This window comes from Pteronotus mesoamericanus, unplaced genomic scaffold, assembly GCF_021234165.1.
Source record: "Pteronotus mesoamericanus isolate MK-2021 breed Mesoamerican mustached bat unplaced genomic scaffold, CSHL_Meso_final contig_116, whole genome shotgun sequence".
Lineage (NCBI taxonomy): Eukaryota > Metazoa > Chordata > Mammalia > Chiroptera > Mormoopidae > Pteronotus > Pteronotus mesoamericanus.
In genome coordinates, this window is record NW_026555027.1 from 39,381,457 (window position 1) to 39,453,545 (window position 72,089).

Genomic DNA, 72,089 nt, shown 5'->3' on the forward strand with positions numbered 1-72,089 from the left:
GGAAAGAAAAAAACAGAGCTGCTTGACTGATTGTTTCACCAAGCCTGTATTCACTGGAGGACAAGTTGTTCCCAAAGTGAAAGGGGGAAGCTGTTTGGTCTACAAACCTCCAGGTGTCCACTACAGCCAAAAAGGAGAGGGAGCCCACGAAGCTGGATCTGGGCCATATAGGAGTGGTAAATAAAGTGGGGTGCTAGGATCTCAGTAGTGTTGGTTCCTACAAAAAATTAAATGGTGTGAAGCCAATACTAAAAGTACTGATAGGAGAAGCTGAGGATGAGCACCAAGTCACAAATACCAAAGTCAAGGAAGCACAGAAGCAGCCGGTATGGCAGAGGGGTAAACACTTCGGCACCAAATTCAGAGAAACATGAGAGATTATAACTTCACATTTCTAATTATGTGTTCACATATGTAAATCGGGGATGATAACAATACTTAGTTTTATACGGTAAGTGTGAGGAATGCATGAGATAATGTCAGCGAGATGCGTATTACAGCTCTCAATAGTTAGCAAGTGGTTGACGTGGATTGTATTTCTTGAGACCGTCCTAAGATTGTCAAGTGGTCATTATTTCACTGTGCTTTATTCCTTTCAGATGCTCATAGTCCACCTTTCTTAATCATGGAAGTTTTTCTGCCTAAGAGAAGCTGTTTTTCAGAAGCCTCTTGTAGACATGGTTATGGTTGAGGTACAGAAGAAACAAAATGGTTCACATTGCCCCCTCTATGCTAACCCTGACCACAGCCAGGCTTAGCATACTTCTGTCCTATCTGTTACTCGGGACTTCGGGGTATCATACAGAATAAAAATGTGGAATAAAAAGCTGAGGTAGGAAGAAGGGAAGGAGAGAAAGAAGAAAATAGGTATCAGGAGTGACATGCATGATGAAAGCTCTTTGAGAGTTTTCAGATTTTTAGAAGTCAGGAGGAAAATAAACGTACTCAAGAGCACCTCCTTACCCACAGTCCTTATGTTAACCAGCATGCCATGGCTAGGCCCCTTTAATGAACAATGGTCACTGAAGACACCAGACTTGTAGAGTTATATGCAAAAGCCAAAACATATGGAGCCTCCAGCTGTCCAGTTCCAGTCAAAGAACTCCAGAGAAATGCTTAGTTCCTCAGCCTCAATTAGTTTCAGGTTGTTAGAATTCCACTTCTGTTGACTAAAGAATTACTAACAACCTTCTCTTCTCCAAAGGCCATTTAAGCTTTTAGGAGGTTGTACTTCCATCAAGTCAATACTAATTGGAGCTGGTACTGACATCTGTAGATATTAGAGTGACAGGCATCACTTTGACTCATAGTCTTCCCTCTGATATCATCCAGAAACGTCTCTCTTGTGGCTAACAGTTCTTACATTCTCTTTCTAAGACTGCTTATAAAATGTAGTTAGTTAATTGCATTATAGGGTACTGTAAAATATCTGGGAAGAAAGTTTATATTAAAGTTGTCCAAAACCCCAAAAATATAAAGCATTGTTATTAGCAGAGGAGATATAATTATAGTGGCATTGAATTCAGAAGATATTATGTTTTTCATAGCCTAAGGAAAGAGTATAATCTTAGGCTTTATGAAATTTTAATTAAATGAATGCATAGGCTCAAATAATATGTAGCAGATTTGTAGACTTCCAATTGATCCCCAGTGGCTTTTCTGTTATTGAGGTACCGAAAAGAGAAATACTTGACAGATGGGCCATCTATGCAACATAGTACAGGAAGGTGAATCTAAAAATCAGTTGTATAATATCACTGAACATGTATATATTTATATAATCAAGAGAGCCCTAAATATAAAACAGTTTTAGACCCAAGATCCCTAAGTGTCCAGGATTTAATTTATAACAAATTCATAATAATCTTGGTATTTGGGTACACTAGTGATAACCTATTTCATAGGCTGTCTTCTGTTACCAGATTACAAAAATCAAAATTTGGCAGTCATTATGTCTGGGGATATATATAGGGATCCATTGCATTACCAATGAGAAAACTGAATTTTCCCCAAGTTTGTGTAGTCTTTCTGAAACCTTACAAAAGACTGACTTCAAAAGTTAACTGGACATCATAAAGATAACTAGTCTACCTAGCAACAGAGACTCAGCTCCATTATTAGTAAAGATACTGCTATAAGTCATTAATCTTCATGTTTCAACATGAAAGGCACTGCTATGTGTTTTGGAAGCCCTATTTGCTTGCAAATAGGGCTTTATAAGCAAAGTGTCTGGATAATTGACTAAAATTTCTACTTGTTTGTCCTAATGTTTTGGCACCAGGAAGATAGCCTCACATGATATACTCTGCAGCTGCATCAACTGCCTCATTCCATAAAGTTATCAGTGAGTAACACATGACGTCCCGTGGAAGGTACCAGGCTGACTAAGAATACTTTAGACTTTAGGGAGATAAAGTCTTGTACCATGTAGTAAAACACTATGTTCACTAGAAACTGAAAGAAGGGGGTACCATAAGCAAACACTGACATGGAAAAAAGAAAAGGTGTAGTTTGTAGATCAAGTGATGCCTCCTGCAGTTGTGTGATGCCACAGCCTTGAGAATAACAAGCCTGGGGCCTAGAGGTAGAAGACCTGAATCTGATTACCAGGAGAGACCAGTATGGTTCTGTGGGTGACCTGGGGAAGTCACTCACTGTCTCTGAATCTCCATGGTGTCCTCAACTGCAGAATGGAAGTATAATCTCCCTTCATGGGTTTGCTGCATAACTGAGATAATGTATGTCAACCCATTAGTTGAATCTGAAGTGCAGGTCAATGAGATTCTAAAATGGAATGTATTGGCCATTTAAAACATCATTTAGTAGTTAATACTGGTCTGATTTTTAAAGTTTTGAAAGGGATTGAAAATCTACTAGAAACTCTGATGCATACTAAATACACATGTAAAAACCTAAAAAAACCTAAATACTGTTTGCAGTGAAATGTAAAGAAAAAATTTTCAAATACACTTATTACAAAAAATGTAATAAGCAATGTAATTATTTTCAATAATTTAAATTTTATGGTCTAGTTTTTATAAGTTCCAAATAAAAGCAATTCAATGACATGTAACATCTAGTATGATTTCATTTTGGATACCTAATGGGGCAGTCATATTTTTTTTAACACATTGACCCAACATGTGTGCCTGTAGGTACCCATTCTGTCCTGGGTATAATTATCTTTGATGCAGTGTTTGCTCTTAGAAAAAATTTTAATTACTTTGTAAATTCTTTTCAGTTCCAGTGTCACTTTAGATTGGAAGATAAGTTGTTGATTAAATAAAGGTATAATTTTATTCACTTTTAAAATTTATTTTTTCCTTTTCATTGAATATATTGGTTAACAAAAGTATATAGGTTTCAGGTGTACAATTCTACAACACATCACCTGTACACTGTATTGTATGTTCACCACCTCAAGTCAAGACTCCATCCATCACCATTTATCCTCCCCCCATATGTAATTTTAAATGAGAAGTTCTCCTCTGAGCTGAAAATTCATCAACTTATTTCATATTGAGCTTACACACCACTGCAACCAAAATGGGCATTCAATTTCTAGATACTTGAAAGAAAAAAACATATGAGAGTAGAAGTTTAAAAGCAGTTTATACAAGGTACCTATAATAGTCAAATTCATACAGAAAGAATGTAGAAGAGTGGTTACCAGAGGTTTCGTAGGGAGACAAGAGGGGAGTTGTTGTTTAAGGGGTACAGGATTTCAGTTTGGAATGATAAAATGTAGATACATGGTGGTGATGGTTGAACAACAATAAGAATGTACTTAATGCTACTGAAAGGTATGCTTAAAAATGGTTAAAATGGTAAATTTTATGTTATGTATATTTTACCACAATAAAGAAATTTAGCATTAAAAAAATTGTAAGTGGTTTTTAATAGCCCTTCCCCGTAACTGCTCCTAGATAACCCTGGTTTTCTTTGTTGGTCTGCATATTTCAGTTCACTAAAAATATGAGGAGGTATTAAAAATAAAAGAGAAATGGAGACAACTGTATTTGAACAACAAAATAATAAAATTTAAAAAATAAATAAACAAATAAATTTTTAAAAAGAGAAAGTTAAAATTATAGTGGCACCTGCTAACCCTATTTCAAATTAAAGAATGTTCTTTAGGGATTGCACTGATGATTGAAACTTTCTCTGATGCTTTACCCATGCATATTTTGCTTCAAAGAATGGACAATTTTATAGCAGAAGAAAGCAACTAATAATTATTGAGAATCAACTAAGTGCTAGGCACTGCACTAGATGCTTCTGTCTCACTCTCTTCTCACAGTAAGTTTGTAAGACATCTTATTCTCATTTTATAAAAGAGGAAAAAAGACCTCAAAATTATAATTTACAAGCTCAGATATGTATTTCTAAAAATGTCTAAAATTAGTCCTGGCTGGTGTGTCTCAGTGGATTGAATGCCTGCCTGTGAATAAAAGGGTCGCTGGTTCAATTCCCAGTTTAGAGCACATATCTGGGTTGCAGGCCAGGTCCCCAGCAGGGGGCATGAAAGAAGCAACCACACATCGATGTTTTCTTCTTTTTCTACCTCCCTTCCTTTCTCTAAAAATAAATAAATAAAATCTTTTCAAAAAATAAAATAAATTTAAATCAACTTAAAGAAAATGTCCAAAATTGGTGATTTGAATCAGTCTCCTATAAATAGGAAATCAAGTTCCTCTTCAGATTTGTTTTGATTTGCATAAACAGCTGGTAGCTTTGGCAATATATAACCATTCCTAGGTTGTACACATTAGGTGCTTAAGCAGAGTGTTTCATCAGGAGTTTAGAACCACACTCCAGTCATGGCTCTAACTTTCACTCCCAGTCCCTTTAAATGGATCAATAAACCCTATCTAGGCCCTGCCTCTCTCAGCTGTGAAGAGAGGTAATAACATCTTCGCTACGTAACTGAGTTATGCAATAAGGGCCAAAAGTGATCATGGATGAAAAAGCACCTGACATTGATTAAGGACTTGTAAAACAAGCAAATGTAGCATTTACAACCACAATTTCAAGCTTGCAAAATCCCGCCCCCTCCCACCCAACACCAATGATCTGGCTACCCTATCTCCATGCAATAGGGTAAGGCCTTTTGGTATGAAGAGCTCTTACAGTTCTTCATTTTCTCAAGATAATCTCTTCAGCCTTCTTTGTATGGCTAATAAATGCAGTTCTGACATTATCTGATATGAAGACAGTGTGCTAAGTTTTACAAGGCCGAGAAGCTTGTCTCCCAAACTGCACTGATGTCTTCCTGTCTTGTTCCTCCAAAAAGAACCTCTCGACTCAGAGAGAAAGCTGACAGAGCCTACGCAACAGCTCGAGGCACAACCATATTGTGTGTCAACATGACAAGTCTAGACATAAAACTGCCTTTATTGTTTGGAACAGCCTTGGAGAAAATGCACTGAGTGCCTTCTGGACAAGCTGTTAATGAACGAAGTGGTCGCCACGCAGATAAACTGGGCTGCAGGGAGAACAATTAAAATGACGTTACTACAAAGTCAATGTTATTTTAAAATTTAATCAAGCTTCCCAGTGGCTAATGGGAATTTCTTTTCTATTAAAAAAAAAACAAAATGTCAGATGCCAGTGCTATGAATGAGGTTGTATACACACAACATGAAGAAAAACACTGTTTTGATGATGAATCAGGTTAATTCATAAGTAGAGATGGTAAAGCAGCATAATTCAGAACCTAAGATTGGGTTTTCTCACTCTGATTTACTCCATTAAATTGATATTTTCATGAAGCCAACCCAGTAACTACACGTCTATGCTTTTACTCTATAGATTCAGGCTGAAGAGGGTCACATGTCACAATCAAGCGTGAAAGAAATGCAAACACCCAGGAAAACTTTAAGAATCCAATTGATCAACTTTTAACTTTCAAACCAAAAGAAAAAAGCTCTAATAAGTAGCACCTTCTGATCATAGTAATTAGCTTGGTACTAAATAAAATAAGGAGTTACCTTTACTGTGTAACACCGCTGGCAGGAGACATGACTTTGATTTTTCACTCTTTGTTTTGCAAATCAGTAGGGGCACAGAGTCCAAGATCTTAACAGAATGGAAGATGACAATCTAACAGCCCAAGGGCCAAGTGAGCCCCCCACCCTCTTTGTATACAGCTCATATGCTAAGAATGTTTATTATACTCTTTAAAGATTTTTAAAAATCAAAAGAAGATATTATTTTGTGACAGGTGAAAATTATATCAAATTCAAATTTCAGTGTTCATAACTAAAGGTTTTTTGGAATATAGCCACACAGAAGCCATATGGCTCTCAAAGCTTGAAATATTTCCTATCTGACCCTTTACAGAAAACGTTTACTAAATCAATGTCCTACTATTAATCTCCTTAGTTTCAAATCCTGCTTTATTAGCTGGGTGTTCTTGGGCAAGGCAAACATCGTATACCTCAATTTCTCATTTTTAAAATGAGAATTACACCACCAACTACATATGTTGTTTTTGAGAACTAAGTTAAATGTATATAATGTGCTTAAAACAGTCTCTGATACATAGTAAGAACTCTATAAGTGTTAATTGTCATTATTATTATACTTTGTCTCCTAAAAGTTCAATGGTTACATCTTATACTGATTTGGAAAACTGTAAAGAAAAGTATTAAGAAAAAAATAATTGAAAAATATGATATTAATTATAAATATATTGTTTTTGTAAGTTCAGCAAATAAAATTGCATAGGAAAAGATAGTATGTGCATGTTTATTACTCATCCTTTCACCCTGCTCTTAGTCAAAAACCTGAGTGTAATTTTGAAGCCCATTAATCAAGTAGAAAAGATAGTTAGGTAAAAGCAGTTGGATTGGTACATTTGTCATTTTGCTTAAAGATAGGATTAAGTCCCCTGGAAATATTTTCCTAATAAAATACATAATTAAATATTGATTGCTTGGCTAAAACACCAGCTGCAATTTAAGCAGTTATGATCAATTATGTCAGCTTATTGTTTTACCTGAAATATAAAATATAGGACAAGTGCCTAAAATGCTAAGAATATTTTAACTTCAAAATTTTGTTTTAGAGACTCTTAAGAAAACTTTGTCTTTACTTTATCTTGAAACAAATTTAATCTGGATTGAATATATATATATATGGAAAACAACAAAGAAAAAATGATAGAAAAAGTTATTTGAAATTATTAATAGGTAAAAATTTTAAATGGACACAGAAGATAAACATAAATTTTAAGAAAGAATGCAAATGATAAATAAATCCAGGAAGAACACAAATGGTAAACAAATTAAAAAATTATTGTTTTTCATATTAACATAAGATATGTTTCATTATGGACTGGCAAAGATTTTTCCTAAATGATAATAATGCTGGTAGGGGTAGATTTAATCATAGCAAAGACTGATGTAATGTTTACTGGGGGCCATGTTTTTTCTGAATGCTTTATATGCAATTAACTGAAGTAATCCTCAAAACAATCCCCCAAATTCAATATTATTATTAAAGGCATTCTAATAATACTTTACTTAGCAAAAGAGAAGAAAAAGAAATTAAAACTAGGACCCAAAGTCATACACCTATTGAAGGTACAGTAGTATTTGAGCCCAAACTGTCTGGGTTTGCAAGTCTTTCTTCCAACTACGTTGTTATTGGTGCAATGATATGGACACATTCATATTCTGCTGATTCCAGAGAAAACAAAACACATTGTGATTTCAGGACCGGTAAAAAGTGATAAAGATGTTCTCCAATGATTTCTTCTTCGTCTTAACCTCTAAGAGAACACATGTCCTGATTCAACAGTTTGTCCTAGATCAATGGTAAATATGTTTTCAACGATATTTTTGAGACAAAAATAACTAAAGTCTTGCCAATGCGCACAATAGCAGTTGCGGTCGAGTCAGAACTACTGCACAAACACTCTGTGGTTTTTCCCAGGTTTACGGTCAGAAGAGCAATCAAAAACTAAAGTTACAGATGGGGTTTTTGTGTTGATATGCAAGGGAGAAAAGGAAAAGAACTTGAGGATCTGCCAGGTCCTAAGAGCTTTATGTGTTGACTCACACTGGCTTCATAACTCTGTGAATTATTATCTCCACTCAACAGAATACATCTCTAGATCAGATTAACTGAGTTATTTAAAGTTAGTATATGGTGTGATCCATATACTAAACACGGATAACAAGGTAATATGCAGCAACCTAATCCTGCAAAAAATGAAATCTTGACATCTAGAAACTTCTCTAGAAATGCAGCTGGAGAAATGAAACTGGGCACAAGAAACACAGAGTCCTATGAATATGGCAGAGTTTGACCCTATTTTATTCTTGCTCATTCTTTGTAGATTAAAATATTATTTTAACTTGAAATTTAAAAATACCTGCATCTTTCTTACTTCTCCCCAGTCCCCAAAAGATAAGAGCAAAATGAAGTTATCTTTAGTCTGCAGCTGCAACTGGAACCATCAGAAGATAGCACTGGTGAATAATGTAGCCACGCAAAAAGCTTTGAAACCACAGTGATGCCCTTCCTTTGCTGGGGATGGGGCAGCAGAACTAAGTAAACAGAGTGAGAAACAGTAGTTTTTAATTCCTAGTGGCAGTCTTTGCATCTCTCCACATCAGAAGATTCTTTGAAATATAAATCCCATTATCTCAGGTCACCCTCCCCCCCCACTCACGAAGAAATCATTAATCCAGCAAAAAACGTGTAAGGGTTTACTGAGAACTGGGTAAGCTGTGTTTTAACAGCAAATTTAAAATGTTAAGAGTGAATATTACCTGTCCAGGGAAGTCGGGGAAGGTTTCTTAAAGGAAGTGACATTTTATCTGATCTGGGACATAATTTAAGGGGTGTGGAGGCATATTCCAAGCAGAGAAATAGCACAAGCAAAGTCTGGAAGGTAGGCAAGTGCGTGGTAAACATGATTTAAAAATGCCAGTGGAGCTGGAGAGAGAGGGACTTTGTAGGGATGAGTAGAAGTTGGGGTTAGAGAAATATATGATGACAGATTGTAAAAACTCCTGTTGGAAGTTTAAGGAGTTTGAACTTCAACTTGAAAGCTGCAGAGAACCACCTGCAGTTTCTATACAGGAGAGTGATGTGATCAGAACAGTTTGAGTTTGATCTGGTTGGTTTTATAAATTTTGTTGAGCATAACAAAGATATGGAATAAGTAAATTTTACTTATTCTGTATCTATATTATTGAGTTGGTTGAATTTCACAAAGTGAACACAGCCACGTAACTAACCAGCACCCAGGTCAAGAAACACATACATGCTGAGTCAGAGTGTGCTGATGTTCAACTTTAGTAGATAACGCTAAGCATTTCTCCAAGACCTGTTCCAGTTCACATTCCCATCAGCACAGCCTATGAAATTGTAGTTGTTAGCTGCTGCTCATCCTCACCACCCTTGCATTTATTTATTTATTATTTTATTATTTTTTGCCTTTCTCGGGGAATGTGACAGCATCCTGTCGTGCATTTCGAACAGTGTAATAGTAGAGATAGACCAAAGGTCAGGTGGCCAGTTAGAGAACTATGGAAATAACCAAGGACTGAAGCAACATGGGCATGGATCAGCAGCAGTGCCAACAGGAAAGCAAGGTTCTTGCAGTGTCCCTGTTTGTCACCTACTATGCACAACCAGTGAAAAGAGCATATGAATAATGCCAGAAGCCTATGTGAATCGTTTCTCATCATCTCATACACTCTTGCACTTTCTCCTTTCAATAAGATAATTTCCATTTATATGGGATCCTTAATCCCAAAGCCCTTTTGCAACGGAAGCCAAAGAACAGGAGCCCAGTCCTTCTCAACTCGCAGAAGAGAGAAAACAAAAGGCCCAGATGCGTCTCCCCCTCCCCGCCTTGTCAAGGGGAGGGGTTCGAGGCTTGCCCGACCAGCGCTCCGCCCTCCCGCCCGCACCTGAGGCCGGCTTGTGCCCCTAGTGCCGCCCTCAGCAGCCACCCGGGAGGGCAGAGGCGGGCTGGTCGCCGGAAGCTGGCAGGGAGACCTGGCGGGAGAGCCTGTGCTCCCTGTTTCGTGAGCCCCTTCGCCAGGGCAGCTGGCCAGGACCAGGGACTGAAGATCTGTGGGAGTCCGGCCAAGACACCTGCAAGTAAGAGAGGCGATTTTATTGTCTTCTAAATAACTTGACTAATGATGATCACTTGCTAAGGGAACAAAATGTTTTTGTCTGAATTTTAACCTTCAAATCCAGGTGTTTTAAGAGTTTTCAACAAGTTGTCAAGCCATACAATTCAGAGGACCATACCTGACAGGCGGCGTCTGTGAGGCGCCTGGGGAGCGGCGAGCCCTTGGATTGAGAAGGGCTTCCTTCCAGTCCAGAGAGAGGCGGCGGCCCCTCCCAGCCGTGCTACAGCCCCTCCCGCCTCCGTCTGGGGAAAAAGCCCTGCTGGGCCCCCCTTTCTGGCAGTCTGCATTCCCCAGGCTGATCTGTAATGCCAACTATCTGCAGGCTGGGCTTCCTGGGAAGGTCTGGAAGCCACGAGGGCTGGAATTGGAATTGTGAAGAAAGCTTATAAAGGAAGTCTTTCCCTACCTCATTATCTTATTGAACTGGAGGGTATTATGAATGGAGGCAAGTAAAAGTGAGTTTTCCTCTTTGCCTTTTTTTCCCCAGTGTCCACTTTGAAATGTCTCTCTCAGCCCATCAGCATGTCCTTAGCTTCCCTTGTGACCCCTAAGTAATTTGGACTCTGAAGTCAGCACCTTAAATTCCCTAAGCAAAGCACCCCCTTTCTCAAACCTGCTGCTTCTCCTTCTGCATCTCATTTCTTGTCACTGCTAATAGCAGCATTTATATTCGATCACTGATTCAAAGAGGGCTCGTCTGACTTTGCCTCTCCCCCCTAGTCTCACCAACCACACTCCATTAATGTCGAATCACGTCTCTCTCTCCCAGTGGCCTACACTTTACTTTCCGGCTTCCTCCATCCTGGCTCAGGCCCTCCTACCTGAAACCTTCCTGGACTTCTCACCTCACGTTGCCATTCTGATGTGTTCCACATAACACTGAAAGGTCAACCTTTCTCAACATATACACAGCATTTATTTCCAAATTCTTACATTTTAAACGCCCAAATTTCAATGCCCAATGACTCCGGAATGAAGTGCAAACTTGAAGTCTTCTCAAGTAGACGCTCCCAGCTCCTCCTTCCAACATTCTTCCAGTCCTCCTCCTCATCAAAACTTACAGTCTGGTCGAATAGACTTTACACTGTATTTTTTGGAGCACCAGTGTTTCATGGAAATGCTGTAGAATCTATCTCAGGGACTAAAGTACGGGGGCGATGTTCAGCAAGTCAGCCCCTGCCCCTAATTTTATTATATTTTATGTTTATCATTTATATTACATTTAACATATACATTTATTATGTTTAAATTGTATAGACAAGAGTTTCACTGTTCACAAAAAGGAATAATGAATTTTAAACCCACTACTCTCTTGTAACGGAAAGTGTTTCTAAGCTCTGGACATTTGATCCCGTGTCCCTGTCCTCACTACTGTGCTCCCAGCTGGCTGAGCTGTCCTTTCATTCTCCCACCCGTTTCCACATTTCCAGATCCAGAGCCTCTCTCCCAAACCCATCTTAACTGCACCTCTTAAATGCACTAATTCCAGGGAGCTCTTTTTTGTCTCCACCCTAGAACCAATTCTCCCTTCCCCGCTGAGGGCCAGGGCCGCAGGGAAGTTTTCTGCACAGTGGCAGGGCCGGCCGACTGGCAGGCTTTCCTTGTGATGCACTTGTGGATCGGAACTGGGCAGCCTGAGAGCCCCCAAAAGACAAAGAGAAAAAAAAAAAGAAGGAAGGACTACTTGAGGCACTGTCATTTAGGGATCTCTACTTCTTCACAGGGAAATTCTTATGCTTCAATCAAGAGGCAAATGGCCCTGTGAGAAGGCTCACTTATGGCCATGTAGGAGGCAGGTTTCCAATCAATCACCTTGATTTCTATCCCTCATCCTACTTCAGTTCCTCATGCCCACCATCACTTTTTTGGGGGAACCATCCTTAGAAAAATGATTCTTAACCTCTACTATAGACGTTCCCTGTGTATGCTCTTAACTCTGACTTCCTCCATTTATTTATCCAGCAATCTTTTCCACCCACCTTTCACCTTCCACAAATCTACCAAACACCTTCCCTCTCAGTGTTTTGGACCAGAACTCCTCACATTTCACTGAACTCAAGTTTTTTGGTGGAATGTGTTAAGAGATCTAGACATTGTTTAGATTAGGGAAGATACCTATCTGAGGTGCAAACTGGCCAAGAGTTAAGGAAATGCAACAAGATAAAAAAGGATTAGGCAGCAAACTAAATGAAAGGCTGAGAGGAAATGAATCAAATATCAAAGTGCTGAAAAAAAAAAAACACCCTGAAAGATGAAGCAAGCAAAAAGCCTCAAATTCAAGCGTTCTTGTAGCTAAGATCACATAAAATAGGAAAGACAAAGACCTAAGCCTGATGCTGAAATAGAGACAACCCAGACACAGCCTTTTGAATGGTTCTTCTGGAATAAGCAGTTATAGCAACAAATGTTTCATGGAAAGAGCTTTTACCTATAGAGTGACCCCAAATATGGTAGCAACAGGAAATCTATAATTCTCAAGCTACGTATATGAAAAAAATTATTTCCCATAGAGGCAGCATATGATGTCATTACTTAATTCGGAATTGTGTTCAGATTTTGAGACCCTTATATAACCATGCAAACAATGAGAAAGACAAATATGTTTTCAACATGCAGCTAAAGTTTTTTCCATACACTCAAACTAATGTGATACCTTGTATTGATGGATCAATTGGAGTCACAGGGGGAAATATGGTTACTTCATTCAGGAAGCACTTAACTGATCAATTAAAGCACCCATTAAGAAACAGTAAATTCAGTAAAAACTGGTTAAAATTGTGTGCATGTGTGTGTAAGTGCATGTACTCAACCAAAAATATGAAATATCTATAAAAGGAGATTTTGGTTGTCATGTCCACCGAGAATGCACCCAAAGTTGCTTGCTCTGTGACTTCTGATGGCCCTTCGTATTAAAAACAACTGAGCAGAGCAAAGATTTGTTTTCCTATCTGATCTTAGGAAAGATAATGAAAACAATACTGTCTGGAAAAGCAAAGTATTTGGTGTACATATGTGAGTATGCTTGTCCACTGGAGGTAGAAAGACACAGAAGCTCAGAAATAAATCACCACCTCTAGAACCAATGCACCTGTAGCCTTAGGGTGTAACTTCATTTCTGTGGAAATGAGGTAGTTCAACCATGCACAGAAATTAAAGAGTACAGAAGGAAAAGTGCTAAACAAAATATGAATTGTAATGAAATCTCTAACGTCCATTGTTCCATTATTGTGGCTTTATGTGATCATGAGGCAAAACAGCCTGGGTAATGAGAGGTCACAATGGCTAAAAATCAGAGCACTAATGGCTCTAACCTACTGGTGAGAGGCGGTGATCTCAATAAAATGCAACACTAATGGAAATAGTCCCACCGAGAAAAGCCATCTGTAATACAGGAAAATAGAGAGAAATAGAGAAACCTTCTCAATCCACCTAAATATCTATTGTTTCAGCAAATAATGTCTTTTTAAATCAGTAGGGAAATGTCCCTTGCCAGAGTTTGCTTCTAATGCTTCTCCTACCCAGACTCCAATCTTCTAACTTTCCCTTGAGTGAGCGAAACAGCGCACTATGTCTGTACCATTCTTAGGAACATTCCTGGATATGACAAATGTAATCAACATGACCATAATATAAGAGGTCTATAGTTAACGTGCAATGAGGCTGCCAAGGAAGAAAAAATGGCTCATCTGTTGGGGCCCAGTATTATCTGAGGCTTAGAAAACATTCAGCCAGCCCCTAAACCTCCCACCACAGCCAAAACAGTCAGAAGGCAGAAGCTCCCTGCCTCTACATAGTTGCCACTGGGATAGCCTTTCCCTCAAAGCTGCCTTTGGGTTGTTTTATTTTAATATGTTTTTGTTTTGGACTGCTTTTTACCTGATTTTGATTTTTTAAAAAAAGCAGTCTAGAGAACAAGTTTGCTATTTGTCCTGAACCGTGAAAATGATAGGAGAACACTACTTTTACGATTTCATTCGTTTAATTAGAGTTTTTACATGATATAATTTATGAATGTTAAGCTCCTTGAAGGCCAGCATTGTTTAAACTTTTAAAAAAATTATCCCTTATAACTCTAAGTATAATAAGTACTCTCTGCACAGGAGAATGATGGGGAATTTGACATAAAACCTCATCATGTATGAAAATTGCTAGAAGTTCAGGGGAATTGTGCGGGGAACAATGCCTGGGTCCTGGGTGTGCACAGCAAGGAAGGCACACTGTGCGGGATGAGGTTGGAGCAGCTTGCAGGGGTTTCGTGGGGACACCGTATGGCTGGAATGGCTTGCAATGAGAAAAGAAAAGGCTAATAGCTCAAGTAATTGCTGCATATCCTCCTGTGGTCCTCTGGCTATCCAGATCAATTTATATGGCCTCCTGCCTCCCCAGAACTGGGTATCAGGCTCTGGTTTAGAACTGGGGATCTTAATGTAGCTTAGAATTCTGTGACAATGTTTTGACATCAGGTGTGTTCAGGAGTTGGGGCTACGTTTGGAAGGGAGCCCTGAAACTTCCTAGCAAGAGGATTTCATACTACATCAGCCACCTGGCTAGGCCCCACTCTCTAAATACCCTTCACCTCTGAAATTCTGAGGCCTCCTCCTGGAGTCTGTAGTGTCTCTAGCCTCCGGGGGGGGGGGTCCCTGCCATGACCATCAGCTTGGATTAGAGAAATAGAGAAACCTTCTCATGAAGGGTTGGCTGAAAGTGCCTTTCGCTTAGGTGTGACTGGAGGAGGGAGAATATTGAGAGTCAGTCTGCTCGGCTATGGGATGATGTCTCTCAGTTCCTGTTTTTTGAAGCCCAGAGAATAATCTATTCCAGATGGACTATTGTCCTTCTGCCATTCAGAACACAGCCTTTTAGGATCTGAGGAAAAGGTGTGGAAGAACTGTTATCACAGGTTAACCAGTGAATATTATTAAGAGAGGCATTAATTGCCATTGTCTTGCTTTTCAATAGTTCATAAAAATAATAGGGGAGCTACAGGGGTAATTCACAAAACTAATGTGCCCGCTTTGAGTAGAACTCCCTTTATAAGCCTATTCAACTCCTGATTCTGCTCTTCTCCCTTACGAAAAATGACCATTTCTCACTTTTAGTCTTCCTTTAGGTACCCCTTCATCTCATCTTTCCTCTTTCTTCATCTCTATTCTTCAAAATTACTTCTCTCTACCTCTTCCTCCAATTTACTAATAACCATTTGAATATTAAAAGAATGTATAAAATTTCTTTGTATAAAACTATCATGTGAAAAAAAAATCATTCAAACTAGACTAGGACATTCTATTTGCCACTTCAGAGATAAATTGAAGGTTTTCCATTTGTCATGAGGAATGAATGACTGAATAAGAAAACAGCTTAGTGTTTGCCTTCCCTTACAGTTCCACAGATGGCAGAATCCTAGGGGACAGAAGGATCCATTCTCTCTTTTTTCCCTAAGTACAGTTTCTTCTTCTCTCTTCTCTATGCACACCTCTCTGTATATTTCACCATCAATTAAAATGTTCTAATTTCCAACTCCCTTTCAATTTATCATATTATGGAGGTACTATGTATTTCAGATATATATAGAGAGAGAGAGAGAGAAAGGTTTTACTATTCAATTCACCACCTTTCTCCTGTGCAGAAAGCATTATACTAAGATTTACAGAAGATAATTTTATTTTAAGCTTAGACTCCTGTGAAAGTCCTCTGTGCCCTCTGCAAGATATCACTTCCTTTCCCTCCCTCATACTGTCCTTGGTGTTCTCTCCATTATTCAAGGTTTGCTCAAATTACACAGCCTCCGAGAAATGTCCCTAATTCTTCAAGTCAAAATTAATATTGCTTTTCTGTTTATCTTCATAGCACTATGGACTTGTATTTTTAATTCCACGTTTTACCCAGTCAATCATCCATTCACTCCCTATTATGTACTGAGTTGTATTCCTCCAAATTTGTATGTTGAGGCTCTAATACCTAATGTGACTATATTTGGAGATGAGGCCTTGAAGGAGACAGTTAAAGTTAAATAAGGTTATAAAGGTGGGGCCTTTATTCAAGAGGACTTGTGTCCTTTTAAGAAGAGGAAGAGACACCAAGGGTATCTGCACATAGAGAACATGGTCATCTACAAGTCAACAGAGAGACCTCAAGAGAAAGCAAACCTGCTGGCACCTGGATCTTGGACTTTTTTTTGGAACTCTGAGAAAATTAATTTCTATTGTTTATGCCACCCGGTCTGTGGCATTTTGTAATGGCAGCCCTAGCTGACTAACATATTTAACCCAACACATCGCAGGCCTACTATATTAGGCCTCTTCATCATGACCCCTGCATAACGCAGCCTGCTCTACATCAGTTACATTGATAGATGAGGCCTCTCTCCTCAGCCTGACAGGAAGCTCCCTGTGGACAGGTCCAACTCAGAGCTGAGCACGGGTCTTTGACAGACTACAGGTTTATTCCTCTGTTGAACTGAACTCAAACTTGGCTCAAGCTACACATCAACCATGGGAACGAGTAAGGCATTTGTAGTTCAACAGAGGACATTTCCTTTCCTCAGGGCATATTTCAGCTCCTCCTCTGAGCAGTCATGCTGTACACTTTTATCTCACATTTTCTGCCTGAGCCCTCCTGACACCTGAGCTAAGAATCTTCTGAGCTCAGGGAATACAGTTTACAATGAGGTTTCTGGCCATGGCCACGGCCACTGGGTTCCCCTCACCACCCCGCCCTGCATCAGCCCAAGAAGGACAATTGCGTTTCATACCTTCCGTTTTCCCTTTGATGCGCACCCTGCTTTTTCCTCTGTTACTAACAATTCACTTTGTTTTCACTTTTGAAAAAGAAGAAACGAGATGCATAAAACTCTCCTTTCTCCCGACCTGCTTTGGCTTTTTACGGTTGACTGCAAAAAACTGTCAACGTTCAGGAAAATTGATTTCTGCCATTTAAATAATCTAATCGTCACAAACCTTTTAACACCCAAACAAAACCCATTTAAGGCACAGCAAGATAATTAATATTGAAAATAGTCTCCGTAGGGGATTTGCATACCTGCCTGCCCACATTTCCCATTCAAAGAAAGCACCTCGTTTGTAGTTTTAAGTTTATGAAAAGGTTTACCTCACCAAACATGAATTCATTTTAATAGGTGTTTCCATCCACATATTTTATAAACTAATGAACTTAACTGACCAAACACTAATTAAAATTGCATTAGGAAAAGATTCATATTCAACAGCCTCACTAATATTCTTGCTGATGTTTTTGAAGCCCACTGAGTCAGAAAATCAATGCCATGGAGTCTATTTTTTTCTCTGCCATTGCCTCACGCACTGTACCGACTCACTGGTGCTGATGGGAACTGCACTGGGAAGAGAGAGCTGAGCCAGGAGGAGAAGGAGAAAAGTCATTATCTAAAGGCCAAATGCCACTATTAGCATTGCAAGCAAATTTAAGATGCACACGAGCAGAGAAATATCCTTGTCCCTATTATTCACCTTGACTTTTGTGAATCGAGAGCATTCAGTGGAACTGGAGTGAGACTGATAAAAACCCCTGCCTGGTGAGAACCTTTGGTCTCCTGCAGTCCTGCAAACACTGCTGATTCCCAACTCTCTCTAGTGCCAAAACCCTTCCTCCTCCTGAGAGCCAGTTCCCATCACATCTGCCCCTAAGGCAGAATCTCTGAAGTTCACAGTCAGGCTTCTGGAAATCTGTGATCTCCCTGAACTGGGAATGGATAAGCATGTTTCTGAAGAGAGTGTGTGCACAGCTTTCAACAGATCTTTAAAGATGACCATGACCCCCAGAAACTTCAGTAACAAGAATTGTCTTTTCACTCCACGAGAGGCCCTTCTGCCCTGCTCAGTGCTCCAGTCACATTGGCATATTGCCTTTCTGCAGGTGGACAATGCCTTCTGCAGCTCAAGTCTCTGTGCACACCGTCCTGTACCTCAATGCTCCCCGCTTCCATTGCCTGATTCTCTCTTACTCACCCTTCTAATGTTTGATTAAATGCCACTCTCACTGTTTTCTTCTCCAGACTATTCCCCCTAATAATTTGCTTTCAAGGCACTTATCACAGTTCATAATTTAATACCAGTGCAATTATGTTACTCACATTTGTCTCACGTTAGACTATAAGCTCCGTAAGAATAGGAATCATGTCTGTCTTCTTTATCATTTTATCAGGATCTGAAACATTGTAAACAACTTATAACATTTGCTGTGTGGATGGAAGCTGGCTTATACAGTTCTGTTAATTTTCTGAAATTCTAAATTCTGAAGTACATAGAGACATCATTCATTTGGGCACTGGATCTTGTTACCTGGCTGTTTCACCTAAGTAAGCCTTGGGTATTCAGCTGACCTAAGAGCTCTTTAGATAGAGATTTGTCTCTCCTTTCATAGTCTCTCGCTTGGCCCATTGTTAAGCACATATTAGGAAACAATCAGATGCTGTCTAACACCCCGCAGCAAGTCAGACAACTTCAGCTCTGCCTGTTCTGTTTTAGTCTACAATATTGATAAGCTATTAAGAATGTGACCTCCCTCCCAGATTGATCATCAGCTCTCTGAGAGCCTGGATCTTTCCTTCCCTAAAACTCACTGGGTGGTGCTGGATGCTCAGAGAGTCAGTCAGTTTCATGGCTGATCCATGCAGCAAACACAGGGTTAGGCAGTCAATAGCCGTGTTTTCCATGAGACCTTTAAAAAATGTGTAAATGAGGAAAAATCAAGAATTTTTCTGATCTCCTTTGTGTTCCATGAGTTGTAATTTCCCCACTGCAGAGGGCTGAAGAATATCACACTAACCCCCATTGGGCAATCTGATTTGACATTTGTCAGGGCTCTTAACATCACTCCCTACAGCTGTATTTTGACTGAATCACTTAATATCACTGCATCCTGATGTCCCAACAATATTTTCTTCTCAGTTAGACACCTGCAATATGAACTACAGAGATAGTCCACATCTTTTTCATTTACTACCCAGCTGCTGTTCAACTTCAGAATGAGCCTATCCACTTAATCAGGTATTAGCCTGACTGATGGGTAAACTTGGGACATGTTAGGAAGAAAAGATCAATGTCCTTGCCAGTATGACTCGGTTGGAGCATCGTCCTGTAACCAAAAGGCTATGGGTTTGATTCCAGGTCCAAGTGCTAATGATCCCTGAGCTGGGCACATACAGGAAGCAACCAATCGATGTTTCTCTCTCACATCAATGTTTCTCTCTCTCCTTTCCTGTCTTTCTAAAAGCAATGAAAAAAAAAATGTCCTCGGGTGAGAACAAAAAAAGAATTTTTTAATAAAAAAAAAAGAGAGAGAGAGGATGATCAAGACAGATTACTGAGTCGAGGTGCCCAGAAGCTCAGGCAATGGGCATATTTCATAACTCAATCAACAAAAACCTGAAGGCGGCATTTGTCCTATATCATTATTTATAATCAAGAAGGCAGGAGCAAAATTCATGGAGTTTGTGAACCAGAAGAGATCCTGTTTAATATCCTGGGGGGGAAAAAAAGCAGTTTTATAGCCACTATAAAACTGGTATTGTTCTTGTGCCTTAGGATGCACCACACTTTCAGAGTTTGTTAGAACTCAGCAATGGTGTACCTCTATTTAGGAGCAATGGTGTACCTCCTTTTAATGTACGTGCATGTTTATGTTAACATCAAAAATCCCCATGTAGAATGGTGCACAAAACTTTCCTAGTGTAAACCTCCTGCACAAAATACCACAAACTAGAAATTGATTTTCTCACAGAGTTGGAGAAACTATAGCTAGAAGTACAAGATCACAGAGACAGCAAGTTTGGCTTCTGAGATCTCTTTCCTTGAGCGACAGATGGTCACCTCCTCACTGTGTCCTCTCAGGACCACCCCTTGGTCTGTGTGTTGTCTGTATCCCAACCTCTCTTTATAAGGACCCCAGTCATACTAAATTAGAGCCCACCCATAGGACTTCATTTTACTTTAATTAGCTCTCTAAAGGCCTTATCTTCAAATAGTCACATTTGGAGTCATTGGAGATTAGAACTTCAACATACTAATGTGGAGGAGACACATTTCAGCCCATAACAATACTCCTCCTTGGACTGATATCATCTCTCCAAACTAGTCTCTCCACACACCTAGCACCTTTTCTCATCTAAATCATACCTTGGCCAGAAATCCTTCTTGAACACAGTTCTGCCCTCAGCATCCTCCTGCTTAAAAACTAACTCTAAATTGCTTATAGATTATAGGATGAAGTCCATCTTCTAGTTGGACACACAATACTCTTTTTGGTTCCAGTCTTCTGTGTGTCTCTTCTGTTTTCTAACTAATAAACTCCTCCTCCTCCTTTGTACAGGTCTCTCACTTTACAGCCTGTGGGCTTCGACTGCAAGCTCCCTTCTGCCTGGAATACACTGTTCACCTCCACCCTGGACACATCCATGCCAACCATTCCCCACACATCACCACCCGCTAGTACACTGTCATCAGTCCCATCTTTCTAAATCTAAGTCTTATTCATTTTTAAAAGGATTCTTAAATCTTTCCTCCTCTAGTAAATATGTTCTGGTACCTCCCATGAAAAGCAATCTCTTCTTTAAATTCCTATTTTAATCAATCTTAAAGTGACAATATAATGTAGAAACAAATATGTTCTCGTCCCTGGAGACAGGATCTATATTAGTTTCCTGAGGCTACCATAACAAATTACCACAAATTTGGTAGCATAAGGAACACAAATTTATTCTGTCACAGTTATGGAGGCCAGAAGGTTGAAACCAAGGTGTTAGCAAAGCTATACTCCCTCTTGAGGTTCTACGGTAGAATTAATTTCCTTCCTCATCCAACATCTGATGGCGAGTGGCACTCCTTGACTTACAGCCACATCACTCCAGTCTCAGCGTCCATGGTCACATTGGTCGCTCTTCAGCCTGTGTCAAATCTCCCTCTGCCTTTCTCTCATCATTGGCTGTAGGGTCCACTTAAATAACCCAGGATTATCTCCTCAATTCAAGATTCTTAATTACACTTGCAAAGACTCTTTTTCCCAAATAAAGTAACATCACCACTCAGGAGTTAGAACATGGGCATTTCTTTTGGGTTGCCACCATTCAGTTTACTACAGAATTTGTCTGATCGATCTTTATACAGTTAACCTATCCAATACAGTGTCTTCCGATCCAACACAGTGTCTTCCATAGTAAGTGTGCAACAAATATTCATGCTACAGATGAACGCCTAGTAATCTGTTTATTTAATCCTAACCATTGACAAAGTGAAAGAACAAATAGTCTGAAAGAACACAATCAATAGATTGCTTTAGTGTTGCCAAGATAAAGATTTTAAGTATTGCTGAAGCAAAAAGGAGAGGAAAACAATTGTCAGGTTTCTGGTATAAATTTCTAGGCCAGTAATTACTTATTAATAATTTTTACATCCTCCTAAATTCTTTATTTAGACACTTTCCACAGTTTAATCAAAGAGAATTTTTTCTATGTTTTTATTAAGATTTTTCTCTCTGTTTCAAGTGTATCCTAAATATTTCAGTGCCAGGCACGCTGAAATGTCTGATGGCATTATGCTTGCACCAAATGAAGTAAAATGAACTCACATTATGCTTTAATTCCATATGTTTCCTAACATTTCTTACAAGGCACTGATCTGTATATACCTGATGGTAAAGTGTAGATCATTACTTAAAATCTGGTGTCATTCTGCATGAAGTCATCATTTATTTTGTAGGCAGATACTGTAAACAGCATATATTGAAGCTTATAGTAGATGTTTAAAAATAAATAAACCTACTTATCTTAGCAGAGCCACATTTTTGCAATATAGAAAAGACCTGTTTAAAATAATACCTTAAGAGGGGAGCAGCACTTTATGCTTTTCAAACTGCATTTCCGAGCTGCATTATTACATTAAACCACATAACAACACTAAAAGGAAGGTAAAACCTGCTTCATGCAAATATCTAATCACTGGTAGGGTCCTTTTCAGAATGTACTCTTGTAATGATCAATAGAATCCCTTTCAGAGAACAAATATTCATCAGGACCTATAAAGATAAAGATCTTTTTTATTTTCCCCCTATAGAGCTTGTTAAAATCCATGGTCCCTCCATTCTATCTCAAGTTAAAAGACTAGAATAAAGCAATAGAAAAGATATACCTTTGGAATAATTGAATAATGGTTTTTTAGTGTTAGAAAAAAATTTTAGAAACCCAGTAAGGGTTTGACTTTGTTGAGACTCAAAAGAGCTCAGTGACTTTTTCAAGGTCAGAGGGTTCCTGGAGAGTCAGGACTAAAATCCAAGTCTCCTGATTCCCAGCCCTGTGAGTAATAGTCAGAAGTCTCAGTCAGGGGCACTTGGTCAGTATAGCACATGGAGCAACCCAGGCGATGTGATTTTACAGCTCTTGTGTATTATTTGGGTTCAGGAAGAGGGAACACCCAGCTGGAGGCAGCTCCTACCTGCTGCAATCGCTGCTTATTAGCATCTCCTTTCATTGACATCACGCTGACATCACATTGGCAGTTTGAGTGGCTGGCGTGGGAGAATTTACACCACGAAAATCAGCAAATGCCCCAGATGAGCTAGGCCTGTATTTGGGGTGGCGGAGAGGGGAGCAGTAAGGATAACCAGTTTACCTTAGTAAACCGTTTCTCAGGAGGAACAGTTTCTAAGGTAAAACCCTCTCCCTCCCTCCTCAGTGGGAACGGCGTTCACCTTTGATTTCCCAGACACATTGGAGAGGAACAGCCCTAAAATATTATTTTGAGTTTGTCAAGATTTGGACATGAAATTAAATACGAAGAACAGCAACTATATTTATATGTTTGCTATGTGCCAGGCAGTATAGTCAGGGTTTACGCTTTACATGCTTTAATCTTCAAATCTGCATAACAGCCCTTTTAAGTGGGTATTCTTATTACCCCATTTACAAATGAGGAAACTGAAGCCTAGAGATGATACATAATTTACTACCTTTTGCTGGTAATAAGTGAAAGAACCAGAATTGAAAACCAGAGACTTTATTCCAAAGTCTCTGTTCTGCCCCCAGTACCATGCTGCCTCTGAAACTGACTCTGCAAACCATATTCTTTGAAATAATAACTGCCAGCTACTGTGTCTACGGGTGCCAGATGTTGTGCTAGACGATACATAAACATGAGCTATTTTGTAGAGTGTGTATTATCAACCTGCATCATACTGATAAACTGATGATCAGAAGAATTAAGTGATTTGTTCTCGGTCCCAAAGCTAAGAAGTGGGTGGGGCCCAGACCAGGCTGCCCATCTCCGACCTCTTGCCTTTCCCAAGCTGCCTATGCAGCCCTGTAATTTGACAGCAACTAAATGTGATAACATTTAGTGAATGTGACTAATATGCCATAGTTGTCACCTCTCCCAAAGGGTCACCTTTTGGTTTTGTTTACTTTGTCATAGGCAGTTCTGATGGATTTTTAGACACCTATAAGATCAGGTAGTAACAACATATGTATCCAGAGGTGTTGAAATAACAGAGCTGGACAGAATGATCATGAACATCTAACTTTCATGACCCAACCCTCCTAAAAACCATCATGGTCACTGATAGACTTTTATTTTCACTTGGAATCACTATAAAAGCAAACTTTTTCTCTTAGAGAAAGCCTCAGCTCTCAGACCAAGAATAAGAATGGTTTTAAAACTTTCAGCCTCCCAAATGGCTTGAGTTCAAACTGTAAAGCCCAAAAGAGCAAATGTTTTGAACTAGAATGGAAAAATAAACTTAATGCTTGTGATCTGTCATTGCTTCCTGCCTTACTCTACTCCAAACTTTCAGTTGTTGATATTTTTAAAGAAAATGAAAGCTGCAAACTCACACAGAATATAATAGAAAATGTCAAAAATGGTTGTGATTGTTAAAAAACAAATCATGAAAAATGATATGACTAGTTAAAATGCCAAGGAGGTCCCAATGATTTTTAAACTTAAAATAAGGCATTTAGTGTCCAGTGAAACTCAAATCTGTCTTTTAAAATTATTTCAATCACCTTGAAAATTTGCATGCCTATACTGTAGCCCCACATGTTTTCCCAGACCATGCTAGGTGCCAGGGAATGGATGAGAAGATGGGGTAAAAGGAAACACCCCGCAGTAACTGATTATCTGTCAAAGGAGATAAAGCTAATAACCTCCAAACCACTGTGGAATAATTACACATTAAATGGCATGATCCTGATTCTCAGTGCTTCTAGCATAAGAAAAGTGATTAGTGTGTGTAGCTGGTATGGGCTGGAAATGCTTTAAGGAAAATAAGCAGGGGTAAGTGTGGGTGAACACAGGCCTTGACTTGGTCTTTCATCATGAATGCCATTGCATAAATGGGGAGGAAGCCATTTAAGCCATTCCAATTGGAAGAGAAAGCAAAACTAAAGCCCTGGAGATAAGAATGAGCCTGAGAATAGTCTGGGAACATTTCTCAGATGCTCCTTTCAAAGTGAAAGTAGGATTAAAGAGGAAGGGAACATGGATCCAACTTGAAAGTCCCAGCGAGCCACATAGGGAAGTTTGAGCTTAAAGTTGTTGTGGAGGAAAATTTTTCTCTACCCTCCTAGGTTCTTTTGGCTGTCCTAATTATTAAATTGACATAAGACAGATTAACAGTAAAAAATTAAATTTAGTTTTGCGCATGCAGGAACCGCCCCCCCCCCCCATACATGAGAGGTTTAGAGACAGAAAGGTAAAATGAGGCATATATAATATCCTGAGCTAAGGAATGAGGTAACAGGTCTCAGGCCCCAGAGGGCAGAGGGTAATTCACAAGATAATAAAAAGAGCAGATGCTCAGTAATTAGATGTTTACCTGCATATAGATAGGTCATAAGAAGTTATTTCTGGTAATAACTTATATATGGGTAAGATCCCCAGTTCAGATTCTTCTAAGCATTTCAGGGACAGGCAGAATGTCTCCTGAGCCCACAGGTGTTGATCACCTTCAGTTCAAAATAATTCGCATGCCAAAGTAGCGCATCTTGAGGAGCCCTGTTCTAACCCTCATCAAGCAGATGGCATCTGTGACCCACTCTAAGTCTCTGAGAAACAAGAACATGAAGGAATTGGTGATTTAAGACAACTTCACCTTCTGCCTCTGCCACCCTGCCATGTGAGCCTCTCATTGCCTCCCTGCCACTCCTGAGACAATCCCAGCTGAGCCAGTTCTTAGGAGCTTCAGCAGCTGGAATAATCGTACCCTGGGCCCAATCTATGGATCTCAGCAGAATTTTTCTTCGCATTCTCAGTGTTCTAACACTGAATTTTCAAAATTTCCCCTAGTGTGCCAAAAGAAGGTATCTGCTGATCACTGTTCCTGTGTGACCCTTCATCCTTAGGGTGCCCACTAGCTATGAATCCTGAAGATCTATTTTTGCCTTGTCATCCCCCTCTGCAGAGGTAAGATGATGTTTATATTGTAGTTCCTTTGGTGTCCAAGACCCTACAGCTTCATGAGCTACCTCTTGGGTAAAGACTGCCTGGGTTCAGTACCTCTATATTCATCCAATGACTAGACTCACTGCTATTGATTGCTAATACCTATCATATACCTGTATTGGGAAAACAAATTTTGGCCCTAACGCACCTGGCTGCATCTCAGCTTTCATAGATCAACTGATAAGGTCTGGAATTTCAGATCCATTTCACCTGAAATGCCAATTTTGTTCACCTGGTAAACATCTATTCACCTCCCAAGTTTCTGCTCAAAAAAACCTTCTTTGCTCCCCTTCAATGTAGATTTCTTCAGTGCACCCTTCAGTGTAGACTTCTCCTTGACCTCAGTGCCCCTCATAAATATTTCCATCAGGTCAAGGAAGGCTGGACTACAAACATGTTAAATGCCTGTTTCCTTCAACAGACTGTGCGCTCCTTGAGGACAAGGACATGGGAGTTTCTTCCCTGTAAACTTGGCAGCTCTCAGAGGGAGAGGGCAGACGCCTCAGCGGGTGTGACTACAGTCAGGTCACAGTTCTCTCCTCCTCTCCACCTGCTCTGGATTGATAATCACAATAAGTCATAACAGAGCCACTTGGCCCCAGCCTTGTAAAGGAACAAATGAAAATAAATACTCTAGCATGGCAGAAGACCACATTTTACACACTGCCCTCCACTCAGGTGTCAAGGAGATAAGAAATGGCATGCAACAGTATGTGTTTGCCCCTATGTCAACAGCTATTACAATGTATTGTAATTTAATTATCTGCCTTCTTATTAGAATCGCGAAACTGTGGCTTATTCATTGCTGTGTTTCCATGCTTATCTCAATACCTGCACTGAGGGTGGGTCCTGAGTCATCAGTGACTCTGTAATTAGGGTCATTCTCCACCCCCTACCCCATCTTGCACTTGCTCCCCACCACCAAGAATTAAAGGCAGGAGTATCAGGAGCTTTTGAGGGTGCCAAGGGTAGTATGGATTGGCTTAAGTGTGTCCCCCAGTTGAGATATGTGCACCCTCTTGAGGCATAAACTCCAGGGGTAGCTTACCTCCTATTTATAGTCAGCATCTGAAAACTTATATTTGATTTTAACAAGGAAAGAGCATCTTGGAAAAGAGAGCTGCAAACTTGAGGAATCTGAGGTTTCCACTGAGCACTGGAACAGGGAAGTGGCACAAGAGGAAGGCGTGATCTAAGACATTGCTTAAAAGAAAAGAATATTTGGTTCATCTCCTGACTTCGAAAACTGCAAAACCCCATCAGCCTAAAGAAACATTAGAAATTTATGATGCAGAAATAAGTAGTTTGTGTGTGACGCATTTCCAGCTTATGGCAAGGCAGCTATTAGGATGGAATGCTCTCCAATGGATGGGACCAGATTAGACTCCATTGCTACCAGCCAAACATGGCTCAGGAAAATTGGTAATTGCATGCAAATGGAAAGTGATTAGTATTACTTCTGCTGTTAGACTCTTCCTAATGGGAAGGTGACAGAACTCTAGTTTATAACAGACTATTAGAAAAAGCAAACATGTGTCTGGGTTGTCTTTTAAAGATGTTGCTTTGTCTTTTCATGTTACCCTGAATAGTGTTAAATTATTTATTTATTCACTTATTCATCAACATTAATTGATTACCTCCTAGTGCCAAGCAGAGTGTTCAACCTTGCAACTCAAAGATACATTGAGGAGCTCACAGACTAGTAAAAGAGAAAGTTGAATAAACAATTAAAAGTCACAGTAATGGAGATATGCTCAAGATGTTAGAAAGCAAGAGACAGAGCTGCTAAATAAGACTTTTTGTTGTTGTTGCTGAGGGGAAATAAGGTGTCTGGATGGTCATATTTTTTTGGTGGAATTTGTTATCATGGTGAGTCCTTATGCATGTGCAAGAGTTAGCCAGGCAGAGGAAGGTTGGTGCACAAAGGCATGAAGGTGAGGGAAAGTTACATTCCAGGAAAACCATGGCTCTGCAGATACAACAGGAGAGCAGAAGGAGCATAGGGCAGGGAGAGGCAGGGATGAGCTGGCTCCATGATCCAGTCCTGGGCGGCATGGAATTTCTATCTGGAATATAGTCTATTTTTATTTGCTTGCTTTGTTTTTGTTGGGGAGAAGGGAAATGGATAGATAACATTTTTAATCCCTTTACATATCAGTGCATCTAATCTCATAGATACCAGAGCTGCAAGGGATCTTCAAGACTGTTTAATTCAATCTCCTTATTTTACAAATGGAGAAGTTCCTCTTTAGCGAAAGGTTAAAGGACTCGCTCAAGGTCATATAAATAATGAAAGCAATAGAATTCACTTCTGTTTAATTTCAAGTCCTTTGAATGTGTGAGAGATATTTAGGAACCAGCCGGGTTTTCCCAGTGTGCTCCACTTCTCAGAGAAGTAGCTTCTTCCATTAAATCTCAATTCATAAGCTTTCATTTCAGGTGCTGCCCTTTCCCTAAACTCTTCTCCATATTCCAGGGTTATGGCCCCTCTGTTGGCCATGAAACATCTTCTTCCCACCCCCGACCCTGCAGGATTCCCTAGGTGAATGAAGAGTATAGAAATGAATCCTTCCCATCCATGCATACAAAGGCGCAGTCTGCCAGGATGTTGGGGTGGTAGGGCTGTATGTGCTTCAGTCCTCATTAAAATCAATTTGCTGTGTTTTAAAAAATTATGATTAAGTAATTGTCTCTGATTTAAACATTTCCTAGAAATATGAGACTGAAAGACTCCAGAAGTCCTCTGAATCATTTCTATACCACCTGGAGATTTTACTCTTTTATTTGGCCTTCACATTCCCAAACTAGAGATTCAGTCTAGCAGAAATGCAAGCATTTCCTGACCTGGCATTCTTCATTTCACTACTTTGAGGACATCCTTACCAACCTTTGTAAAGCTTGGTATCATACCGTGCTCATCAGTAAAAGTGAGTCAAAATATATATATATTTTTTTATTTTGTAAATTATATTTTGAGGAAGTGACTCAGATCATGGAAAATTCCAGCCAGCCTGGTTTCCTTTGACAAATCTCATATTGGAAACATGTCCAATCATCAAGTGTAAAAGAAACCTTCCTGGAATGATGTAAAATTGTTATTGTTTTCCTCAAGAAAAACGGCCAGAACTTTAGTGTGTGCATCATTCTTATGACAGCAGCTGTGGACTTGACCATCAAAACCTGACCACTGCTTTCCCCATGTCATCCCAGCAAGGGAAAGCTGGAGGATTTTTAATAATTATCTATGTTTATACAGAAACTTGTGTTATTTCTTTGAGCATTACCTAACACATCCTAAGTAATCAAAGATTGTTTGTAGAATAAATGAAGAATCAAGAGGAGATTTGTCAGGCTTGAATTCTCCTGACGCAGAGGTATATTTATAAGCCTAGCATTACAAACATATTTCTGAAACTGTAGTTCTGCAAAACCTGTCTCTTGAGATCAAGGTATAAAGTTGTTACCATGAACTCATCGGCCTATTCACATCGAATATGAGAGTAAAAAATCTGTGGTGGGAACAACATAGATGTTGTTTTCAGGCCTATTACCCATAATTGCCCCACAGGAGAAAACGATATGCTGAGAGTTAATATAATCATGCTCCTCACCCCTGAGATTTTGATCACTGCATTTAGAAAGTCCTGCAGGGAAAACTTTTGTGGGCTCCTTGGATTGGTTAGTCCAATGGAGTTCTGTAGGCTTTACCCTTAGGCACTTTGCTCAAGAAACCAGGTACTAATTAGGCAGTTACTTCAGAAATGTGACTCAAAATTCTCAATGAAGAAGTAATCTCTTTCCTGGAAGAGATTTTTTTTTTTTCTACTAATGCCTGGATTTAAATCTCAGCCAAGATCTAGGCTTTCTACCAGGTTAGAGACATTTACAGATTATTCTAAAATTAAAGTTATGCAACTGTGTATGAGCATACAGAAAAATATAATTTAATACAGGGTGGCAGTTAATACAGTTTAATACCCTATGGAGTCTATGTGTATTTGTGGGGAACAGGATTGGGGCAGGAAAAATGGTTAAGGATGAGGTTGAACCATAAGGCTGGTGTAAGATCACAAAGGGCCTTGAATACTATATAAGGAATTGGGCATTAACTATTCCTGCCCTCATTCTCTCCCTGTTCCTTAGTCAATGTCTTCAGAGTATTTATCAATTTATTGTTCTCATTTATTGGTGTTCATCTTTCCCTACTAGACAGTAAGCAACATGAAAGCAGAGCCTATATCCAAGTTGTCTTTTTCTATCTAGGGCTAGCAAAGTGAGCAAAGTAACCATTTCACAAATATTAGAGAATACCATTATTATTGTAGTGACTCAAATCAATGATTAGGTTTGAATAAAATCAAGAATGAATAAAGAGTCTGTATATCTGATGATATGGGACAGATTTAAGTAAGAAACACTTAAACCTGTAAAAGTCAACCAGAAAGGGAAATTTCATTAATTTCAGGGTACCTCTGTTGCCGTAAGTAGTTCTTTTCAGTCATGTAGGATGTATAGCAAACTTCCATACAGTAAACACCATGTGTTTATTCACTCTTACATTAAAATTAGATTAAAATGAGAGTTAGTGGATTTTTCTGTGTCCCTTGTACTAACCAGCTCCTAGGGAATGCAATTAGGCAGATTAATCCTATGGATCAGTATAAATTTAATCTATATTACATTTTAAATCCAATTTCATTCCATATACTTCTACAGGATTCTCTCTGCCTTGTGAAATAAGAGCAGACCTTATAGATTCTTTCCCTTACAGAAACTGTTTAATTCCCAACTCAGCCAAAACAGAAATAGTCAAGTTCTGTGACTTTTTCATAGTTGGGATTTTTGCTGTCTAATAATAAACAGTAATAACACAATAACAATTACAACTACTTTTGAGTACCTTTTATGCATCAGGAACTCTAAGTTCTGTTGAGAAAGAATATTATTCCTATTTTCCAGATGGGAAAGCTAAGTCTCAAAAAAGTTAAAATATTTGAATAAGGCAAGCTCGTAAATAAGGAAGCCAGAAGTAAATCTCTCAATCTGTCCACTTCTAATGCTTAGATTCTTCACTATGGCACTTCCATTTTTGCATACATTTGTGTCCTTTATAACAAAGAGCTCTCTATTCAAGTCAACAAATATGGTCACTATTTAGTATAGGTCAAATCTCAATGAAGACACAGGAAAATTCACAGGCTCCTGGCACCAAGAATTTTGGTATGACCATAAGGAGTGAGCTTGTTTGGGGTGATGTTATGATCATGTTACATGAGTCATTTGGCAAAATTGAGTGTAAAGAGGAGCTGGAGTTCGAGAGAAACAAAGAGGCATGTGGAAAAAGAACAGGTGCTTTCTTTAGTACTGCCCATAATTTACGAAAGGCCACAGTCCCCTCAAAAGGAAAAATAAACAAATCTTTCAGTATATACAAGATAAATGGCAACCTGAAAATATGTGTTTCTTGTGATCAGTTCTAATATACTTCCCCTGATAGACAGAGAATAGAAACTGGGATTGGAGAAAAAGGGGTGGAGGAAGTCTTTGTATGTCCCCAGCATGTTTACATGGTTAACAGTAAACACAAAGAGCATACCATCTATGCAAATCACATCACTTGAGGGCTTGAGGCCAGTATCAGCTCTTTGTAAATTAATAAACCCAACCACATTCATAAAAATTCTTTACATTTGTCCAAAATTTTGTGAAAGTCCCTCAATTTTCTTTCTATTAGAACCCATTGCTTCTTATTTATATTTAAATTTTTCTAAGTAATTTAATCTTAAAAATAATTTATGGAAAAAGAAACACAATGTAGGCAAAAGAGCTCAGAACAGAGGGTCAAGAAACTTAGATTCAAGTTTTGCTCCATGACATTCTAGAGATGTGATCTTGGATATTTAGCTTAGCCACTCTATCCATATTTTTTCTTTCGTTCCAAAATAATGTCTTTGTAAAGTATGATATGCTCACAATTGATTACATAAATGAAAAGGTAATCCCATAAAACAAACATATTAAAAAGCATTTTTATATCATAAAGTAATAAACAATATTAAGGGACCATTCTTATTTATTGTTTAATATGAAAGACATTAATCATTTCCAAATTAGAAAAATCTGTCTCTCATTCAATAAAAGGATTTAGATGATGCTATAAATAATTGATGGGGATTTTAACTGGGTTTTCCATATCATCAGAACACAAAATGGGAAAATTAAAATATATAAGCATGTTATGATACTGGCACTATGTATTTTAGAAATTCTTCTCCCACCCACTATGCCAAAAAAAGTGGGGTGGATACCATTATTTCCAATGAGATTCTAAAGATATTTATCAAATATCTGGTCAGAATTTTGATTTAAATTTAAAAAAATTAATTTTTATTTAGTCTGTAGGAAAACTTTTAACTCTAAGTTAGCAAATGCAATTTCTTAGTTTTTAAATGCCTAAATAAAATGAGCTTTGAAAGGGAAATAGCATAGAATGATATTTAAGGCATATCACTTGCAGGATACAAAGAAAGCCTCAATCACCCATCTGTAATTTTTATTATCAGGAAGTACTTATTTTGCATTAAGTATGTGCTCCCCAATAATCTTTTGCATAGGTAAAAATCTCTAGGAGAGCCTCACATTATAACTCATTAAAGGAGCTGGAAAGAGCCCACCAATCATGCCATGAAGGATGACATCTTGTTTTTAAACCACACTTAATTAATCATTTGGAAATATTGCCTAGACCCCCGATATTGAAACGAACAATGAAGCCAGACATTGGTTCTGTGGGCACTTTAGCCATAACTAATCCACACTGTCCAGCTGGACGCAGGACAAGGAAACGGTGATGCACCTGTCAAGTGCTGTTGTCCTTGTGCCAACACACTCACTGGCAGGTGAGAACACTTTAGCCTAGACTAACTACAGTGTGCCCAATGCCACTCGGCCAACCTAGAGGCCTTACAAAGAAATCAAAAGCAAGGAATATCCAGCTTTTTAAGCTACAAGTTCAGTGTTCTTCTATCTCTAATGTGTTCACTCACATTTCAGTTTGATTTCATTTTATCAGTTCACTTTTTACTATAACCATAAGGGACACAGAACAGTGAAAAAAGAGTGAGGGAAAACAATATAACACCTCTGAAGTTTTGGCCAAAATGGTTTTGTCTAGAGCTGGTTGGACCAATTTCATTATATTTTACCTTATTTCAAAAGGAAAGACAATGAAACGCCAACACCCTATGTACCCTAAGATAGATGTATAAACTACAGATTCCTATGAAACTTCATATCCTGAAATAACGGAGCAATTTATATAAACAATTTAAGTAAATATAGAGAAATGTCCTTGTGACATTTCCCAGATAATTGATCTATGTAATAAACCAGAAAATAAGTGAGAAACATTGCATGCTGCTGCTTTGTTGTCAAAGATGAAACATAAGAGGGGATTTTTATGAACAAAATAAAGGAAAACCCTGTATGCACATTTTATAAAAATGGGTTATTATTGATGTACACATAAATGTCTCATATCTAACATCTGTGCATGATTAGGTGCATTAGCTGATTTTGCAAGATAGATTCCTGTATTCTGTAGATGAGAATCAATTGATTTGTCCTATTTATTTAACAACTGCACTGCACTTAATCATCTACGGTCCTGACTCAGAGCTTTTACAAGTGGCACACATTTATTCTGCCTAAGAGAATCAAAAGTCCTCAGTGTTTAAAATTTTTTTTATTGTTCAAATACATTTGTCTCCATTTTCCCACCACCACTTCCCCCTGCCCCCATCCCCACCTCCCATGCAAAACCATTCTTAAGACTTGTTTAAAGGAAAGCTGGAGCCTGTGAAGATGTTTGATTTGTGCATTGTACCAACCTGAACGATAAGAGACACAGGACGAGGGCCTCTTTCATTGCCCTTCTAAAGGAGATGCTTCATGCTTGGGATGCCCAATCTGGGCTCCCGGACAGTGCAGATATTGTTGGGTCACCAGTGCAAGTGACTTGCTCAATTACCCAAAGGAAGCCTTTATAAGGAAAAAAAATGTGGAGTGACTAGAAAAAAAAAATCAAATTTTCATATGCAATGTCACATATAACCTTTTAGCATTTAAACATAAGCACAGCAAACACAGCAACATGCCTAATACAAATATTTATAAATTTGAAATGTTAGGTAAAGAACAAATTGCAAATAATATCATACCAGTTTGGTAGGCTTTTATAGTAACATGTGGGGTTGAATCCAGGTTTAGTCACTAACTAGCTGTGTGAATATAGAAACACTGCTTGATTTCTGTGAGACTATTTTTGCCTCTCTAATATCCACCATGCTAAAGTGTTCTAAGTGTAGAAATAATACATATGTAATGTGTAGTTCACAACTGGTACTAAATGATGAACATTATTATTGCTATTGTTATTTACGTTTATATATATAAAACTGGCTGATGTGGTCAGTGGATTGAGTGTCAGCCTGTAAACTAACAGGTCCCCGGTTCAATTCCCAGTCAGGTCACATGCCTCGGTTGCAGGCTAAATCTCTAGGTGGGGGCACATGAAAGACAACCACTCATTGATATTTCTCTCCCTCTTTCTCCCTCCCTTCCTGTCTCTCTAAAAATAAATATAATTTTTTTAAAAGTTAAAAAGAATATACACATATATAAACACACATATATAGGGTGGGCAAAAGTAGATTTAGAGTTGTGAGTATGCAAAATGGAGTTTATTCTTGTATTATGTATTAATTATTGTATTATTTTACATATGAACAACAAATATATATTTTTTTAAGGTAAATCACAATATCACAGGAACATAGACCTTGGAAGAACTAACTCCAACACAGGAAGACTGCCCTGTGCCTTTTGAGTTTGGAGGTTAGGGCAACCATTGAGGTCAGCAACCATCCAGAGACCTTCAGGAGAAAGGTTGTATTTTTTCTACTACAAAGGAAGGGTTGGACTAGAGGGTCAGTAAACTTTTCTGTAAAGAGCCATATAGTAAATATTGTAGGCTTTGTGGGCTCCATGGTCTCTGTAGTAACTACTCAACTCTGCCATTAAGCAGAGTTAAAGTATAACAATAGCCAGTGACTAGAAGGAAGAAAGAGGACATGGCTGTGTTCTGATAAAGCTCCTTACAATAACAGATGGCAGTCTGGATTGATCTGCAGGCTAACCTTTGTCAACTCTTAGATTAGACTATAGATTTAATTAAAAACATCTTAGTCTGGCTTCAAGGTTTTTCCAATTGTATGGAAATCTGCTTTTTCAATCTCTCTTTACTTCTCAATAGATAAACAATATCAAGGAAAGAGTTTAACTTGAATAAAGCAATTGTGGCAAAAATGTAAAGGTTATGTCCAACACAGAGAAAAGTCAGCTTAGCTAAAGCAGAGGGTTCTATTGAAGAGTAGAGAGAACCTATAGATCGGAGTCCAATGGCAGAGTGCCTGGAGGGCCACATTAGGGAATTTATATCTTAACCTATAGGCAATGGAGAACATTTTAGGCACCTGAGCAGGAAATAGAGATATTTGATAAGATTAACATTTTTGAGGTCAAGATTTTTCTGTAACCTTCATACGGTTTATAAATATACTACTCTTGTGGAGAGCACAACCCATGTACCCCTTTGCGGACGGACTTGCTGTGCAGATAAGTAGTGCAGTCTGCAGCTGGCCTTCAACCATCAGCTCCTCCAGTGGCTGCCTTTACTCAGAGAGAAGCCTTGCCCTAGACCAAGCATTTTCTAAGCAGCCCACACGTGATATCTGAGAGGGGAGAGAGGCAGGTTGCCATGGCCTCTCAGGGGGACAGTCTGATGGGCAATATTTGTCCCATAGCTCACTTCACTATCCTATCAGATGCCTGAGGCTTTGTGGGGCCTGGGTCCCTGATTCACCTCTTCTTCTGCCCAGTGCTGCATCTTGTACTTTTCCCTCACAGGCATACATCATGCATCCTTTATGAATTGAATTGTGTCCCCTCAAAATTGGTATACTGAAGCCCTAATGTCTAGTATGTCAGAATGTGACCTTATTTAGATGTAGGCGCTGCTGATGTAACCAGTTAAGATGGGGTCATACTGAAGTTAAGGTGGGCTTTAATCCAATATGGTGGGTGGACTTAAAAAGGTGAAACTTGGGCATGGACAGCCACACAGGAAGAATGCTATGTAAGAATGAAAGCAGAAATTGGGGTGATGTTGTAACAAGCCAAGCAATGCCAAAGATTACTAGCAAAACACCAAAAGCTAGGATAGAGGCCTGGTACAGATCCTTCCCTCATAGCCCTCAGAAGGAACCAGACCTGCCACACTTTGATCTCTGACTTCTAGCCTCCAGAACTGTGAGACAATACATTTTTCTTTTTTAAGCTATCCAGTCTGTAGTACTTTGTCATGGCAGCCCTAGGAAACTGATACATACCCAAACTCCACCTCAGTGTTTACTGTCAGGGACGCCAACCTGTGACAATATTATTTTAATAAAAAACCAATCTGAAAATATTAAACAATAGTGTGGCATGCCCTGAAGTAATGAGTAATAACGATCTTAAAGAAAGTTTCACGTAGGCTTTTACATTAACACATCAATTATAAAACCTCCAAATTATTTTCATTTACATGATGGAATATTTTTGTGTTTTTTTAAAGAAAACAAGTAAAGCAAAAAGAGAAGCCAGAGCAAAAGTAGAGAAGCAGAGGGAAGAATTTATGAGGATAAGCAGCAGCATAGTAACAATATTTTCCTAAAATATTAAAAGTGTGGGTTAATTGGGTAACATGAAATTGCTGATCACACTGCATATTCATAATGTAGAAAGAAAATAAATGGTCCAGGTGAGAAATTCTGCTTTGGTCTATCTTTAGATAGAAACCACTGTGTTCCAAATTGTTTAATATATTTAAATTACAAACTTCCTACTAAGCTTATTCTGCTAGAGACAATAGTAAAAAATGCTTTCTTTGTTCTAAAATATCTAAATTAAACCCAGTGAGACAAACTTTTTTCCCTATAACAAGAGTTTCTTCAAAAGGTTTATTCTTGACACATACGTGCTCTTTTATTCCACAGCACTAACAAAGTTTGGTATTACGATGGCTCCAAAAGACTGAGTTAATGTGAATTAAAGAAGCAGCACAGAGTGCAGCAAAGTAAATGTGTCTCGATTCTATCTGAAGTCAACCTGGGATGAGCATCTGGCCTTGAGTATGTTACTTCCTCTCCCTGAGTGTCCATTGTCTCATTTATAAAATTGAGGACTGACCTAGATGACCTCTCGATTTTGTTAGTTCTAAGATTTTGAAAGCATGGACAGGCAATAAGCAAAATTTAAGAAGAAAAACAACGTGTGTACAGAATTTAGGAGACATGTTTGTAGAGCCTTGCTGTGCAGCCAGGAGCTGGGCCCTGCAGAGGCCATCACAGGCACCCATGCTCTGGCATGAGAAGCCCCGCTGTTGGCATACCCTGCATGAATTAGATGGCTGATACTACAGCAGTCATGCCTTCTTGGCCATGGTCATGGCCTCTCCTTCAAAGAGAACATACTAGAAAATACACAGCCCATAGTAGAAAAGACATCTGCCACAATAGATCAGGCTCAAGTAGTCCTTTTATTATTAAAAGGAGGTTCCTTTGAGCATATAACATCAATTCTACAAGATCTTTTTATCCTTGCTGGTAAGAGGAGGGTAACAATGATAATTATATCTCAATAACTCTAATTTAAAAAAAGAAAAAGAAAACAAGACAACAATGTCTACCTTAAATGGTCACTGTAAAGAGTGGCCGGGACAGATATAGAGAACCTACCTACACACAGGCGTTACTCAACAAATTATCAGCTTTAAGTAGCCTCCTCATGATACCATCTCTTAATGTGGGCATTTTAGAACTTTCAATTCTTTCACAAGCATTTTTTCAACAGAATTCACGAGTTTAGAAAAGCAAGTGATAAAGCTAGGGAGATTTGCAAGAATGTATCCACAGAGCACATAAAACTATGAAAGAATCTTCTCTTTCCCTTTCGTGCCTCTGCTGATGGGGGAATAAATGAATCTTCAGTAAACATTTCTGGCATCATACGATATTTCCAAGCATTGTATTCTGGTTCCGAATGTCTGTGTGTGTTAATTGCCTTCATGAATATTGGTAATTATTTGGAAAGTGTGTTCCTGAATCTACTTGTAGCATCATTGAGGATTTAATCAGGAGGGTAATACTTTATTTACTTTCAAAGTGGATCTGAAATAAATTATCTGTTATATGTGTATCCTAATCCTTTCACAGCAAAACAGGGCACTTATTGGAGAGTATGAGTTCATGTTAATGAATGGTTTTTAGGTCTTTTAAAAAGTATTGAGTATTAGACCTGGAAAAAAATTTAGACATATAGTAATGTAGTCTACTCCTCATTTTTATTTGAAATAACTGGGGTACAGGGGGGTTGAAAGATTTACCCAAGGCCACAGCTTTGTGGTGATGTAGCTCAGACTAAAATCTGCTTGGCCTAACTTCCAAATTAGTGTCTTTTCCACAGACTATCTTTCTTCATCATGACAAGGTAGGAAAAAACCACTGACACATATGTGTTTCATGTTATGGGGCCACATTGAAATATAGTTACATAATCTTATCACATAACTATTCATATCTTCTTTCATCTTTAACTGATGCTAAAGAAAATGAGAACAGGTCAGAAGACATAGGCGCATGCTCTAGAGAACCATATGGTATCAGGGGAAGAACATGAGCTTTGCCTCCAAAAGATATGGCTTTAAATGACACTTCAGTGTAACTTTGAGCTGATTACTCAACCACTATCATCCTCCGTTTCCTGTAGTTCCAATGAAATGGAGATAATACCTGTTCTGAGGGCTTCCCGAGGGAGGAGAAATTCCAACAGGTAAGGATCTTGGCACATAGAAGCTTTCAATAAATGTCAGTTAATGTTATCTCTGAGGCCCATTCATGGTTTAGCCATTTCATTCCCCAGTGCTCCTACAAGCAATATGGACAGGATTTTCAGTATCAAACTGAAAAAAAAAAAAAAAAAGCCTGGGCACAGGTCTGTCATCAGCTGCCAGAGTTCAGGAACCTAGACCTTGCTCTTGCTTTCGTATACCCATGGCTCCTGTCTGTAAATGGGAGCTAAGTTCTACTATTTCTACCAGACTGTGAGCTACTTTGTGGATACTTTTTATTTCCCTCGTGTCTTTCCCAGGGACTTAAAAGAGTTTCAGATCAATCCCTGTGTGATAAAAGAAGAACCCTACAGGGTCTCTGAAAGGCACCTCAGGGGAGCATCCCTCCAAGCTCCCTGAAGACCCCTGCTCAGAGATATAAGGACATTTTGTTTTTTTTTCACATTGCTCCATTTCCAACAGATCTACCCCACAACACTCACACATGCCATTTTATATGAAAAAGTGACATTTTCTTAAGAAAACAAAGAAGGTCATGAGCTTAGGCAATAAAAATACCTTACTTGTTTATTCGCTTCCTCCTCCATCCCCAAACCTCATTACTGCATGCCTTGGTTTGATTGGAAAAAGCCATTCTCAACAACTACTCCTCCTGCCAGCTTCTCATTCAAAATACAGCATGCCATTACAACCAAAAAGACATCTGCCATCTGGCAAAGTCCTGTTTTTATTGCCAAGGAAACCAAAATATTAATGATCTTTAAATAGTAACACCTTTTTATTCTACTGATCCTCTTGATCCTCTTGTAAATTTCTCCAAAATATTATTATTTGTCAAAATGTGTGTCTGCTGACTAGTAAAGACGAAGAGAAGGTCACCCAAATACAATGATCATGGATACTCCTGCAATTTAATTATCACCCAAGTGTTTAAACAAAATAAAGACCCAAGGTTCATAAAGCAAATAATAAATGCAGTGTCAAAAATTACACAGAATGGGTTTTCTGTCTTCAGTGCTGCTATTAGAAAGTCTAAACAGTGAGGCTTTTCGCTGCTTCGTGCTTTTCAAGACATTTGAAGATTAACCCCGTGAAAAATCTTCAAATTTTTCTCACCCTGAAAGGTGAAATTTGTTTTTACAAATAAAGATTTGTGTTCTCCAAAACAGCCAAGAAATGTCCCTGTCAGGATGAACCCTGCTGGCTGAAAAATTGCATATTCAGCCATGCCCTCATAATCATTATCACCGTTTGTGAAGAACTTACTAGGTATCTAAAATTGCATTAAGAGCTTTACCTGTAATAACTCAGTTAATTTTAATAATAACACCATAAAGGAGATAACGTCGACCGTGTTTCATAAGTAAGGAAACTGAGGCACAGAGCAGCTCCTTCGTTGGTCATGAAGCGAGGGCATTGCAGAGCCGTAATTCAGATTCAGGGGAGCCTGGCTCCCAAGCTTTGCTCTCACCGCCACTGGACCGCTCACTGAGTTCTTGATGCTGTGACTGATGAGTTATATGTCCTATACTCTTAAGAATTCAGCTATAAATTAAAATATCCATAACTTATTTGTTAAGAAAAGGAGCTAATATATTCATGAGGCATAGTGAAAATCATGACATTTTTAAGCAGATAATTAAATCCTGACATTAATAAACTTGTTGAGAGTCTAACTTTTTTAAAAAATTAACTAACAGGTGCTTTGTAAGCTCACCGTTTGGAGGAAGTCTTCCCTAATTGTCAGGGGCCGGAGATGTCCTGCTGGCTGATGTTTGTTAACACTGCAGTTAGCCTGCTTAGGGACATGTTGACATCATTAAAGACAGCTGAATGTACTCATGGAAAGATAAATATTAAAAATGAGCTGGAGGAAAGGAGAGAGACTTTTTTTGTAACACACACTATTAGACAAACAGTGGGTTTTCCCGTTGCTCTGTTTCTGAAACAAAAATGGTGTTGGGTAGAAGAAGTTGTGTCTCAGGGATTGGCAGCTTCAGAGTCAGGAACAGATCATTAAAATCCTCAACAGGCATCAAAGGCTTCACTCAAAGGACAGATACATAATATTTGGGAACAATGCTATGGTGAAGGTTTTTTGTTTCCCTCTGATCAAACTTACTGAATCAAAAAGATACATTTATGCATGGCAGCCTTGAAAAATAGAAGTGCTGGATTCACACTGCTCTTCACTATTCAATTAATATGTAACAATATGAAAATTTCATCACTCCTCAAACTTTTGGATCATTTTTACAGAGGAAATTTCTTGCAGGCTGCTGAAAGGGGAAGGGTGCCCTTCTGGCTGATTCTGTCTCTAGCAGGGATCCTCCAGCAACTGGTCTAAGCCAAATAAGTGCTGGAGCTTCGCATGAAGCAATAAAGGATCTTAGAGTTGAAAGGGACTTAATAATCTAGCTCTTCCCCTGTAGGTAAAGGGAGGAAAGACTGCCCAGTAGGTACTGGCAAAGACTTCTTCCTTATATAGTTCACTGGAAATTCTTAAAGTTCTGCTTAAAATATAATTTCCTGTGTACCTGTTGGGTCCACAATGGAATGCACTCAGTTGGAGGGTTTTTTCAGGTTAAATGTCAAGCTTTTATTTTTTCTTCTTAACTTATTCACATAGACCTTGTAATGTACTTACATATTTACCTTTATTCATGCCTTTATTTAAGCATTTAATAAATATTTATTGAGCATGCACCATGTGCCAGGGACCCTTCTAGTTAATGAATATTCAAAAATGAATAAGACTGTATTCATACCTCCAAGAAGTTCACATTTTAATTCTACCCAGTGTGATTAATGAGGCTTTAACAGAGAAATGTACAAGATGCAGCAAAGGCAAGAACAAAAGATGCAACTCTTCGCAGGAAGGTCAAAAAGGGCTTCATGCAGGAGTGAGACTTCAGCTGGGACCTGAGGATGGGGAGCAGCTCAGCAGACAGGTTGAAAGGCAATGGGCTGTCTGGGAGGGTAGGGAGCTCAGACAAGACAGGTGGGCAATGACCTCTCTGCACCGTGCCCTTAAAGGCAGTTAATGTACGGGATTACTTTTTCAAGAAATGATAGGGGTTGAAAATTAAGATGTCTTTAAACTGTTCTGTAAACTTCTAAACAACTCACAAATAACTTAATAAAGGAAGTTAAGTTCACTGGGGGTATAGCACTCACCCTTTAGATTATAGCACTCTCCCATAAGTAATTGATCTCTAGCTTTCATCGGAGAGAGTAAAGCCCTCTTACCCCTTTGCAATAATTTGGGTAGGTGTCCCAAATAATTATTTACAGGTATTTAATCAGAGACAGAATCCTGAGCTGAGAAGACCACAGGGCTCCCCATACTCGCCGCCCAAACGTGACCTGTCCTGTCCACCCTCTAAGAGACGCTGCACCTGGGTTTTGCTCCACGCCACCTTCCTGCCATGCCCTGCAGCACTCAGCTTGCTTTCTGGCTGCAGTGCCGCATTGCATTGCTGACTCACAGCCATCTGATACCTACCCAGGACCTTGCTCTCGCGCTTCATGCACAGAGCCAGGCCTTTCCCCGTAAGTATGGACACATTTGGAGCTTCTCCCCTTCCTGTGTCTACCTCAGTTCCTAGTTAGACACAACTTTCTTGTGTCTCTTTCTAATCTCTTTTCTAAATCACCAAGGTCATTTCGAATTCTGAATCTGTCTTTTACCAAAGTAATAGTTTGTATGACTTTGTCAGAGGTATACTTAAATAAGAGTCTTCTTTCAACTCTGCCGTGTCACTTATTAAAATGTGACTTAGCTTAGTCCTAACATTTCTTCCTACTGAACATCACTTGTTACATTTCTGGGCTACCAGTCATTTTCAAGGATCATTCTCAGATGATGTTTCCAACCAGATGTTAGAAACATACTTAAGAACTGTATGTGTTCTCAGCCACATCTCTGGAGGATTGACGTGCTACAAAGATCAATTTAGAAACATTACCAAGGTCGAGGGAAATGGCATCTACAGGAAGCAAAACTCCTGCTCTAAAGGAGATTAGGTGTTTGTTTGTTTGTTTGTTTGTTTTAAATAGGGCTTAATCTTGATAAGCAACAACCATAATGCTAACTAGAATTTGCACAGTGTTTTAGAGTGTTAAAAAGGACTTTCATATAACTGAACCATAGCAGCACTTCTGTGAGGTAGGTATTTGAAGTCCTATTCAATAAACAAGAACACTGAAGCATAAAGAAGTTATGGGACTTGCCCTGATTTGCATGAAAATAAATGGCAAAAGTCAGTTTGGAAGACAGGTATTCCTAAGCCAAATACTGTATCAACACTAGGGTCCTGAAAAAAAAATTTAATAGTTTCCTCTGTTTAAAAGTAAAGGTTACAGGCCTATAATTTCCCACTTAATCTTAAGCATGTTCCCAGACTTCCATTCTCACTAATTGAGCTAATATTCCACCAAAAATAGCAGGCAACTATTTCAGCATCTTGGAATGTAAGTCAGCACAGTTTTTCAGGCAAGAAACATAAGCAGAGGATAGAATATAGAATGATGATTGAAAATAAGTGCTAGCCTAGGGGTGTAACAAGTGATTGTCAGCCACGTGAAGTCTTGTGACCAGTGTAAGGAACATCTGAGTCAATGATATCGCAAAGACATATCAGTGAAGAAATTTATAATATTTTTACAAACTTCGTTTGGGCCCATCTTTACTCAATTTTTGTTTCTGCCCTTCAGTCTGTCCTGTCTGCCCCTTTTCAAAGAACAGGCCTGTGTTTTTCTAACATGGTCAGTGTTTAGTATATTGGTTCTAAAATACTAGGTTAACTACAGTTGGAAAAAAGCAGTAAGATGATGGGATCAAAGAATGCAATTTCTTGAAAATATTGTAATAGACCTTGAATTCTTTTTTAAGATGAGTGAAACAAATTAGCCCCTTCAATAGGTGGAGCTAACTGACATTAAATTAAGGTCATAGATTTTTTTTAAAAAATGCCTGTCCTAGGTGACAAAGAAGGCACCATAGGGACCTGAAAAAGTCCCTGTGTACCAAATTTTCCAGGATAGAGGTGGATAATTCAGCCTCTAAGATGTTTTTGAATACTTCAAAAAAGGAACTGTGGTAGTAATGATTGGAAAGTCTTAGCAAAATTAAGAAAAAGAGGGTATTGATGGTGAGACTCTCAAATGGAAGTAAAAATGTGGAGTTTTTTTAAGGCATTTTAGGCTCTGTCAGAGAGGTAGTGCTTGGTCAGTAACCCATCACTTAACAAATGGAAGGCCAGCAGGCATCAATCAAGCAAAGCTCAGCAGGATATGCAGAGAGAAGCTAAAGCAACTTCCCAGTAGCCATGTGTTCTACTTAGAGCCAAGTGAATTCTGTGATCTCATGTCAAGGGGAGTAAGAGTGAGAAATTCCTTTGGAATTACTCAATGAAGCTTTTATGTAGACAGCCTGATTTGGTCAGATGTCTTCTGCATATATGAATACAAAGAACCCCATTTAGTTTCAGAAAAGAACTAAAGAGAGTCAGCAACCAGTTTTGCAAAAGGATGCCCCAATTATTCATTTGCTTTTCATTTTTGTAACCTGCCATATTTCTGTCTTTGAGAGGTTACTAAAGTCTTGAGTAGGCCCAGAAGGCAAATCATTTTCATCATCACTTTTAGAGCTCTGAATACAGCTAGTGTAAAAAATTATTTTTTAAAATGGTATAAAGTATAAAAATTTAAATATATCATATGACCTACATGGGTACATATAATATGTCAGAATGAGCATAAGCAACTTCAATTGCTTTATATTTTTATCAAATGCCCTTTTACTTGGTTCTCACAGCACTTTTGTGTGGTGGTTATGACACACTAGTATTTCCACACTACAGATGAGAAAGCCAAATGTACATGACTTTTCCAAGGAGACATCATTCAAAAATGGCAACCATGATACAGAAACCCAGATTCAACTACAAATCCAGTGCTTATGCCTATAAATCAGGCTTCTAAAGAAGTATGACTGAAATTTTTTATTGGGATATTTCCTACCACTGCTTTCCTGCATTCTTCAGGGATTCACCCCCATGGATGTATAGAGTTCAAACTATGGAAGCTGGTCAGTCAGGCTATATGTCCGTAACGAGCACCTGATAATGTCTAAGCACTTGCTAGTCGTGCTAATAAAGTAATAATGTAAAAAGACATACTAACTTAATGTCAACCTTCAGTAACAGAGATACAAACAAGAGCAATAAATCATGGCACATTTAAAATACTGACATGAATAGAAAAATAAATACTAATTTATCCTGGATGGAGTCAGGCAAGACTTCCTGAGAACAAGGTACTTGAAATGAGTTTTGACGATGGGGACTATAATGTTGATTTCCCTATGGCTCATCTTACATTTACCCAAATGAATTGGACAACTGAGTATAAATTACATAAATTATTAAAAACTGTGCAAGTTGAATTAGGAGAAAGCAAGTAAACCTAAGCCTCTGGAGCAGATGTTTTGAGGAATGGTCTGTCAAAGCATGAACAATTTGATAACTAAAGATCGGACAAATGAAGGGATGGCAGGGTCATGTTTACAAAAGAGCAAATAACCCCTGCACCCCTGGGCTATGGAAGGATGGCAGATGGCAGGAGCTAGAATGGAAAAAAAAAACTACAAGTAGCAAATTCTAGCAGCTGCAGAGTCAACTTCACCCACTATACTCTGAATCCATTCAAGATCAATTTCCCCTAGGCAGTCTCAGGAGTGGTAGTCAAGTACTAAGGTGCATGCTCTATACGCAACAGTTGTTCAGAATGTCAAGTGAGTCATCTGCCAAGGAAAGCACCCCAGCAGGATGCTGGAGAGTTTGCATGAAACACCATCTGCAAGGGAAAGACTTCTTCTGGGTCACTTAACAGAGCTTCTGAAACCTCTGTTCCCACCCTCACCCCCCATACTCTCAGCACACAATGGTGAGAACAAAGGAGCAGACAAATAATTTAGCACATGATTAGCAGTTCCTGAAGCAGAAGGCAAGTAACATGTATTAAAGCATCATTTGTCAAGAATGCCTGTGGGTTATAAAACAAATAATTCATCTATATACAAAGAGATAGGTTTTGTCATCCTTATGACTGGGCCTCTCAGCAGGAAGGCACCCCATCACTGTTACTAAGGCACACAAACCCAAAGGAAGCAAAGCAAGGCCATAGTATGCATGGATTTGTTCATCTCTCTATACATTAATCAGTTTGATTTTCTTAAGTGCGTTCTATGTGCTAGGCACAGGGCTGGACACTGGGTATACAAAGAAAAACAGGGGTCCATCTGTGTTCAAACAGCATGTAAGAGCAATATTGGGGAAATACATAAGCATTTATGGGAGGGTAGGAGCTTAAAAATGAGGACTTAATTAGATGAAAATGAAAGAAGAGGGTTGAACAGGCATATAAGGCAAAAGAGGGCAGCCAGAGCCAAAGCAAAGAGGTGCAGAACAACATCAAGTGTGGGTGGGGGTGGGAGGGACCAGAAGCAGATCTGGGTGAGCTATATGTAAATTAAGTGAAAAAAAAATGAAGCTAAAAAATATAGGTGGGGGCCACAAAAAATGGCTTCCTAGGTAAAGATGCTTGAACTTTTTGACTGGGAAACCAATAAAGAATTTGAAACCAAGGGTCCCTAATTAATCCCTTGTTTTAACTGAAGTCATTTTAGAGTTTCACATTTAAAAAATTTGCTTAGATTTTGATAAATAGTCCTTATTATATTTAAGGGGCTTTCTTTTCCTATTTTACTTAGAATTTTATTAGGACTAGCTGTTGACTTTTATTAGATGTCCTTCAACATCTTTCATTGAGATCATGTGGCTTTTGTCCTTGAATTTGTTCAAGGCTTATGTGGATATATTGATGGATGTTACATTTCTTGAATAAATCCTACTTTGTTGCAATATATTATATTTTGATACATTGTTGTATTTTATTTTCTAATATTTTATTTAGAATCTCTGAGTCCATATCCATCAATGGTCCTGATCATTCTTTCCATCCTTGCATGGTTTTTGTTTCTTTTTTTTTCCTTTTGTTTTTTCCCAGAAATAACTTTTTTCTGGTTTGGCACTAAGTTTATTAACTTTATAAAATCAAATCAAATAATTTACTTATTTTTCTATGGCCCGGATTAGAAACAGCTTTAGAATGATCTGTTATTTAAGGTTAAGATAATAATTTACTTGCGAATACATGTGTTTCTGGGTTTTCTGCGTATCTAGATACCTAACCACTGGTCTGTTCACTTCCATGACGATTGATTTACAAAAGTTTTTTGTTTTATTTTTGAGTCAGCTTTACCAGCTTAAACATTTTGCTAGCAAATCACCTATTTCATCTGAGTTTTCAAGTATTTTATTTCTTTACAATTATTTTAATTTTCTATATTTAGTTATATTTTCCTTCTAATTTATACCTTAAATATTTTAATTCACTATGTTTTCCTTAATCATGCTCATAACAGGTAAGTTTATTCTGTTAAATTTTTAAGATTTTAAATTTATTTTTTTATTTCTCATTTTCTATTTTACTGATTTCTGCTATCTTTGTTAATTTCTACTCCTTGCTTTTAAAAATTGCTCTTCTAGTCCCTTCAAATGCATACTATTTACTTTTTTATTTTTCTTCTTTAAGAGTAAAGGCTGTGCATTTAAGACTGTATTTTCAGAGTAGTGCTTCTAAGTTTAAATATATTGACTTCCACCAATTGCAACTCCTACATTCTTTTAGCTTGTATTTGCTTGATATTTCTTTTTCTGCCTCTTCACATTTAACCTTTATCCCTTTGACTTTGTTTTTCTATAAATAGAATAAACATGAGTTGACTTTGTTTTTAACCCAATCTGATAGTCTCAGCCATTGAAAGGAAATATTCTATGTACGAATAATAAAATAACCCGTGTACTTAATTGTATGTCTTCCTTTCCACTTTAACTTTAATTATTTTATACTATTGGTTCCTCTTTGGGTTTTTTTGTTTTTGTTTTTAATTTTGGCTAGTGTAAGAGTGTCGTTATCTAATGTGGAGGATTTTTCTTTCCTTTGTTAATTTGGAAGTTTTATTGTACTTTTCCATTCTATCAATGAATACCTTTCCTTATACTTTTAAACAGTAAATATTTTCACACCAGAGCACTGTTCCCACAACCAAGACGCTGTATTTCTCATCAACTTGCCCCCTCTTCTGCCTGCTATGATATGAGATTTAAAATGGTTGGCCCGCCCCTTGCTTCTCCAAGAAGGAGCCCTTCGGAATGCTGTTACCTACCCTCTCCCTCTCTGTTCAATACAGGCTTTTATCAGGACTCCCTTCTCAGCCTGACCATCTGCCTCAGGTGTCCTTACAGAACAGTTTGATAGTATATTGCCAGTCAGACCTTTCCTATCCAATTGTTTGTGTTTGTCTGTGTGAGTGGGAATGCGCGTATCCAGTGTCATTGCTTACTAAGTCTTCTCTTCTGCATCCATTAGTTGTTGGTCCTTTCAATAATCATTCACGTAGCAAACAGAGATCTATTGGGCTGGTACTATTTTAAGACGATGGTGAAAAATGCTGTAAGTTCTGTTTGCAAGAAGTGTCAGATTTTTCTTCTACTCAGGGAAAATGATTCTTTGTTACTTGAACAAAATTACTGACTCTTTTCATCTTTTCCTTCTTCTGCTTCTGTAACACCTATTTGATTTTCTGGATTCAATCCCCAAGTCTCTTATCTTTTCCTGCTTCTTTATATTTTTGCTCTGGGCCTCGAACTGTATCTTTCACTTGACCCTCCATCTTAACAGTGACTAGTCCAGCCTCTTCAATATCTAAAATAGTTGGAAAACCATGTATTTGGTGTTTTCTCTCTCTCTCTATCTCTCTCTCTTTCTCAAATACCTCTCAAATGTACACATTTGTCTGCTCTGGAAACCCTATTTTGCTGGTTGTTTTTCAGTTTGTTTGGGATTATCTTTTTCTCTCTAACTGCTAAATTCCTTCAGATACTTGCTATTTTGTTGTTGCTGTTGGTTGATTGGGGGGTACATTTGATCCGTGGAAAATACAAGTAGCAGCATTTGTGGGCAGGTGGTCTCTACTCTTATGGCATTAAAGTAGGCAGATTGGCAGCTCCCTCCTTGGGCACCTGAAAGAAACATCCTTGCTTTTGGATATCTTTAAGTTCTTCCAAGCTCATGACCAAAGAGGTATCAACCTGCAAGTTTTGCCATTTCTTTTCTTCTTAGGGTCCATAAAAAACAAACATTCCTGGAAAGACCTTCCCTACAAAGTCACAAATCCCATGAGTCAAGCCTTCCAGGATACGCTATTTTCTTGTCCTCACCCCATGACTTCCAGAAGTCAGTTTCTAGGCATTTAACTATTCCCTAGGGTTTTCTCCAGGAACATCCAAAAGAGCTTAAGATCACACCTGCTCAGAGCCATAGCTGATTGTAGAAAGAAATGAATCAAAAGTGTCCTGCATTCAGCTTACTATAATCTTAAATTCCCCTCTTTGTCTATACATTCTTGTACTTGCTATTGCTTTTGTTAAATATATCACCAAATACTTCATCATTTATTTAGCCATCAAGTAATTTGCAAATTAATATCATCACAGATACTATCATTGATAGTGAAGTATCAAATAAAAATGAACAATGACTAACATTGAAGTTATCATAAAAATATAAGGTAAAGAGTAGGGTTACTCTCAATTCTTTTAAAACACACATTCAGCCCTGTCTGAAGTGGCTCAGTGGATTGACACTGGCCTGCAAACCTAAGGGTCGATGGTTTGATTCCCAGCTAAGGTACATGCCTGGATTGTGGGCTGGGTCCCCAGATAGGGGCATGCAAGAGGCAACCAATCTCTGTTTTTCTCTTATATCAATGATTTTCTCCCTCTCTCTCCTTTCCTTCCTCTCTCTCTAAAAAAATAAATAAAATCTTTAAAAACACAGTCATTCAGCACCATATTTTTTGCCTATGCTACCTCTTCTCGGTTCAGACATAAAGGCCACCATGTGTAGTCATGCAGGTTTTCTACTCTACAGTTCTAGGACTACCATGCATTTTGTTGGCATCATAGTTTTTTGTACTTACTAGAACAGTTTTCTAGCACATTGCTGATAAGTGCACTGATAAAGGGGTAGATTTTTTGCTTGTAATTTTCACAAAGTCACCACCTGTTTATTTATGTCCATAGTTAAGATTTCACCAAATTATCATGTATTCCATGAATGCTATCCTTCAAAGGAAGTGGAAAAGATAACATTTTGAACTTTTAAAGATAATGTTAAGCTGTTGTGAATGGCTTGTTTGAATTTATAATGCAATGCATTATAGTAAGTCTACCCAAGACTTTTTCTTTTTAGTTGACAAAATTCTGGGGAGTTTTTTAATTCAGAAAGAGTATGATTGGTTTTTAAATTTCCCTGCAGATGTAATGGCTTCATGAAATACTTATCCAGTGTTTTCTTGCACAAGAAAAAAACCAAAAATGTCATTTTTCCATCTCCATAATAATAAAAACATACTCTAAATAAATATTTGAGTACATTCTATACTTTTTTTGATTGAGTGCTTCTTCTCATTACATATTTACTAGATGTAGTTGGGTCATGCTATCAATCTTGCTGCTATCAAGTGCTTTGTGGCAAGCTTTGGGAATGTCATTTCTGACATATGTCTCAATGATTTCAGGCTATTCTGCGTGTCCTTTACTATCTTGCATATTTCCTGATATTCCAAGCTTGATTAAAAAGGGCACACTGTTTTTAACTACCAGTCAGTGATCCAAGTTGAAAACATAACTATAGAATTAGTATGTTTTAAAAAGATAAAGTAAAAATGGCATTAACATCACACACACACAGTTTGAGTTACTTCTCTGGCAGGAATTAAAATAAAACATGGATGCTTGGGTAAATTAACATTTGGTTGAGTATAAATTTTAGCAGGATATTGATCTGATTTGTGTGTAGAAATTTTTTTGTGTGTGCAACATCAAAAAATTACTGAATCTTAGAAAGGTAGCAAACTCCTTTTTCTTATAACAGGCACCATCGCCATGTTTATGCTTCTGCCTTTCCATATCAGCATTCCTGGTTCTCACTGAGGACATGGCCTCTGTTCATTTTGACAAATTCCACAAAAGTTCCCTGAAGACAAAGAAAGTCCCAATTTTCCAATGACTTCCAGAACTTATAAAAATGTTCTGTTTGCTGAGCTTATCTGAAAATTCCAGATTTAATTCTACTGAATTATGCTTGTGCTAAAAACTTTACAGAACACAAAAATTCAAAATTATTGCTCTCAAAATTTTTAAGTAAATTGATTTTCCAGAAAGACAGAGCAGATTTAATTTGTAGATTTGTGTCTCTTTGGCATCCAACAGAATTCCCTAGAAGTAAACGTACTCCAGGTTTCAAAAGATGCAGTTGAGAAAGAATTCTGCTCTGAGCAGAAAGAACAAAATGAATGGTGCCTCAGACTTGAAAGTAATTCTTCACTGACCCTCTCCATACAATGAGAATTTCCATTTCAGGAAACTGAAATAAAAATTCCAACCTTAGTAACCTTCTTCTTTTGCCTCTTTTCTCTCCCCTCCTGTCATATGACACTTGACTTCTACTTCAGTCCCAAAGCAAAAAGAATTTGAAATAATAAATGTCTCTGTGTGGAAGGGAACAAAAATTCTCTTCCCACCACACTGTTTACCCTGCCATGGGCAAGGTCATACCTCACCAGTGGAACTACGAAAATGGCACAGCCCTTTAAGGGAGCAACTTAGCAATACATACTATGAGCCTTTAGAGCAACAATCCCCAATTTTTTTGGCATGAGAGACCAGTTTCATGGAAGAAAATTTTTCCAATTGGGCAGATGGCTTTATAGCCTGCCACCAGATGCAGCTTAATTGTCACTTGCCACTCACTGATAGGGTTTTGATAGGAGTCTGCAAGCAATCCATTTATTATGGTCTCTGTGCAGTTGAAACTCTCTGCTAATGATAATCTGTATCTGCAGCTGCTCCCCAGCACTAGCATCACCACCTCAGATCATCAGGCATTAGATTTTCATAAGGAGCACCCAACCTAGATCCCTCACACTCACAGTTAACAGTAGGATTCACGCTCCTATGAGAATTTAATGCCCCACTGATCTGGCAGGAGGCAGAGCTTGGGCGGTGATCAGATTGATGGGGAGCAGCTGTAAATACAGATGAAGCATCACTCACTCCCTTGCCACTCACCTGCTCTGTGGCCTCATTCCTAACAGGGGTTGGAGACCCCTACTTCAGAGTGTTCAGATATTTCAGGCCAATGTTGCAAATATGAAAATTTATTCTAAATAAATATAGCCAGATATTTAGGCAAATATTTATTGAAAAGACCTTTAGCAAAGCCTTATACCAATGTGTGTTCAACAATGGGATTTAAAAAATAAATTAGAGAAGATCCTATCACAAAATATTATGCATCCATTAAAAAAAGATTTGAAGAGACCTGGATGGTGTGACTCAGTTAGTTGGAGTATCGTCCCATGGACCGAAGGGTCATGGGTTCAATCCCCAGTTGGGAATGTCTGAGAAGGCAACTGGTTGATCAATGTTTCTCTCCCATCCATCCATCCATTCTCTCTCTCTCTCTCTCTCTCTCTCTCTCTCTCTCAAAGTAGTGAAAAAATTTCCTTGGGTGAGGATAAAAAAAACAATTCGAAGATTTCAAAATGATATGTTAATAAGAAAATATATAAAACTACAAAGCAATATAATCCTAATTATTTTACATTAAAAGAAAATATTTGTGGATTGTGGAATCATAGGAGACATTTGTTTATATTTTCTGTATACTCTAATTTTTCGATCATGAGCATGTGTTACATCTATAATGAGAATTAAACAGGGTGTTGTTTTTAAGTGGGGAGGGGGAATGGCATACAGTGAAGCCACCATTATATCTAAATAATACCCTTGATAAAAGTACCTTTACAAATACATGTCAGTATACAAATCTATTTGTTTACATCCATTTTGCTGATTCTTTTTCTAAGTAAATTATGAAATGTGCAAATATTTATTAAGACTTTCTTAGATGTCTAGTATTGAATAAACAAAAATTCTTCAACCTAACTAAAACATAATGGATTTATTAGGATTTTCCTATAGTTTTGTCAAGCAGGACCTTTAACAATAAATGTTCACACACTTGCTGAAAAGCATTTTTGTTTGTCAAATGGTTCCTCTCCCACCCTAGAAATCTATCAACATAAAGTGAATAATCAAAATATACAACTGAATATAAACAGCAACAAACATATAAATCCTTGTCCTTTGTGCCCAACCTTTGAAGCCTTCTGCATACCAGGGATTTTTTGTTCTGTCTTGCTTTGCTTTTAAGACAGATTTGTTGTAATTAACTTATATTATAAGCAGCAGGTATCGTATCTAATGCTAGGTGACAGAGAGGGTACATAGAACTACAGCACCATAAGTCATACTAGTTCTAGTAACGTCAGCCAGCAATCATCTTCTCCTTGATTGCACGTACATATGCCTGGAGTGTAGCACATGTTTCCAGGAAGTAGAAGGGTTGCAGCTAGGCCCCAGGAAGGACAGGAATTTAAATAAAATAAAATAAAATCCTAACAACTGTCAATATTCTATTTTATGTTTTATTTTAAAGCTGATTTATGTCTAGTACTCTGACAGGCTTTGGAAGAATGGAAATGCAGCCCAATAAGCTGTCTGTCAAATGCAATGGCTCAGCCACGGAATGATGGCTTCAGAAAGTTGGTTAAATTAGCTTGCGCCAATGCCTTCTCATGGGCATCCAGCCCAAGGCTCAGCATCTCAATGGGTTTGGTGGTGGGAGGGGGCATAGTAGGCAGCATGTTTCTCCTAGTCTGTAAATTCAGATAAATTAATTAATGTATATATTATATTATTATCTACCCCCTTCCCCCATTTCAACCCCACACCTGCAGAATGGTAATTCACTGAATCCTACAGATAGGATTAACTGCTGACAGAAGGAGGGGTTTCCTGCAGGAATTTCCGTCCTAATTGCTATGAAGACAGACAGCAATGCAATAAAAAAATCCAAGAAGATGATTCAAATCCCAGCTTCACTAGATGAGTTTGTGCTTATAGCCCATAGATCAGAGAGTTCTGTTCAGCTGCCACCATTAGTATAGAATTATATTCTGTGTCGATTCTGCAGTTAGAAGAATTGGAAAAGTCTATAGTTTATCTTTTAAAAATGTTTACCAATGGCTACCTTGAAAACATAAAGAGCTATAAAACAAAAGGTAAACAATCAGGCATGAGTATTTGCCAGATGGAAAGAGATAAAAGAAATGCCAGTAATCTCCAACTTTTACTTTTTTTAGTGTTTAAAAAAAATTTTCTGTTGCTTATATTTCTGGATATTTCTAGGTAAAGTATTAGGAGTCAAATATAAAGTTTCATGAGGTACAATAACACTGGATTATGAGGTAGAAGACATACCTACAGGCTGTGATCTGGGATAATTGTTTAACCTTTCTTATCCTCAGTTTCTCCAGATAGAAATGAAACTTGATATTTGCTTTGCTGCTCAATAACTTTGTTCTGAGGATCAAATACAATGTGTGTACATTTATCCTATAAATGTAAAGTTTTAGAAATTGTCATTTCATGAGTAAACTTTTTAAAAAAAAGATTTTTTTTTATTTGCTTTAAGAGAGAGGGGCGAGGGGAGAAAGAGAGAGAGAGAAACATCAATGTTCTAAAAGATAGATCAATCCGTTGCCTCTCACATACCCCCAACCTAGTATCTGGCCCACAACCGAGGCACGTGCCCTGACTGGGAATCGAACCAGCGGCCTCTTGGTTTGCAAGCCAATGCTCAATCCACTGAGCCACACCTGCCAGGGCTCATTAGTAAACTTTTAAAAAAATCTCTAATCAGAAGGAAAATCATTATGAAAAGTGATGTAGATAAATGAAAGGCACTTTATTCTGACTTGGAAATCAGACATGGGTCTTTAATGTCAGAATTTCTTCAAATGCTTTCTTTTAATTACTTTTTAGGGCTAAGACCTCACGTGTTGCCTACATAATTGCCTCTTTTATGAATTAAATTGAGACTTAAGTGAGTTGGCTTCAGCTTTCATAAGAATATAACAGGAAAGAAGCACTTTCTAAACTTTCCTGTTGCTCCTAGATAAATAGTCACAACAGGGCAAAAAGAGTTCTTCTCTGTATTATTCAGAGCATAAATTATATATTCCAAAATATAATTAGCACTTGTAGCTATAACAGATAGCTACATTTTCTGGTTGTGTATCTATCAAATTTTCATTTTAATAGCGATGACTCATAATGAAATTATGCATTCATCGTTCCATTCATTAAACCACTTAACTTGCAGGCTGTCCATGTAAACTGAAAACTCTCTGCATATGTATTTGTGTCATTCTGGCCTAGACTCCAGTTCTCAACCTAATATCTGTTAACATACACAAATTCTTTCCAGAACAATGTTTTTTTTGTTTTTGTTTTTGTTTTTTTAATGTGCATTCAGAGAGCAGATGCTGTTGAAAATGTTATCAAGTTACAGATGCACAGAGTACTCTTGCTGAATGTGTCTGGTAATATAATTCTGAAATATTACTCCAGTTCTAGCCTTCTGCTGCCCCAAACTTCATTCTCCAGGGAACTATCCAAAAATGCAATGCTAAGAATTACTACATTCAATCTTCAGATCAGCTGTTTCTGAAATGGTAGAACACGGTTTTAACAAATTCAGCGTAGCTTTCTCTTGCTGATGGAGAGGTGAGCTCCAAAGACACATTATTATCTGGAACTTCATTACAGGGAGAAAATTAAAGTAATAGTTATTGAAAGGTGATACAGAAAGCAAAATAAAATCAAGAAGTTCTATCTTATGTGTTTAACAGCTGAAACTCTTCTCTCTTCTACTCTCTCCCTCTCTTTCCTGGCCATACCTTCTTTTCTTTCTTCTTTCTTTTCTGCTCTTCCTTCCTATTCTACCCCTTATCTCCTCTTTAATCATTCCTCTCCCTTTTACTTCTTGCCCAGTAATAACTAGCATTTATTTTAGTATTTCTGTTTGCAAAGAGCTTTACTCCCACCTTTTCATTGTACTTTGTCTGATTATCACTGCAGTCTTACAACATATATATTATCATTCCATTTTACATGAGGCTTCAATAGGCTAATGGAAGCAAGTCAGGCCTTCTTATTTCAAAGCCTATGCTCTCTTCGAACATGATGCTACCTCAAGAAATTCCTTTCTCCCATGTTGTGGGAAGAGGATCTCTTCCTCTTCTTTCCCTCCCTTCAGCTTCTCTCCCTCGCTTTCTGTTCCTCCTCCATTTCCTCAACAAACCGTCTTCCAGCCTACCCCTACCCCGATCTGAACAGCACTTTCTAATAAACTTCTTCATCCTCACAGAGGTCAAGTGACTTATACTTCTCCAAGGACAGAGCCTCCTTTATCATCACTGAGTGTCTTGCTGCAGTCCCTCTTACTTCATCCCAGGAACAAAATCCTATCCTTATCTCTTGGGTCAATAGCATCTGTTTCCTGAATTAATCACATTAGGATTGGAGTGAAGTGTCCAACTGGAGAGTTTCTCTCTCTCTCTCTCTCTCTCCCAAATTATATATGGTGTTGCTAATGGGGTTTAGGTTGTCATTTAAACCATTATTACATTTGAAAAAAAACTGGGGTATACAGCTTATATTATTTTCCCTTCATTTTATAAAGAGAATATCATAAATTCTTCTCTCCTGAAATAATCCTTATCCAATTACAAATTTTTGGATGAAATGCTTGCATTACAAACTGTGAAACTGAGGAACTAAAGACAATAATTTTGTACTCCCCAGACTATTTACAACTGTGAACATTTAATTCTCTGGCTAAGAAATAGTTTCTCTTGCAGGATCATGGGGCTGGTGAAAGGTTGTGGACACAACACAAATTTTTTTTTTCTATTTGAAGAAAAGAAAATTTGAAAAAAGTCTTCTTTTCTTTGTCCTACCAACATAATGCAAACAGGATTATTTTTTGAAATTACAATTACAGTATTTTCTGATTTTGATTTTGCCCCAGGGGAACCACAATAAAGATACTCAATCAGAATGAAATATGTTCCAGTTTGTGATACAAGATTTTTCCATTAAATCACACCTTCTTTCCAAGAAGAAATTGTAACCAGTAAAGTAACAGTGAAAATAAAATTCAAAAACAATCAGGGCGTATTCAAACCCACACCAAGAGTTAAAAAAAAAGAGAGAGAAAGAGAAAAGAAGTATATTTTTTTATCAGACAACTGAGCTATTCAGATATTCAGTTCTCTCATATAAAATAATGGATACAATGATTATAGCAGTATTTCTATATAAACTGGTAGAAAACTACCAGTAATTAAATAGTGGTGATTTATAACCATTCTTCTTGAGATTTTGTTTGCAATAGTTTTTAATTGTTAATTACACCTCATTTTCAATCCTATAGGCCAGTATAGTACATTTTTATTTCCCTTCTTATTCCATCTGCTACGCTCCCTAAACCACTCCCCTAAGGGGGAACTACTTGGTTTCTATAGTAACTATTACAAACTATTGCTCATGAGGTAGCAGGAGGAAAGACCAGCAGAAGAAAAGGACTACACCTGGGTAGTTATATTGTAACACATTCTCTATGTTATTGTGAGCTACCAAGAACTTTTTTCTGCTTCCCTATCTGAAAAAGTAGGTAGCACTTTTCAGAGTAGCATTTCAAGGCAAGTAAATAACACCCTTGCCTCTGACCAGGGGTAAGAAACCCCTCTTGGACCTTCCGTGATCATGACTATCCAAGGGAGATTTAAGGTAGTGTACACATCTCTTTAACCCACCATTTAGACAGTAGTGCACAGATACGATTGCTTCTAACTGGAACGAGCTTTGTCAATCAGCATGAAATAATAAATGTGCTCATTGATCCAATCTGTCCATTTGATATCTAATTTGAAGTTTTATATAAAATGTATATGCTGAATCCTAGCTCAGTGATGATGAGAACGTTTCACATTGGGATTGATTCTGTTACGGAACTTTAGAGAATGCTTATTTCTGTACCAGAAAAGCAGAAGTCCCTTATTGGGAGTGAGAGAATTGTTTGGGGGAATCCTAGAGTGTTTATTTCCAACTTCACTCTGTGAGTAAAAATGCCTCTTTGCAAAAGAAATGCTTTCTCCTGTAGTAAAAGAGGATTTGGAAATTTGATCCAGTAGGCAGGGTGTTGTCTGTCAGTCCCGGAAGGACGTCTGAGCCCTCTCTCCCCTTTTAATATGAGAATTCGAAAGCAGTGGGGAAGTGTGCTAGACCTATCACAGCATTGCTAACAGACAGCCTATTACAGTATTTAATAAAAACAGAAACAGCATGCCTATCATAGGCTAATAATCCTACCTCCTCTACGCTTTAAAAACAGTATGAAGCAGCTCTAACAGAGCTTCAGATAACTAATTTCAAGCATGGCTGTCTAGCATGCCAGTCACTCCTATTGTCCTTCCAAACTCTTTCAGACATTTTGAGCTGGGAGTATTAAAGCTATGAGTTAGCAAGGGTTGTGACATTAATGGTCCAGAAAAGCTTTATGCACGAGAGGTAATGATGATTACCGGTGGCTCTTTGGAGCTCTGCACTGGATCTGGATCGCTGTCGTTAAAAATTAAGCGTGGCTTTTGAGGAAGATGTGACAACTACAGGAGGTAAGATTTGCATGTAAAACAAAGGGATCTGTTGCTGTTTCGTGCCTTTTTGTTTGCTGTGTGTCGAGTGGGTCGTGAATTGCAGCCAGGTGCGGAGTGAGAAGCAGGAAAAGGGAGACAGAGTAGTGGGAGACGGATCTGTTTAGAGCAAAACACAGCGGATAGTATTATGTTTTATGGCAGAAATGCCTCGAGGACAAACTGGCTCCAGGCTCCGGTGCCTGCTGAGTGTGCATTCCACGTTGCTTTTCCCGTGGAGTAGAATGCTTAGAGGTCATGGAGAAAACAGTTTGCTTCTTTATCTGTGGTGCCAGCTGGACTCTTAGTAGGGTTAAGTGAAGACTTTGGTGGGTGGGAGGCAAAAAGGTCCAAGAGAAATAAAGAGAAGGCTGTCCTTAAGACTTGAAACCTGTTAGATAAATATTTTTTTCCCATGGTCAACATGCTGTGATAGCCAGAATCTAATTTTTAAAGGGGGAAATTGAAAGATTACTAAGGATTTCCCTTATAAAGAACTACTTCATATTTAATCTATTATTGAAGAGAATTGGGTACCTCCGTCCATTTTGCATGTTGAAAGGCTGATCCACGCTGTTTGTATGAATGGTTTTGCTAAAGCAGAGAAAGAGTTTTAGACTAAAAGGGGGGCTTTCTCTCTGCTTCTGCTTTTGCTTTTCAACAACTGTCAGGGCTGCAGATGAAAATAGTGATTCGTTAGAGATTATGAACTTGACAGTTTGTCTTTTCTTCTTTTTTAATGAACAGCATAAAAACACAATTCTCCTTGAAAGATGAGAGGGGCAGTTGGGTTCCAAAGTCCAGTGGATAATGAGTAGATTTGCAGAGGAACTTATGCTGCTTTGTACTTTATTATGGGATCAGTGTAGCTCAATCAAAGAAGGAAATGTCAGGAAATCAGCAGCTGAGATTTTTAAAGCAAAAGGCAATGATCAAAAAATGAATGTTTCCCCAACTTGATGTATGGTGCAAGTTTCAGTATTTGTCATTGCACATGACCCTCAATGTGAAGTGGCAGAAACATAGCGAGTGAATTTCTCCATGCTGTTGTGATATTTTCCTGATAGACTTCACAAACTCTGAGATATAAAGATGCTGCTTTAGATTTTGAAAAATACTATGTTCTGATGCATTGATTTAGTTATAATGAATGGCAAAGATACACAGAATAATTGTATACTTAAAAAAGAATATAACATTCTTCCAAAAAGTTCTATGTTAATGCAGTATTGACGAGAAGTAAAAGTGAATGTTAATTACAGCATGTTTGTTTCAGCTAAATATTGGAATTAAAGTTAAGTGGGCTTTTTCTCTGAGGCAGTTGACTCTGTACATTTGTGAGCTTCTGTATATATGTTGACATTCCCATTTAAAGTTGAAATCATTGCCCTGTAGTGTATGTGGCACCTATGCTTAAAGTTGTGTGTCTGTTTTTCCTGATAGTGTGAAGAAAATTACTGAAACTCTCTTTGCTAGTCTTTATGTGACCAAGAGCACATGTCAATGAAATAATTGTATAGAATTTCTGATGCAGTTGATGGCTATGACATAGTTTTCTGCTTCTGTGTGTCCAGTGGAATGTGTGACCTTGACCTTGTAAAGTCCCATTATTTAGCCAATTGTGCTCACCAGTCAAGAACCCTTGTATAGAGTGCTTGCAATACACAAACAGAAACACACACACACACACATATGCGCACACACACATGCACACACACACTTACTTTTTATTTGCTGAGGCCAGAAGATTTCAAGTGAATGTAATTTCTATTGTTTTCATTAATTTCATTTATTTGAAAAGAACGTCCGCTGTCTCTGGTCTTGCCAATATCTTCTGAATCTAATCACATCAAGTATTTATTATAGAAGTAATTTATGCCATAAAAGTTGTCAACAGGAGATATCATTTTGCTGTGGTCATGCTCATAACACTTTACAGATAAACTAAAATGACTTTTCACAGATTTATGGAAAAAGTTCCTTTATTAAATCTTGATTAAAAGTTCCTATGTGTCTGGACTAGACCCCTACAACATGAAAAATACAGGAGGCAATTTTGTTGTTGTTTGCTAGCTGTGGGGAAAGCCATATCAATTAATTTAGTCAAAACAACCTACTTGGTGTCACAAATTAATTGTATTACCTATTTACATGGGTAGGTATCAATCAGAACATTTCCACATATCCTTCCCTTTCAGTTTTTGCTACATCAGGTAATAAAAAACCAGCAATTCTCCAGCTATACAGAAATCAACTCTGGAATCCACCCTGACATAAAAAATAAGCAAAGCTTTAGTCTCTTGTTTTCTCAGTGCCCAAGGGTAGCGCAGTCATCATTCAGTCACCAAGACACAAGTCACCAAGTCCTGAATTGTCCTTGTTCTCTGTCTCTCTCATATACACAGTCATCATTCTACTTTTATTGGTAGATATCAGACCACACATTTCACAAACTAACACAACCTTCTCTTTTATCACCTCTCTTCTTGCATCAAAAGATGATGAAAAAAGAACCTTCCAAATATATTCTTGCTATTATATCAAATAAAAAGCATACCACAACAATGCATATACAATATAATCCTAATTTTAATGTATACCTGTGCATGGGAAAAAAGAGAAAGAAGTGCATCATTTTATTCTCATTATTCATCTGTAGGGCTGCTAATTTTTTTCAAAGCAGGCATTGTATTAATAGTCACAAGAAGACTAACATCATTAAAGTTTATATCTCTTACCCCAACCATGTTGCCATCTTTCCCATTATCATACTTCGTATAACCCACTGTGTCTTCACCTCAAATATCAGGCTCATTTGTTAGTCCAAGGAAGACTGAGCAGATACCATGCCCCTTCTTCCCTGGGTTTTCTGGCACATCATGAAAAACTCAGCATCACCCTTTCTCAGCAACAGACTCCTATGTGTTAATTCAGGTTTACTAGAAAAGATGTGTATGTATGTATGCATGTGTGTAATTCCCCTACTGCATAGACAGATAATATTTCAATCTTCTTTTCTGGATGCTTATTATCTCCTAAATATTTAAATGCTGGAGTGCTCTGTGGCTCAGCTATAAATCTCTTCTGTATCTCTACTTAGTCCCGAAATGAGTTCAATCTAGGCTCAAGACCTTAAAAACTAACCATACCCAAACAGCTCACAAACTCTAATTCCCAAATTGGACTTTCCCTCTAACCTACATACTTACAAATTCAACTATCTGCATAACATTTTCACATAAATGTATTCTAGGCATTGCACACTTAACATATTCACAACCACATTTCTGAATTTCCACACAAGTCCTCCTCCCATATTTTATCTCATGCATGTAAATGGGAACTCAATTCTTCCACTTGCTCAGGAGAAAAATCTCGAAGTCCTCTTTGAATCTCCTGTTCCCTTTCCATGTCACAGAAAATACCATTGTTTCCACCTTCAAACTGTTGCTAGAATTCAATTACTCATTATTCCACTGCTACCACTCTGGGCAAGTTACCACCAACTCTCAGATTATTGCATGTATTTTTCACCATTGACTTCTTGCTTCTACCTCCCCCTGCTCTCATACACACGTTTTAGTCTTTATCCAACCCCAGTGGTCATTTCAAAATTGAAGTTAAATCATACTATCTCCCACTCAAAAGCCTCCAATATCTTCCCATCTGACCACGGATAAAAACCAGATCCTTGCAGTGGCCCACAGGCCACGTGTGATCAGCCCACTTTCCTCCCTGGCTCTTTGGCTGCCTGTGTCCTCTTAGGACTGCACTGCAGCTGGCTGTTCCTCAGGACTGCCGTGCTCTCAAGCCTAAGGGCCTCTGACTTTGCTGTGCCTGCTGCCTGGGAAATTCTTCTCCCACATAGCTACGTAATTCAGCATCTCACTTTCTTCAGGTTTCCACCAAATGTCACCTCATCAGAGAAGAGTTCCCTCAAAACCATATTCCAAGTCACACCCTCTTTCACAAATCCTATCCTTAGTCCTTGCTTCCTTTTTCTCCATAGCATATCAAATTATCACCCCACATATCATATGTTAAGTTTTTATTGTCTGTCTCTTTCCTGGTAGAATGTAAACTCTATGAGAGGAGGGGTTTTGTTTTGTTCCCTGATCCAACAGTTGTCAAATGAATGAATAAACTCATGAATGCTTTTTTCCCCATAAAAATTCATTGGTTACATTAGGCTCCAAGCATAAGTTTTTCAACCCCTGGGTCAAAGTTCTGTGTCATAGCACCATTACTTTTTCCCAAACAGAAAGATATTGAACACCTTGAAGAAAGTCAAGGAGATTTATGAAGATGATTTTCTTTCTCCTCTCTATATAAGAGAGAAAAAAGTTATATCACTGATTCCAATCTATGTTAGAGCAAATAAAAATTCAATTTTCCCAAATTTGATCTTATCCAAATGATCACTTCTTTTTCAAAAAGATATTTTCACAGATTTATACAAATGACCATGGGCATAAATATGTCCCATATTTTCTCTGATCTCCCCTGGTGATAAGAGAAGAGATGGCAAAACCAGGTTGGAATTTACAATGGGGGTCAATACCACTTTTCTGAGCATACAAGCCCCAGTAGCCTGTGTGGCAATAGGAATCAATCAATAACGATCAGTAAATGTACTGTTCATTTGCATTAATTTCTTGCTCTTGAAATCAGCATGGTTATTCTCATGGTTGTGTTAATAGTGGCCTCTTTACCACTTATAAGGTATATATTTTCAAATAATTAAAGTATAATAAAATAACCCTATTGTACAAATTGGGGAGAAGTAATAATGCCCAATATTTCTAGAATGTTCTATAATCCAGGGAGGTAGTGTGTTATGAAAAGCACATAGCATCTGAGACACACACAGGCTTTAAGAACAAAGATACTTGGTCTGAATCTCACCTTTGTACTTCATAGCTATGTGATCATGGGTAAGTTTTTAAAATCTTATCATGCCTCAGTTTCCTCACTGGTAACTGGTGATAGTAATACCTCCCTCTTTGGACTGAAGATTAAATGTGCTTATGTGTTAGAATACTTGGCACAGAGAAAAAGCTTAAAAAGTAATAGTGTTCTCACTGTCACTGTCATTTGATCTTCACAGTTTACCTGAGTAGCAGATATTAAACTTTCCATTGAACAGATAAGAAAACTAAGGTGTAGAAAAGTTAATGCAACTGCTCCAGGTCAAAGAACTAGTAAGCTATTGAAATGTACTCTCCCATCAGCCATAAAGAGTCCTGATAAATAATATGTCAGATTAACTATCTTTAATGTTTTTAGTGACTACAGGCTGTCAGTGTTTAGAAGAAATTTTATAAAGAGAGGATCTGAAGAAAAGATTTTTCTTTCCTCTGTGAACAAGGTAGGAGCCTTATGGATTCCTTCCCTGAAGAAAAAGTAGACTTAAGCTCCTGTGAAGTGACTTAAATGACAGCTAATTTATTCATTAAGAAAACCTCAATCTCTAGACATGCAGTATACTGTAGCATCGGGACACAAGATTCATGGCCCTGAAGACCTGCCCCTTGGCAGTTCTTTAAACCTTCTCTTTCTTCAGCAGAAATGTAGACAGTAATAGTACATCACTCATGAGGCTTTAAGGATTAAATGAGGTAATCTGTGCATAGCTGTTAGCACCAGGCTTGGCCCAAATTAAGTGCATAATACATATTACCTATCGGTGCCTTAACTGTTATTATCTAGGATGAAACTTTAAATATTATAAATGTATTACAACACTGAGAGATTTGGTTTAAATATCTCCTTTAGTTCTTACTTCTTAATATTGTATGTCTCTAAGTTTATTCAACAGATATCTTTTCAAAATGATTTAATTACCAAGGTATTATGTTAGCCTTCAACATGTTTGAGGATCTGGCCAGCCCCAGAAATAGAATTTCTTGAAATGTGTGACATTTGATGGTTTCTTATTAGACCCAAAATAAAAGAGGCAATTCTGGAAAAATCAAGAAACTGTCTGCTTTTCTGAGATAACCCAATTCTATGAATTCATACTAAAAAAAAAATCTTTAACCGAGGGCCTTTCCTTGACCTTGTCAGGTTCCAGTTTCAACATCTCCTGTCTTCACTCTGCCTGTGACTGCATGGGATGGATGACTGGTAAACTGACCATGAATCAGTGCATCACCATATAATATGACTTCAGTGCCAGGTGTGCATGAAATTGGCAATTAGCATCATCGGTTATTCTAGATTTAACATTATGAATTTCTGAATGCAAAGACATTCACTTTCATTTAATTGCTCAATAAAAATTAGCACCTCCATACAAACTATTGGGAAACGCAAATACTAATCTACTACATCGACAAAACTTTCCTTTAATCAACTCTGAACTTTATTCTGTACCAAACAACTTCTCAGATTTCAAAGGCTTGAAGGTTTGTTTTTGTTGCTAATGATTGTATTTGTGTGGGTGTTTCCTTTAATATTTTTTCATTTCCCAAATCCACCTCTGTAAGTGCAAATATTTACATTCCCTCATTATTTTCAAAAGCATAAAAGAAGCTACAAAAGTGCTTTTCTCTGGAGCATTTGAGATCTTGCTCCCTGGCATATGTCATCAGTTTGGCTCAACTGAACTCTTATGAAAGTTTTTAAGATAAATAAATATAACACATATACCGACCATGACATAAAGACCAGCAGCGGAGGTAAGGGGGTTTGGGGCAGAGGGATGTTTTGGTAGTAAGGTGTCTCTCTACATTTTACTTGAAATGATGTAATATTAAGACTCGCTACACTATGAAAGTTTAGGTATATACATCGTAAGCCATAGAACAACTCCAAAAAGAAAAACAAAAGAGCTGTATCCAAAAAGACAATATATACATTAAAATGTAATATTAAGAAATATTCAAACAATTCAAAAGAAGTCAGGAAAGTAAGAATAGAAAAAGGTAAGGAAAATCAGACAACTAATAATAAAATAATAGGCCTAAATCCAACCATATCAATAATTACATTAAATGTAAATCATCTAAACATAGCAATTAAGAGATTATCAGATTAGATTTTTTTAAAGACCTAACTATGTGTTGTCTTCAAGTAAATCATTTTAAATATAACAACACAGAAAGATGAATAAAAAGGTGGGAAAAGATATATCACAGAAAAACTAATCAAAAGAAAGCTGGAGTGTCTATATTAATGTGAAACAAATAGATTTCAGAATAAGGATATTACAAGAGACAAGGAGAATTAGTACATAATTATAAAAACAATTTATCAAAAACCCACCATTCTAGCTCTGGCCACCATGGGTTGAGGGTTCCATTCCAACAGTAGCGTGTATGTGTTACATGCCAATGCCCGGCAACCTTATGAATGAGTAATATGTACAAAGTCCTGTCCTCACCAGTCCTGCTCAGCTCCTGCACACTCTGCCTATGGCTTCTTTATGAAGTCAATACTTCTCCTATTTGGTCTTCCTCTTTTCTTGCGACCTTCTATTTTTCCCATCATTGTTGTCTTTTCCACAAGGCCCTGCCTTTGTAGGATGTGCCTGAGGTAGGATAGCTTTGGTTTTGTCATTTTTGCTTCCATCAATGTTTTAGGCATAATTTGCTCTAAGACTCACTTTTTTATCTTTCTGGCAGTCCAGGGCATTCATAGAGCTCTCCTTTAACACCATATTTAAAGGGAAGTGATTCTTTTCCTATTAGCCTTCTTCACTGTCCAACTTTTGTGTCTGTACATAGTAATTGGTAATAGGAGTGTGTGGATGATACTATCCTTGGCCTCTAATGACACATCCTTGCTCTTAGTGATGGTTCTTAATTCTTATGTTGCCATCACAGATTTTCAAAGTTTGATGTTTTAAAAAAAAATCTCTGTAAGGTACTGCTCCTTTTTGCTGTAAGAATACTCTGTGCATAGTTCTACCATGGCCCTTAGCGCTCAGTTCTGATCTTTGGATCACTAATCTGCTCCTCTACTCCCCAATTAAATTGTAAGTCCCTGGAGGTCAAGGACTTGGGTAATAGCCATTGCAGTATTTCCAGTGCCTAGCAGAGTTCTTGGCATTAGTCAATGCTCAATAAGTATTTTTTGAATGAGTTGAATTGGTGAGATATATATTCAATACTAGGTATCTTAGTGTCCAGTTTGACATAAATGACCAAGTGGACAAATAAATCATGCACTTCATAGGACTATTACAATAATTTTATAATGATAAAGCCCTGGACCTGCCAAGTGCTTACTAACTTCTCACTTACCTGTCCTCTCACCTCTCCTCTTTAGATTCGTAAGCCCATGTCAGATGCTTTTTTTTTTTTTTGACATTTTCCCCATCCCTTCCTCTCTACTGTCTGTCCAGAGCTGCTATCCTATCTTTGTAAAGAGCATGGTGGAACCTTTCATTCAAAGCTAAGTTTAAGTCTGACAGCCTCGAAGAGCAAATGCCTAAGCCCCCTCCTCATCAAAGCTAGGGTGACAGATGAGCCTGGGTGAGAATTTCAGCTCAGGGGGAGGGGAGGGAATAAATCAGCTGTCAAAATGTCAAGCCTGCTGACTTCTTAGGAAAGAAAGAGAAGATGCTTATATTACTAGACAGGAGGGCTTTGGTTTACATTTGCTAGCATTTGTACTAAATAGGGAAAATGTCAGATGAATCCCACATGCAGGTTTCTTGTCATTTTGGTGTTTTCCTGAGTGTAAAATTAAAACTCCAGAATATTCTGGACATGGGAGCTCATTTTCAGTTTTCAACAAATCCATTCAATTTGTAAAAAAAGTATAGCTAGGCAAGCAAAATACGTAACTTAATTTTAAAGTATAATTTTTAGCCCAGATAATTAGGTTGCAAACTCCTTGAGAGCAGACACTTTGTTTTTATAATTCTTAGGTGAATCAAACTATATTAAATATATACAGTTTTAAAAAATAACTTTTTGGCCGATATACACTCTCTTCTTCACACTGTTCCCTGAGATAAAGCCATATGAGATAAGTCAGGTAGATTTCTTACTGTTATTTACGAGGCTGCCTGACTGGCAGTGTCTAGTAGGGAATCTACACGCAAATCTTAATTTCACTGCATCTTCTTTGTGGTGGAGATAGGGCTCTTATGGAAGAGGAAGGAAAGAAGGGTTTGTTGAGTTCTGATTTTGCCCTGTTTATACACAGAATCATATTCCTCACAGACTTTCTTTGACTGGAAATGATTTACAAAACCAATCTGCATAGGCTTCTATCAAAGTAGGATTCAGTTTGGAACTTTGTCAAAATACAGCTCTTACTACATGGGATGTGTCTGGGGCATTTCACTGTCCTCTGTACATAGTTCAGGACTTTATAAATAACGACTCTGGTTTTGTCAGACTTTTTAAGTCTCTTTTTTTATTATTAAAATTTTCACTCCAAACCTGGTAAAGGTCAAGCGCCTGACTCTATAACTCTTATCCACAAAGGTAAAGTGTCTTTCAAAGTGAAACTCTGAGAAATTTAAAAAATAAGCAGCAATTTAAATGCAAATCTAGATTCTTTCTTGCTTTGCATACATGCAGAGGATCATTCTGGTACTGCCGTATAAGGCACTTTATGAGAAGGAGAGAAAAACAGTTGGTAAATCTTGCCCATGAGATAATTCTTAAATGTCTTGAGTTTGGTTTTGCAAAAGCATCTGAAAATTTCTGACCAGGTGAAGAATTTGTAACTCCGTCAAGCTAACATATAGTTTACTTCCTTAAAGGGATTGTATTTCTATAGTAAATCTAGAACCATTGATTGTCTTTGGATTTTTTTTTATTTCCTAGTATATTCCAAATGAAGAAATTAAGGGAGGAAAAGCAACCAGCCAAAAGAAAATAATACCTAACTTGAGAGGCAAAATTATAAAAGGGTGGGTCAAGTTTCTTCCAATCTGTGGGGATGATCAATGGCTGGTGTAACTTCGCTTCCTCATGGTTTTATTTGATCCTGTGTGGTTCTTGGGAAGAGCTGTATGGGGCTCTCTGTGTAGACAACTCAAGATAATTATTTGTTTTAAAAACATAAAGATAGAATAGCATAGGAATCAATTCTCTATTGGAATGAATCAAAAGAAACTTGAGAGAGAGAGAGAGAGAAATAGAGTTTATACCTAAAGGAGAAAGAAGGCTTACATATGTTACCAGATTTAAGAATATCTTTTTGGGTGTATAAAAGATAATAGCCCTGGTACAGAGAACACTGGCTAGAGAATGTCTATTACAGCCCATTTCTCAATCTTCTTACCTTAATTCTCCATTGACAAGTAGGTTTAGTGTCTGCAGGACTGAAACTGAAAAAAAATGATATAAAGAAAATAAGAGTTGTGCTCTGACTAATATCTCTATATGAAAATCTGCCTTGTGTGCAATTTGATTTCAGATGGTGCTTCATTTATTAGAAGATTCTTCCCCTAGACTTATGAATGTGCTCAAGTGTCCATGTTATTTTTTTAAATCCCTTCCTCATCCTGCTACTCTTTAGTTGAACAGTCTTCATTTCACATCTGCATTCATTCGATTTGTCATTCATTTATTCATCAAATATTTATTCAGCATCTGTAGACTACGTACTGTGATGAGTATTGAGGATACAATGTTGAGCCAAAGCAGAAACGAGCTGCTCCCTACTAACCATAAGGTGACAGTCCTGGATTAGGAAGACACTATTCAAATGTTCACACAAATAAATGTAAAGTTACAAATGTAACAATTGCTAACAGATTATTTGACTGAGGACATTAATGTAGTCAAGGATGTCAGAGAAAGCTTCTCTGAGGAAGATATAACTGAGATGCTAAATAAAGAAACATAAATGTGAAAAAACATTAAGTGTGAAACCAGCAGGAATTAGAGGAGAAGGTTTCAAGTCAGAGAAAAAGCGTGTGCAAAGACTAAAGCATGGCACCTTTACTTACTCATCAGTTACCAAGTGCTGTGTGAGTGTACGTTTGTGTAGAGAGAGAGGGAGGAGACAGAGAGAAAGAATTCCCTGTCCTTATGGAGCTTACATTCTAATGAAAAGCAATCAGTAAAAAATGAATAAATGAGATTTTTTTAAAAAGCTTGTCCTAGGGCGTCGATGAGAACAGTGTCTCTGACAGAGGGCCAGTGTGTCTGGAGGGCAGGGGTCAAACCACATATGATTAAACACAAGACTGCAGAGGCAGGAAAGAGCCTGGCTCGGTAAGACCTTACAGGGCCTGTTGAGTTTGACATCCAAGCTAGAAATCAGGGTACTGGCAAGATATCTGTGCTTGGCAAAGGTATGTCTGCTGCAATGTGGTGATCAAAATGGAGAAGAGCAAGGGTGGGTGCGGAGAAGCCAGTTGAAATGCTATTGCAGTAATCCAGGGGATGGTACCTTTGACCAGGCAGCAGTGGGACAACAGAACATTAGCCAGAAGGAGAGGGTTCAGGAAGTCATATCAGAGAGTAGGTGGTGGGATAAATTTTAGAGGACATGCGTAAAGAAAAAGGAAGTGTCAGGGACAATTTTAGATTTCTGACATGACTAACTGGATAGATGATGATGTTATGGGAAACTGGAACATGACTCGAGTTCCCACTCATCAAAAACATTTTGAAATTGTAGTCTGTACTTACTGCCTCTGCCTCCTTGCTCCCCATTCATTTTTTAAGGCACTAGTGTATACGTTCTAGATATACTGCTTTCCTGTGAGAGCCCTCTTCACACTTTCCAAGAATCTCTTTATCACTGGATTTTTCTTTTTTGCAGTCCTCATGACCCTTAATTATTCTACAGCGTGCAAAACTATGGACCTTATCTCTCTCTCTCTAACTATATATAAAATTATGTTTTACTTCTCAGATCCCCTCCTATCTTACCATTCTTTTCTATCTTTTCTCTTTGCTGGGTCTTTTTTTTTTTCTTATTTTTTTTACACTTTTTCAGTAATTGGAAATATTCTCTAACTTACATCCCTAACCATCTCTCTGGCTGTGACCTTACTCCCCAACCCAAGTCCTACTACCTGCTACCTAGTAAAAATTTCCCTGGGGTTGCCATCTTTACATGGCAAAATTTACTTGGCCAAACTAAACTCTTGTTGAAACCTAATAAACCCACTCTGCCTCCTGTCTCTCTCTATTCACTGTGCCACTAATTGCCCAGATTTTAAAGCCAACAATTGTCTGAATCCTCCTGCAACTATAGACACCAGAGTATTATTGATCCTTCCTTCAAACTACCTTTTGTATATGTGCCTTTATTCCTCCCCATATAAAGAAAACCTCTGTATTCTCACATTCTCACACATTGGCTATTACAATAGTTTGCTAACCAACCTTGCAACCAGGCTGATTTTTTTCAAAATGCCATCTTTAAATCATTTGCAAAAGAATTACCTGGGAAGGTTTTTAAAAAATATGTCAACTTATGTGACTTGTATTTAATCAGAATCTTTTTCTATAAGGCCTGGAAATTTAACAAACACCCTAGGTAGATCTAACATACATAAATTTTGAGGAAAAACTGCTCAAATCTCTTCCCACCCCTGTTTTCTTCTACACAGCCCTTCCTAGTGAATATGAATAGTTCCAAACCATGACCTCGATCATGGAACTGCCCTAATCACAGCCCCCCAGTGTCTCTCCCTTAACCAAGCAAATAAAGTTTCTCAGGACTGGACATCACAATCCTCCAACATGTGTCGTCCAGATAAATTTCCAGCCTAACCTTTACCTCCTGCTTTCACCCTGCATTACGGCTGAGCTATACTACTTGCCTCCCTAAAATATACCTATCCGATCCTCACGTCTCTGTCTCATGGCCCAACCCATTCAAACATCCAGGAAAACTCTCTCCCGCCTTTCATTTTCACCTGTCGAACTCCTACGAACTCTCCAGTGACCCCCGCCTGACCTCCAGGTAAAGCCTTCTCTCATCCCTTTTTCATTTTTCCTTTTTTCTTTCCATTCCATGTCTTCCAGGCTAGAAGGGATCTCTCCAGCCTCTGAAGTCTTTCAGCAGGTTTTGCCTTTTGCTACTTACTTATCACATAGTTGTAGACACACATTATTTTCCTTTTTTCCTTCTATTTACAAAGGTCATGAGGAGTGGAAGTATATGTTATGAAAAGACAGATTTATGGAATAGAAATAAACTTGACATGGGTTTGAAATCCATCTAGTATGTGTCCTTTAACAAATTATTTAACTTTTCTAAGTTTTGTCTCTATTTACTAAGTGGGATAATGTCACTTAACATTATAGGGTTTTGTAGATTCTATAAGTTATATAAGTTGAGTGTCTTGTCAAAAGTCGATTTACGTGAAATTGCCTACATTCAATTATTTTCACTTACAAAAAAATGGAAATTTTACTATACCTATTAGTCCTCTGTATTTTAGCACACTTTGCTTTAAAATATTGTGTTCCATACTATGCTTTGCATCCACTTCACACATCAGCCTTTTGCTCATTAAATATATATATATTTATAAATTATATGAATATAAAAATTGTATCACTGTTGTCCTGAAGAGATAATTAGAGAGAACTGCATGAGTACCGAGTAGGCAAACCATTAATCTACCTCCGTGCTTACCCTTGCCTGTTCCTTTTTCAAAGCAGGTGAACAAACAGCAATTTTAACAGTAAGCCAAAGCATCTCTTTTCTAATGAGAGAGTTCAGTTAAATAAAGGTCAGCAAGAAAGCTAACAATACTCATTGTCTCTTGTTTATGGTCCATCTGGGCATCACAC